At 37.8% G+C, this 60,948-nt stretch overlaps 2 protein-coding genes and 1 pseudogene across 3 annotated transcripts; all 3 read left to right on the top strand.

The window, feature by feature from the left end:
• Positions 1 to 3,908: 3,908 nt before the first annotated feature.
• Positions 3,909 to 10,193, top strand: LOC128524463 (centromere protein J-like). Of its 2 annotated transcripts, XR_008360523.1 has the most exons (6): positions 3,909 to 3,941; positions 5,487 to 5,823; positions 9,167 to 9,281; positions 9,372 to 9,475; positions 9,575 to 9,706; positions 9,784 to 10,193. XR_008360523.1 is itself a non-coding variant. In XM_053497040.1 (5 exons), the coding sequence occupies exons 2-5, from the start codon at positions 5,491 to 5,493 to the stop codon at positions 9,605 to 9,607; spliced, it is 585 nt and encodes a 194-aa protein (XP_053353015.1). In that variant the 5' UTR covers positions 3,909 to 3,941; positions 5,487 to 5,490; the 3' UTR covers positions 9,608 to 10,193. The 2 variants fall into 2 exon arrangements, 1 of the variants encoding a protein (XP_053353015.1); XM_053497040.1 differs by having other exon boundaries at positions 9,575 to 10,193.
• A 20,520-nt stretch (positions 10,194 to 30,713) lies between these two features.
• Positions 30,714 to 40,096, top strand: LOC128524467 (E3 ubiquitin-protein ligase TRIM35-like; annotated as a pseudogene).
• Positions 40,097 to 54,334: 14,238 nt separating this feature from the next.
• On the top strand, positions 54,335 to 60,080 carry LOC128523982 (E3 ubiquitin-protein ligase TRIM35-like). Its single transcript, XM_053496239.1, has 4 exons — positions 54,335 to 54,355; positions 57,842 to 57,925; positions 59,707 to 59,802; positions 59,895 to 60,080. The coding sequence occupies exons 1-4, from the start codon at positions 54,335 to 54,337 to the stop codon at positions 60,078 to 60,080; spliced, it is 387 nt and encodes a 128-aa protein (XP_053352214.1).
• The last annotated feature ends 868 nt before the right edge of the window (positions 60,081 to 60,948 follow it).

A 60,948-nucleotide genomic window follows, 5' to 3' on the forward strand; every position in this document is an offset into this window, starting at 1 on the left:
ACCTTCAGTACCATAGCTGCCCCTACACCCTGCCTCTGAAAGAAGACAGTAAGGCTTATGGAGATTTTTAGGTCAGATAAGATAAAATATCTAAAATGTTATCATTTTTTTGCACTTGAGTCATGTCTAAAAAGAGTTAGAAAATGAATTGAATACCAGTGGAACCACTGGTATTTTTATATGGATTAAAGTAAATTTACTTTAAATTTAAATTGAAGTAATCTATATAGATTGAAGTAAATTTTAGATAAATTAAAGATAATTCTTAAATGATCATTATAAGAGCCACATAAGAGTCATATGTAAAACTATAAATAAACTTTAAATAATATTCACTTGTATTTTATTAATTTTACTATTTCATTCATTTATTATTTGTCCTTCTTTTGGACAAATAATAGGAGGCCTGAAGCATGTCCAAGGAAATCTAGGGGCAGAAAGTGGGGTGTAAACCCATTGCAGAATATAGGCACCATATTTACTTTAGGCAAGTTGAAAACATTTAAAAATACCTGAAGGTACCCCAAAAAAGTATACCATTCAATCTCCACTCACACATACCCCAAATTAAAAGATTAGGCATGGTTTAAATCCCCAACATTAAAGATGTGTGTAGGATCAGGGAGCCTGAAGCCCATCCCAGGAGACATAGGGCCTGAGGCAGGGTACACCCTGGACGGGGAGCCAATCCATTGGAGGGCACCAGAACCCAGACTCTGGAGGTCCAAGGTGACAGTGCGAACTAATTTAAAATGTTACTTCTACTCTTTTTCCCTCTTCCTTGTGGACATGTTAAATCTTCCAGCTACCACCTTCCTGTGTCCTCTTGAATCTGATATTAATGTGCTAACTCTTCCTCTCTTTTACTGTTCCCCTCCCTTGAACTAACATTTTGTGGTTTGTATCCGGATGCACATCTGTACAATTTTCAGTCTTTATTCTTTAGGATTTTACGAGGACATTTTAAAATGGTTTATGTTCTTTGTAGTAACAGATGTACGTCATACCAAGCATTTGGCCAAACATATATGCTGTTAATTAATAGAGACCTTTCTGACAGACGTTTGCGTGTTTGACTGTGTCTCCCCAGGCATCAGTAAGCTTATCAAAGCACAGCGGACAGACCCAGTACCTCAGAAACTTTACAGTGTAAGGCAAACATGCTAATCTCCAAGCCATCACGCATCCCGTCTTCAGTTTATCTTACTGTTTAGTCTGTTAGCTTTGGTCATAGGGTGAGTGAGTGAGTGAGTAAGTATGAAATGTGTGAGAAAATATATAATGTATAAATCAGAATTGTCAGGCAGGCCGAGGGCAATGGTGGAAAGGGAAGCTCTCTGAGGTGGAAATAGGAAGAAACCTTGAGAGGAACCAGACTCCCAGCCAGAAGGAAACATAGACATGAGGGAACCCTGAGATGTAAAGCAACCAGTCAACAAACCTGAGGGATATATAAAATGACAACAAGACTTTATCAGTGCACAGTAATAATTTTTATTATAGCAGTCTATTATAGAAGTCTAAAACTTCATCATTTAAAAAAAAAAGAAAAAAAAAAGGCAGGTCTTTCTGTAAAAAAGTCTGTAAAATGTTTCTGCCAGGACTTTGCTGAGGAAGAGAGGCTGAGCTTCAGGTTTAACTACATTCCCCAGAATACATAGCGGAAGTCATATTGTGTTTCCGTTCTCGTGCTGGCTTTGTTTTTGTGATGGCAGTTTTTGGATGTATAAAGCTGCTGAGAGCTTTATACATCCAGGAGCTGTTATGCTTGGAAGATGAGATACGGAAAGCTCAAATAAATAAAGAGACATTTGTAGCTGTATTTTTCGATGTGGAAAAAGCATATGACATGCTATGGAGAGAGGGGTTGATGATTAAATTATATAAAATGGGAATTAAAGGAAGAATTTTTAAATGGATTAGGGATTTTCTGAAAGGCAGAACAATACAGGTTAGGATAGGAGAAGTAATGTCTAGCAAACATGTGGCAGAGAATGGAACCCCTCAAGGGAGTGTAATAAGTCCCACGTTATTTTCAATTATGATAAATGATATATATGAAAATGTACAAGGGGACATGGGGAGATCTTTGTTTGCGGATGATGGGGCAATATGGAAAAAAGGAAGAAATGTGGAGTATATAGTTAAGAAAATGCAAGAAGGTATCCAGCAGGTTGAGAGGTGGGGAATAAAATGGGGCTTTAAATTCTCTGTTAAAGAACATTTATGAGGGGATTAATTTAAAATTATATGCAAATAGTCTGGAGAAGGTTAATAAATTTTGCTTTCTGGGAGTACATTTTGATCCAAGGCTAACCTGGGCAGAACATATAAGGAAGGTGGAGGATAAATGCAAAAAAGTAATAAACACAATGAGGTGTTTAACAGGACTGGAATGGGGTGCAGACTATCAATCACTGAAATATATATATGTAAGTTTAATAAGATCAAGAATTGACTATGGGAGTATGGTGTACGAATCAGCAGCCAAAACTGTACTTACAAGGCTTGATAAAATACAGGCTAGAGATTATGCTAAGGTGCAGTAAAAACATCTTTAGTATGTGCGCTTCAGGTGGAAGCAGGAGAAATGCCATTAAACATTTGACGTAAGCAACTGCTGGTAAATTATTGGATTAATTTAAAGGGACACAGAGACAATCACCCCACTAAGAAAGTATTACGAACTTGTTGGGAAAAGGAAAAAGTACAAAAGAATAGTTTTGGGTGGGTAGGAGATGAGTCAGCTAGAGATTTGGGGGTGAGTGAAGAAGAATTCTGTCCAACTGTGATATGGCCTGACTAACCAGTGTGGAAAATGGAAACCATGAAAGTTGATTTTAAATTGCGTCAAATCAAGTCAATAAATAATAATATAGACCTAGTAAATGAATTTTATAGATATGTGGAACAAAAGTATAGAGACCATATTCAGATTTACACAGACTGATCAAAAGAACCTGAAACTGGAAGGACTGGATCTGCAATTGTTATAAGTAACCAGGGAAATGAAGAAAGCAAACGAACATCGAATAATCTGAGTGTGTATACAGTTGAACTGTATGCTATCGTGATGGCATTAGAATGGATTGGAAAGGAAGAAAAAATAAGCAAATACTTAATTGGAAGTGATTCATTGTCTGCTCTGATCAGTCTCAGATCAGGGGTATCCAGTAGCCGTCAGGATTTGGTATATACAATTTTGATAACATATATGAGAATAAAAGAAAAAGGTAAAGAGATTCAGCTTATTTGGACGCCAGCCCACATAGGTGTATTGGGAAACGAGAGGGTGGATAAATTAGCCAAGCAAGCAATTAAAAAAGATAGAATTGAAGTAAATATAAAAATGTCAAAGGCGGAAGGGAACTGCATAGTTTGGAAAGAAGCTGTGAGAGAATGGCAACAGCAGTGGGATAGAGAAATTAAAGGGAGACATTTATATGGCATTCAAAATAAAGTTGAGAGGAACTGGGGAGGGACTGGAAGAGAGGAAACAATAATGACAAGATTAAGAATTGGACACAGCAACCTGAATAGTACACTATACATTATAGGGAAGCATCCCACAGGTTTTTGTGAGGTTTGTCAGACTCTTTAAACCATAGAACATGTACTTATAAATTGCAGAAGATATAAAGAACAAAGGAGGAAAATGATGGAAAAACCAAGAAAAGGTGGATTGGTTGGGACAGAGATAAAAGAGGTATTGAAAAGTGGGATGATTGGGCGAGGAAAGAAAAATATCTGTAACTTCTTAGTTGCAACTGGTTTGATGGATGGAATATAAGCGATGAAAGAAATAATCTGGAAATAGAGTGAAGAAACATCACAGGAAAATTAACCAGAAGGTGGCGGTAGTGCAACAAGTACGGATGCAAGCCGCCGTAAAACTCCAAAAAAAGAAGAAGTAAATCCAGGAGCGGCTAAACCATCTCAAGGTACAGTACGCGATAGACCTGAGTGTTAACTTAGAGGCTTGGGCTGAATAAAGAGTCGTGTTACCAGAAAAGTTTGTGTAGTAGTGCTAAGGAGCGAAAAGTTGTGTGTTTGGGTTGTTGCTACTGGAGGGTGTGTTTTAACGACTTAGCGGTTTGTTAGCCAGCTAGCGTTGGTTACAGGCGCGTGCACACATAGATATCAAAGGGGGCTTGAGCACCTGCCCTTTTTATTCCTGAAGGGAAAGTGCTTTTTTTTTCTTCTTTTTTTTTTTAAAGAAAATAATATATTCCTGTTTGCGCACAGCTTCCCTGTCAAACAAATATATTTATTGAAGAATAGTATATCTAAATATCAGGTCAGGAGTTCTGAAGCGAACATGTGTGTGTGTGAGATTTGTGAATGTGCTGTTTGTGATTTTCGGGCAGTGCTGAATAAACTACTCCCAGCTATTTGCATTGGGCAGCAAGGAAGCTCACTCGTCTCTCAAAGTTCCTTCGTAGCAGTGAAAAACGCTACAATAAGTTAGTAATAAGCTTAATAAAGTTACTAATAAGCATATATCATAGCATAAATTTGTGAATTTAGAAGAAATCTACAGATGCAAACAGATGGAGGACAGATACACTCTAAAAAATGTAGTAAATCTGAGTAACTGCATCTGGTACATTAATCAATAAAACTGAGTAGAAATAAGTTAACATTAAACATTAAAAATAACAATATTTATAAATTAACTTTTTATTTATAAGTAATTTAACTTTTAATTTCATCTAAACCTTTATAAAATAGTAGTCCATACAACCACAAATACATACATGACATTGGCTTTTATTGAATTTTTCTCAATTATTTTGGTAGGTTTAATTCGAACAATCAAGTAAGATTTTCGGAGATTTTGTTAAGTTAATAAAGTTAAATATTTCTCTAATATTTACTAAGCTACAGAATATTTTTTAGAGTTTAGTAGGTTTAAAACAAACTCCATCTAAATGTGGATTTTAAAGGTTTTATTTGATGATGGTGATACAGTCCTCCCTCAAATGTAAAACTAAGTCCATGTCAGTCACCATCAGTTATTGTGTATGTGTACATGCATAGCAATAATAATATTAATATATTTGATTAAGGCAGTATTCTGATGCTTGGTTGTGTGAAGCTAAAAAGTTATTTTGCTTGTAAAACAAAAAGTATTTAAACAATTAACTTTAATCATGCTTGCAGTGCAGGGTCATGCAAGTACAATTGCATGAGTTTGAGGAAGATAAAATGAACTTTTTAAATTATTTTTTAAAAAAGGAAGTCAGTGTTGCGTTAATATATATACTTTTTTAACAAAAAACAAAAAACAAAAACGTAATTATGAGAGGTGCCCTTTATTTCACTTGAGCCCCTGCCCCTCAAAATGTCTGTGCACGTCCCTGGTTGGTTTCAATGGCGTTAGCACACTGACATGTACACTGTACACACCAAAATGATTTTATCCAATTAACCAGAAAAAAACGATAATAAATCAGTTTGTGAGACTCTGTGTGTGTGTGTTTCAGGGGTATGTCCTTTCCAGCTGGACCTCAGTCTCATTTTCTGCGGCGCTGGACGGCGAGCAGCTCCCGGGCCGGGGTGTTTCTCAGCGGTTCCCCAGGAGAAGCGGGCTCTGTCAGGGGCAGCTGCAGCTCTCCAGGTGTCAAAATGTCTTTAGAGGACTCCTTCAGTGACTCGTTTTCCCTTTTACCTGTGTCCCGCAGCAGTCACTGCCTGAGTGTGGACGCCCCCTGTCCTTCATCGTCCAGCACTGATCCCTTCTCCGAACCCCCCACTACTGAAGTGGACATCAGACACCTTGCTGCAAGAAACCCCCAACCGCTCATTGATCGGCTCCGAGAAGTAAGTCAATGTGAAATATAGTCTCTTCATTTATACAGGTCATTTGTCTCTCAATTGGCTGAGCACATGAAACAATATTATTGTGATGACTCAAAATACATGAGTGCACATCCACGTCACCATTCTGTGTTCCACCAGCCTGGAAATACAGTGAAACCTCGAATTATGAGTAACGCAGTTTACGAGTGTTCCGCAAGACGAGCAAAGATTTTTAATACATTTTGACTTGGAAAACGAACAAGTCTTGGTTTACGAGCACCGAGTATCATGTATCACGCATGCGCTTCTTGATTTGACGCCGAGCTGCGGAATTGTGGGTTCATCTCTCCTGCTGGGTCTTAGTGCTCGTCTCTTACTGGTATAATCAACATCCGTGCACGCGTGTACTGTTTACTAGAACACTGTGACCACGTGTGTGTGTAAAACATTCAATTTTGTGTTTGTAAGCGCGTGTGTACCCCTCTCTCTCCCTCAGCCTGTGTGAGCCTATGTGTGTGCGGCGCATAATTTAACACCGTGCCTGGGGGTCAGTTTCTGTGAGGAGCTGTGTGTGCACACACTCTAAACGTGGGAGAGAGTGAGTGTGAGTGAGTGTGTGTGTGTGACACACACACTCTCTCTCTCGAGCTCGCATATAGAGTGTGTGTGTGAAACAGACACACACACAGAAACTCTGCTTTTTTCAAAGGTAACATGCGGTTCGTTTGTTTTACTTTACAGCAGTGATTCCGTTAAGCGCTCACACGAGTGTCTTAGCGATGTTCCTTGTTAATTTTTTAGACAAAACAGTCTCTGTTAATGTGTGTTTATGTTAAATTCGCGCGTTGATACACTTGGTATCATACATTCTCTCTCGGGGCGGGAGGGGCTTCACACACACACACACAGAGCGTAAAACGCTTAAACGCTTAACACTTATCTGTCTGGATTTCTTTTTACTTTTTAAAAAAGGTAAAGTGCAGGTTCATTTGTTTTATTTTTACTTTATATTTTATGTTAATTATTTTTATGTATTTATTTTTTTGGGCTGTAGAACGAATAATGTTTTATTTGAAAGAGTTTCCTTTATTTCTTATGGGAAAATTAAATTTGGTTTACGAGTGTTTTGGAATATGAGCCCACCTTCGGAACGAATTATGCTCGTAATCCGAGGTTCCACTGTATTACCATGTCAGACTTTTTCCTGAAGCAAAACCATGTGGGGTTACATCATAAAGCTTTAACAGAACACACGTAATTTGCTAGCTTAAAAATAATTTGAGTATGAAAAGTTATCTGCAAAGGCAGCAGCTTAATCGTGTGAACCCATCAAAAACTGTTATCACAAAAATAATGATGAAGAGAGAAATAAAGAGTGGTTGCCAGCTCTGGCCAAGGCAGCCCAAGTTTACCTTACTGCTCGATTCAGGCAGGCTGGCGGTAAGCAACTGTTCAGCGCGACTGCACACATTCTGGATGACAAGAGGAATAGACTGTCTCTTAAAAATGCAAAAATTCTGATCTTTATAAAGAAATGCCTGCCTTCGATGCTTACTAATGAGTAGCCATGATTAGCTCACCAAAGGCAAAGTGACCGAACGTTCGGTGCAGAGTTTTCATTGTTTATAATTGATGCAGCCTTTTCCTTGTGCTGCATGTTATAACGAGGGCGTATAGCGGGACAGTCGCATTTTAGATAAGCATTTCGGCATGTGTGAGAGTGCCTTGATGTAATTTTTTCTCATTCAAGCATAGGCTATTCTATTGGTTTCAGTTTTTAAATAAGTTTCTATTGGTTTAGAATAGTTATTTTAACCGATATAAATAGAAAACTAATAAACAATACTACACAATAAATAAAACCACTTTAAATAGATCACAATCACCCACACACAATTGTGATCAGTATTGATCTTATTTCTATGATAAGGGATCCGTGACCTGTCCCAAAAAGCCTGATTGAGGGACCCCTTAATCAAATACACATTAGAACATTCGGCCCAATTATATTACATTTGGGCTAATATTTAGCAAAATTTATGAATTTCAAGAGCAATAAATAAGTATCTAGCAAGTTATGGAGGAACAAACTGGCTTCCACATACAAATAAATATATATTTCATATAGCAAGTATAGGAAGACAGCAGTTAATAGTGGAAGAACGAAAGAAAAGGAATTACGTGGAATGGAGAAGGAACAGTGTGTGCGGTCAACTTGCTGCCGTTCATCACGCTGCTCCAATGTTTCGGCGACCCTTACTTCTGATTGGCGTGAGCGCCTGTCGCTGTAGATGCTTTGCAGTCTGACTGTACTCGTTTTCGCTCCTGATGATTCTACCTAATGTTACTTTGGCAACGAATGTCTGTCACTGTATGACATAAAAGTTGTTGATGCTGCCTACTGTTACGGTCGGCGAGCTGATTTTTACCTGTCAAATACAATCAAATTAAAATTTTATTTATCACATACACAGTCATGCAGAAAGACACGCTAATCTTTTTTTGTAGTCAAGGAAAAATAGCAAAATTAAGGTTTTTGCCCTCATATATTCCCACTGGACTATCTGATATTACTAAGAAGAAAAAGGTGAGATATGATTAAATATTTGGTCTTGACATTTTTTTTTTTTAAAGTATGTTGTCACCATCAGATACTTAGACTTAGATTTTGTCATTTGTTCTAGGCAGGTTCAGAGTTCAGTTGGGTGATGTGACAGCCAGCTGTAGCCAGTAATCGATTGACCGTGCACCCACACTCTTTTCATAATCATCATAACACTAGCCAATCGTGAGTGTCTGTGTGCTTGAGCAAGTGGAAGGAGCAGATACCCCTTTCCCTTGAGTATGTTGTGCCTAATGTCCCCAACATTTTGTTAGCAGCTATTAATTCAATTCAATGTTATTTGTATAGCACTTGCTATATAACAGTTGTCATTGTCACTAAGCACCTTTACAGGATCAAGGAAAAAGATTAGAAAAGATGCAATCAGCTGATGTCTCAGAGAAAGCTTGTTCTTTGTGTTCTCTGATTGGTAGGTGGGTGATTGGGAATAGGCTACAACTAAATTATGGAGAGAATTGTGCAAAATACACAAATTAATAATAATAATAAAAGTTTTTCTTACTAGCACTTTGCAAGGTCACTTACAAAATGGAGGGATTATTATTTTTTAATTAATTCAATTCAATTAAATTTTATTTGTATAGCGCTTTTAGCAATTTTTATTGCCGCAAAGCAGCTTTACACAGTCAAAAGAATTATTTAAGTTTGTATGAAATGTGAATTTGTATGAATCAAAATGGTCAGTTTGTCCCAATTAGACATGTATTGTAAGACTGAAATATGCATCCTATGTTCTTCTAGATGAAGCAGCTGCAGCAGCGCATGCAAGAGCAACTAAAAGCCCTCCAACAGGAGCAGCTGCAAAAACTGCAGCGTGAGCAGTCAAAGCTAGTGGGAATGGTGCCGGCTGCCACAGGTATAATACACTGCCTCACTTCAATGTTCAATTTAATACACCTCTGACCTTTGTATTTCATATGTTTGTAACTTTTGTGTTTTTTAACAGGGTATAACAATATAAGAGAGTCATGTCTCAAAACTACTGAGCAGCCTGGTCAGTCAGGATCCACATTTTCACACACAAGGACCAGAGTTTCACCAGTTCAGCAGGTACATCAGCAACCCAAAGAAGTGGAAAGGACGATTGGTAAAGCATTAATTACTTTCTCAGTGTGTTTTCTGCTTAAAAATACTTGACGTGTTTTTCAGTCCAGTGATCTACCACTGACCTGCTCATTTTAGTGTACTGGGGACAAAGAAAAACATCACAATCAATTTATTACTCGAACAGAAGCACAAAAGCTTGAGCAGACAAGACAGTAAAACAAATCCACATGACCGGTAGGTATTATCAGTGTGGACAAAATATAAAAATAGCGACATACAAGTGTGATTGTGACTTGGTATTGTCTCTCCAGGAAGATCATGTTAGGTGTAAGTGGAAAGACGTTGGAAGAAATGTTGGAAGAGCAGCTCAAGCTGGAGAATGAGAAGATGAACAAGATATCTGTAAGACATAAATTAGGCTTCCTGTCAGCAGAATATGCCAGAGTAACTTTTCTGCCTAATCCGACAAGAATAACTTTCAGTTTCTGTTTCCAAGAAGAACTATGTGTACACATGACCATCACACTTATAACAGGTAGAAGCGCATAATTATGTACAATACATCTTTATATGCGTCATGCTTATTTCCCCTTCACTTAAACTAAGTGCCCCAAACCTGTTCCAGGATCACAGTGCCTCTGTTCACAGAGCAACATCCATAATAATGTTCGTCAATGGTTGGTGTGGAGCAGCATGAGTGACAGATGTGCACAGAGACCTGATCTTAACCCCGCTAAGCATCTCTTGGTCTCTAATTCCACTCAGGGCATTTTTTCCCCAAACATCAGCTTTTGGGGCTGAATAGGCACAAATCCTAACAGTGTAACTAATGAATGCTGTTTTCCTAGCATAGAGGACTAGCTAAAAGTTTGAAATCCATGGTTTTCAAAAGGTATTTCTAGAAAGCACTTTTGTGTTTGATGGTAGGATGTCCACATACTTTTGTCCATAAACAGTAAAGGATTTAGCGTAAGAGGAAGTTGAACCAAAATGTTTCCCTGTGTTGTTTACATTTAAGTATTAAAGTATGTAAAAATGCCTTTACATTCTGCTTTGCAGGATGCTCCTACTAATGCAGCAAAAGTGAAGAGGCCGTTTCTCAGGCGAGGGGAAGGTTCAGCCAGATTCATTAAAGGCTCAGTCAGAGCCAGGGCAACATGTTCAGACACCAAACCCACAACAGGCATCAATCATTCAGCCATTCAGCGTTCGACCATCAGATCCCAACAGAGCTCTAAGCCAAAACGAACTTTTCCCAATTCTTTAAGTTTAACAAACATTGTAACTCATTGTAAGAGCACTGTATTGAACAAAAATTTCTTTTCTCAAAAGTGTTCAGCACCGATAACAAAAGCTGTTGCGAAAGCTAATGTTCATGGAGGTCATCAGAATATCAGTGCAGAACAGGGACGTGCACAGACATTTTGAGGGGCAGGGGCTCAAGTGAAATAAAGGGCACTTCTCATAATTACGTATTTCTTTTTCTTTTTTTAAACAAAAAAGTATATATATTAACGCAACACTGACTTCCTTTTTTAAAAAATAATTTAAAAAGTTAATTTTATCTTCCTCAAACTCATGCAATTGTACTTGCATGGCCCTGCACTGCAAGCATGATTAAAGTTAATTGTTTAAATACTTTTTGTTTTACAAGCAAAATAACTTTTTAGCTTCACACAACCAAGCATCAGAATACTGCCTTAATGTTTTAATCAAATATATTAATATTATTATTGCTATGCATGTACACATACACAATAACTGATGGTGACTGACATGGACTTAGTTTCACATTTGAGGGAGGACTGTATCACCATCATCAAATAAAACCTTCAAAATCCACATTTAGATGGAGTTTGTTTTAAACCTACTACACTGTAAAAATATTCTGTGGCTTAGTAAATATTAGAGAAATATTTAACTTTATTAACTTAACAAAATCTCCAGAAATCTTACTTGATTGTTTGAATTAAACTTACCAAAATAACAGAAAAATTCAATAAAAGCCAATGTCATGTATGTATTTGTGGTTGTATGGACTACTATTTTATAAAGGTTTAGAGGAAATTTAAAAAAAAGTTGAATTACTCATGAATAAAAAGTTAATTTATAAATATTGTTATTTTTAATGTTTAATGTTAACTTATTTCTACTCAGTTTTATTGATTAATGTACCAGATGCAGTTACTCAGATTTACTCAATTTTTTAGAGTGTATCTGTCCTCCATCTGTCCATTCTAACCGTAGAGACGGAGTGGACTATTTTCTTTAGCGGAAGCAATACAATCGGTCTTAAATCAATAAACTCCCTTTTAATATTTTGTGTCAAAATAATTATTTGTTTGGTAGGTAGCCATGTAATAAGCGGGATAATATATAGCGATTATCCCTTACACATTAGCTAGTCTAGTAGCTCATGAGGCAAAACACAGGTTAACTATATATTTGTCTATGGCTAATCAGCAGTAAATTCGAGCCTTATTCGAGGTACTGGTAGTTTAATCTTTTGTTCATCACCAGCTCCACTCACCTCAGCACAAGCCAAAAAAAACACTGCTGGGAGGGGCTGCTGCTGCCTGCAGGTGTGTGTGTGTATGATGTGCGCCGCTGCCCGGGGGGGATGTTCGCTTCAGAACTTCTGACCTGATATTTAGATATACTATTCTTCAATAAATATATTTGTTTGACAGGGAAGCTGTGCGCAAACAGGAATATATATTATTTTTCAAAAAAAAAACCCCAGAAAAAAGGGCGCTTTCTCTCCTGGAATAAAAAGGGCAGGTGCTCAAGCCCCCTTTGATTATTGAACATTATTGAAACTGTGTTACAGAAACATGATTCCACACCTGAAAATTCTTATAAATCATTTCAGGATGGCTCACACTTCAAGGGAAATACTTTTCTTTCCCGGGGTAAACTGAGAATTTTGCTAAGGTTGCACATAGATGATTTCGAGGTCTGCAATCCTTTGGGATCTTCCTGCAGGAAACATAAACTCTGTGGAATCTACTGGACTCTAAGTAGATTTGCCTCCAGGCTCACATTCAGCACTTTCTTCGATTTACAGTGCAATTAGAAAAACATTACACTTCTCTTCTGTGCCATCTAACTTTTTCGGTAAGGCTAAATAAACATCAAAGAAAGGAGGAGGTTGCGGCACGGCAGCCGCTGTGACGGGCGGCAGACTACCCGGAAGAGGAGCAGCCTCGTGGAGAGCCGCATTCCCACGCAACTTATTATTAGAACTCTCTCGCAGCGAGAGCAAGAGTTTACACAAATAACTAACAATATTAATTCTAACAACACACACAATTCGGCAGGTAAACGTCGAACCAACATGGGCAACTCAATGACTGAGCGAAGCGCCATCTTGCATCCTTTTATGCTTCCTGTGTTGCGACCGTACTACTTCCGGGTCCTAGTGCCGGTCATGGAGCGAGTGTGCATGACAGAAACACTGTTATTTTACAGATTTTTTCTAAATGTAAAAGATTTGACACATTCATTAAACCAGTGGTCAAGTTCTAATATAATATTTGATAGCAATTATGTGTGGGGGCAATCCATGGCAGAGGGGCATTTCAGCACATAACACGTGTTACAAAAAAAGTTGAGCTGCTCTTTTGCCATTTCGTCAACCAATCAAAGGGGTTGTGATGAGTGTTTCTACTGTCAATGCATATCGCCTTTTAGACCAACGCACGAGCGCGCAATAATCCTGGACAACTCAGTCCAGCTATACTAATCATCAACAACAGGTGTGGCTCGAAGAACCAACTTAGCCAGATCGTAATTAGCACGATGATCTCATCTTAGATGTGTCACTTCATCTCGGATGTGTCAAGCAACGTACGAAGAACGGACCCCAGGACATGCTGATTGGATAACATTCCAATCAGAAATACGTTTACACTTGTCTTTTTAATGTGGACAACATCTGTATACATGATGCCAGGTGTAAAATGCATCCTTTTTTAACACACCTGATTTAGATCATCAGCTCATTAGAAGAGCAGGGTATTTGATTGTTGTGGAAATCCAGTGAAGTTTACTTTACTTTGGAACATTCATTCACTAATTTGCGTTTCACATACAGACTCTGTAATAAACAGACGTTGTCTGAAAAAAATTCAAACTCAAACGTCGTTTGGAAAACCAGTCCCGTCCGAATCTGCCATGTCTGTCTTCAGCACTATTCGAATGGGACCGGCATATTGTACCAATAGACATCTATGTTTATACTGGTATTGTGCCTGTTATGTGCTATTAACTTTTACACTGTTGCTAAAGATATTTACTTTGTACACTATTCACATTACAGTCCTAAAATGACGACAGAATATTTACTCATAATTGCTGTCCTGCAGCAAAACATGAATGCAGCAGATCAAACATAAGTGAGCGCAACATGGAATGATGAGTGAATGATGAGATGTTTCTGGAAATAAAATTATCCTGCCTTATGTCTATTCCATTTGTATCATCTCAGTGAGCTTTTACACATGCACAGTATGGCAAATTTACCAGTTTCTGACATTTCAGTATAAATTAAACTTTTGGAAAACACTTGAAAATGATCAGAGAGCATTTTAAAATGAAAACTGTTTTCAAATGTATCTGGATTAATGTAGACATAGCCTTAAAGGGATAGTTCACCCCAAAATAAAGATTGTCATCATATACTCTCCCAAATACTGATACAAATACTGTAAACAAAATATTACTTGAACAGTTGTTTACTTACCATAAACTATTAAACATCTAACTGGCTCATAAAAAATCCATCTGTCACCTGGCTGGAGATAATTTTTTACTGCAGCATGAATTTTGGATCTGTCTTTGGTAGTCCATGATAATTTGTCACCATTGAACTAAATGTGTGGTACTAATTCTGTGCCACCATTTTAAACTGAACAACGCACCATTGCTGCTTCTTGTTTTCCATTTTGATACCTTAAGAAAGCAAAGTTAAAATAAAATAAAAACAAATTATAATTTATGTTAAAAGAAAATTATCCATAATGTTAAGTCTCCCACATTACCTCCACTAAACCAATATGCACAAATGACTAAACCAGTGGTTCTTAACTCCAGTCCTGGGGAGATCATTAGCTCATTAGGGGATCCATGAACTGCACTAACGAGTTGATGATCTCCATCAAGTGTCTTTAATAAGGGAGACATGCAAAAAGTGCAGAGCAGGGAGGGCCCCAGGACTGGAATTTAGAACCAGTGGACTAAACTATAAAAACCTTCATTTTTTTTATCCAATGCCTTTGCTCATCGGATATTACGAAAAACAGAATAGCAACAATAATCCTCTATCTTACTTCATATGAAGCAAAGGCATGGCAATGAAGCCATTTGTATCAGGGTAGAGGACACATTTATTTTGAATGAGTGCCAGTCTGCTTGCACCAAAACTGTCGTGCAGCTGCCAGACACTGTAACACCCTATGAGTGAAGACATGCAGGGATATGAAAAGTACAGTATGACTCCTGGTGCCTAAAATTTTGATACAGTACAAATATTTGTTCTTCCACATTTGATAGGGCCCTGGGTTTACGGTTAAATTCGACAGGTGTATGAGCACGTAGCATCATCAGCTTTGTAGAAATTTCATTTATTGTCTAAGAAGACAATCTTGTGGCCAGTAAACTTCCTCTTGTCCACATATACAGTAGCTTCCTGGTGACCCCCAAACAGCAAAGATGCATATTATTATATCAAAAGCCTTAATGTTCTTCACAAAGGCACGAGCTGGTGCATCACACACAAAAGAAGAGACCATAATTTGAAACTTTCTACCACTGTGAATAATACCATTACTCAGTAAGTGAGTCAAATCTTTTACAAAAGTGTTTAAGTATTCAAACATGCTTTTTGGCTTGCTAATCCCACAAAACAGACCAACAATGAATGGGGACTCACAATTAATCACAATTAACTAAAGCCAGAATTGGCCAAAACTGAACCTTGAAACTTCTAAAAAGAGGGAGCCCATCAATATTGAATTGAAGCAAGGGTAAAGATTTAAAACGGGACAGCAGTCCCTTTGCCAATAAGCCAAAATGGTAGTATTCTCCTCCCTCCATTTTGGTAGTAGGGACATCAGCTTGACTCCTAAGCATTGTCCTTGCATCTTTTGGGAGTTGGGGGTGGAAAACTCTCAGAATACTCAGCAGTGCTGTCAATGCAACAAGTGACACTGAAAAGGTTGTGGCCCAATATCTCAAGCTTTGTACCAAAAAATCATGCGTTGGATTATCATTTCCATCACTATCACAGTCTGACTCACTAGCTGCTAATACATGAGGACTGTCAACTGGAAATGAATCCAGACCTATGCAATTACTAATCTCAAAGTCTGGCACTTTAAAAAGAGGAACAGCAAACTCATCATAAACTGGACCATTAAACTCATCAGAATTTGCATGTGTAAATTGTGATGAATTTGTTAGTCCTGTTCCTAAATGACCAGTAATGGGATTATCAGTCTCCTTTGCAACCAAACTAGAACGCTTATTTACAAAAGGACCTTTAGCATCAACTCATTTCTGTTTGACAGTCTCCTGAAACCTATGCAAAATGTCAGACTCTGTTGCCTGTACTATTTTCCTCAAGTGTCGCCTCTTAGACCAACGAGAGGACATTGCGCGTTGGTGCGTTGTTTAGTTAATAAAAAAAGGGAGGCTTACTACAAATTGAATCTTGATTGAAGACTAAATCAGCTATATCAGGAAAATAGGAGGATCGGTAAGATATAAATAAATATTCACCACCTGAACGCAATGTTTCTTTGGAAAAAACCCACACCACAATGAAAAAAAATTCTTAATTTTTATAACACCCTTTCCCCCCCAGAAAAATAATAGTGACTCCAAGCTTTTTTAATGGTATAATGTTAAAAACGCTTTTTATTTTAGATTAATTCTGATCTTTCAATTCATCAACGAATCCTGTAAAATTGTACTACCATTTTAAATTAATAATATTTTTAATAATAATAATATTTTAATTCTTGAACATCAAATCAGCATATTAAGATAATTTCTAAAGGATCATGTGACACTAATGACTGGAGTAATCACAGGAATCAATAGCTTTTTACAATATATTTAAATAGAGAACATTTGTTTTAAATGTTTTTGCTGTACTTTGTATTAAATAAATGCAGGCTTGGTGACTTGAAGGGACTTCTTCAAATAACAAAAATCTCTCTATAAAAAATAAATTAAATTAATGAAACACTTTAAAATAGACTGCAGTAATAATAGTGTGGCGTGGGCTGGGTTTCGATTAGGAACCATTATGCTTTGCGGGAGGGGTTGCGGGCTCGGCGTGGTTTAGCTCGTTAGATCTGCGTAGCGGGTACTGGCAAGTAGAGCTCGCCCAGGAAGCACGACCTAAAACCGCGTTCACGATCGGGCAAGGGCTATGGCAATTCCGGCGCATGCCGTTCAGCCTATGTAACGCTTCAGCTACGTTCGAACGATTGATGGAGAAAGTGTTGGCCGATATTCCTTGCAACCGTTGTGTCGTCTACCTGGTACATGGCAAGGAGTTTGAGGTCGCGCTAGCTAACCTACGGGAAGTATTTTTGGCTATCCAAAAATTTGCCGGGCGAATTTGCGGCTCAACCCCAAAAAGTGCCAGCTGTTGCGGCGAGAGACCGGTTTCCTAGGACACGTCATTAGTGCTAGAGGGATTGCCACTGATTCAGCCAAAATTGGCGCCCCGGAGCAGTTGCACAACGATCAGGGGCGTAACTTCGAGGCAGAGGTGTTTGCGGTGGTGTGCGAGCGCCTCGGGGTAAAAAAGACCCGCACCACGCCCCTTCATCCGCAAAGTGATGGCCTCGTGGAACGCTTCAATTGAACGCTTACCACCCAACTCGCCATGCTTACCAGCGACCGGCAGAAGGATTGGGATGAACATTTGCCTCTCGTGCTTTGAGCTTATCGCACAGCAGTGCAGGAGTCCTCACAGCTGACGCCAGCTGCGTTAATGTTCAGTCGCGAGTTGCGCAGGCCTGTGGACCTTGTGTTCGGGCCCCCTCCACAAGTGGATTTACCCACGAAGCCGGGGTTGAATTATTTTTGTTCTTTAAAAGACAAACTGTTCCGTGTCCACGAGTTGGCGCGTAGACACTTGGCGGACGCCGGTGTTAAGCAGCACCGCTTGTATGATACTCACAGCCGGGGGCGAGACTTTGCTACTGGGGAGCAGGTTTGGGTGTATTCCCCCGGAAAAAAAAGGGGGCTCTCGTCTAAGCTTATGTCGCACTGGGTGGGCCCCTGCACGGTCATTGCCCAGCTCTCTGATGTAGTCTACCGGGTGCGGTTGATGGGGCGGTCGCGATTGGTCATGCTCCACCGGGACCGTCTCGCTCCCTATCAGCCCCACGCCAGCGAAACATCAAACTCTCCGACAATAACATGAAAACAAGTTGAAAAAAACGCTGTTCAGTTGATATATGTCGAAACTACATCATTGCACAGGCTTCCGAACAACATTAACATAAAAGACGAGTGGCACGTCAGCTTCAGCATCTTTCACACAGTCATTCCATTAAACTTTAAAAATTTACATTTAAAATTAATTTGGTTAATAGAAGTTAATTGATAAGAAAAATCTATTTATGACATTTTTTGACAGCATTCTCATTTTACAGAATTTTTTCTTACAACAGCCCAAAACTTTTAACAGTACTATAGCTTTAAAGGTAGGTTTTTTAACCGCATGTGTATCCACAATTAATACGATTCTGTGTAAAAAATAAACTGTACACATACAAAGTGGAAAGATGCCAGTAGCTACACAGTTTTTAAGGTATTTCTACCTTATTCCTTATTAAGGCTTATTGGGGTTTAAACATAGGGTTTATTTGCCATGTTGGGCATAGCACTTCCCATTCATAAGTATAATGATAAAAAGTCGTCTGCATAATATAAAGTCGTTGTTTAATACCAATTATTGATATGGCAATGTAAAACTATGATTAACATTTAGGCATTTGGCAGACGCTCTTATCCAGAGCGACTTACATTTTTTATCTCATAAATATCTCATTTTTATCTCTCTGAGCAGTTGAGGGTTAAGGGCCTTGCTCAAGGGCCCAACAGTGGCAACTTGGTGGTTGTGGGGTTTGAACCTGGGATCTTCCGAACCATAGTCCAATGCCTTAACCACTGAGCTACCCCTGGCCCACAGTGATTAACAGTGATGATAAGCTAAGCATGTTAGTAATCTAGACAGCAAGAAACATACACAAAACTTACCTTCGATTTTTTTTTTAGCTAAAACCCCTCTGTCAATGCTACTCACCTCAGGCAGCAGCTAAAAATATGAACCAATGCTACTCAGCTCAGGTAGCAGTTAAAATATTAACTAATTCTACTCACCTCAGGTAGCAGTTAAAAATATACACTAATTCTATTCACCTCAGGTAGCAGTTAAAAATATAAACTAATGCCACTCACCTCAGGAAAATTCTGGAAAGTGCAGATTTCTGGGCATTGCTTAGCCAATCAGAAGTCCAAGTGCAGGCCGTCTCCCGGCAGTGTCACAATATTGCTGAGGTAATCAGAAGCACAAAAACTTGAGGTACACAACCAATAGTTATCCAGCTGTACTTTTTTGTCTTTTGTTGATATATGGGAAGGGAAGTCTACAGAGTTTTGCACATTACAATTAATTTTTTAAATTTCATTTTTATATGCAGCAGGTAAAATAATTAACCAATGTTATTCACCTCCGGAGAATTCTGGAAAGTGCAGGCCATCTCCAGGCTGTGTCACAATATTGCTCAGTGCAATTCTCAGTTACACAATCAATAGTCACGCAGCCTTTCTGTTTTGTCGATAATTGTGAAGGGTGCTCTAAATGGTTGCTAGGGGCGTGGCTTATTAGCATCATGATAAACGCGAAAGACAGTAAAGTGCTGAGTTTTGAACTCTAAGTGAGAACGAGAGAGACTGTTTATCAATAAACAGCTGTGAAGACAAATTATTTTTTTCCTTAATAACAATATTATATTATTATTTATCTAAACATATACAGATCTGGCCATTAAAAACGCACGTTCCGAGAAAAGGGATCCCGCGACTTACCGCGGCTGCGCCCGGCAAGCTGTGAAAATGCCCTTCATTACCTGTAGGGGGCAGTCGTGTTTCAGTCTGAAGTATTGTGTGTCTACTGAAGTGTTCTCTCTCTTAGGCGCCCATTGACAGCAAGCAACGGAGCTCATAAACGTGTCGAGCTTAAACTGGAAATACTGATATGTATTTATTCTTCATTTTCTTCCCTCCTTTTATGATGATACTTCGTTAAAACGCACCCGTGCAATATTGTTTTATTGTGTTTATGTTCTTTAAATATCGTTGGGTTGTGCTTTAAATTCTGTGTTATTTCGGGTACTTTGATCACACTGTTGGGTTGCTTTTGCTACTGTATGAATACTAAAAGTGCTGCATGCTTAAACTCAATGCAAAAAACGGTGTTTATGCAGTAAACCCATGGGTGAACACGATGCTTTAAGAATTTAATTAAAAACGAACATATATATAAAAGTGCCATTTTAATACAAATCCAACATTTGAATGGTTAGTGATTGGTGCATGTGTGCATGTGCGTCAACTCGCACGTTCTGTAATATTCCATTGTCATTCGTATTACCGTTGTTTTAGAGCTCTTTACTTAAGCGTTCTCTAGTTAGTAAGTAAGTAAAGTAAGCAAATAAAAGAGAAATGAATAAATAGCTTTAAATGGTACTTCAGCGTAGTAAAAGTACCCTAGCATGAGTTTATATATAATGAAAATATTATGTATAAAGAAAATCTTATTTATATATTTGTGTTTAATTAAATTCTTAACATTTTAATGGTTAGTGTAAATGGTTATCTTCCACTATTTACTGGCTACTATACGCTGATCAGCAGTCGGCGCCCCGCCGTAACCAGCAGATCAAAGGAGCAGTTATCGGCTTTGACACTTAGCTTCTGAGTTTAGAGGCCAGGGTTGGTTGGTTGGTTGAAAGCATGTTTGAAGGAGAAGATAACGTCACAAACACACACAGAAACTTTCTGTGCACACACACACAAACTCTCCGTGGACACACACACCATCTCTCCGTGCAGATACACCATGCAGAGAACAACTTCGTAATACACCTGGCCATTAATTAAAACGAATATTTAGGCCTAAAAAATATGCTTTAAAATCCATCTTAAATTCATTTATCGGCGAATTAAATTCAAACCCGCGGCTCGCACTTATATAGGCTACAGTAAACGTTGGCTTTTCCAACATGCCAGCGCGCTCCGATGTGAGCCGATTTATTCAAGTTATAATTAGAGAATATAGAAAGAGATAAATAACATAGAGAAAGCATAATGTGACTGTCCATACAGTAAATAAAAAGAAAAGTATAAAATCCAACTATTAAGTCTGATTTAATTGCTATCTATTTTAGGCATAGACATCCGCTCTGTCTTGTTAATTCATCTAAACCCCCTACAGTATTTGGCAACAGCGCACACAGTTTGATAAAAGGTAAAAGCGATTCCGCAGAATCTTCTGACACAGTGCTTGCTTTGAAGGACAATACTCGACAAGAATATAAAGGATAAGAATCATATTTATAATAAGATACTTAATTAAAAAATAGAATTATATCAAATAAGAACTTCATCTAAAAGCCAGACTGACCAAATTTCTCATTCACTGCTGAAGTAGTTAAATATTCTTATTCTGTAGATACGTAGGTTACAGTTTAAAAGTACAATGGCAAGTGTGAAGTTATCAAACCGGTTTTGCTGATGGGGGAATTCGCAGAAATGGGGGGTGTAAAACGATTTAACAAGACCGAGCAGACGTCTCTGCCTAAAATGTATTTCGCCAGCAAAACATAAAAAAATATTCTATATTTAATAAAACTTTATTGAAACAAAATTAACGCCTCCGGAACATTGTTGTCCAAACGTTGTATGTGTATGGAAACCAGTGAAACCTAAGCACAAACAGAATGTACGGAACATTAACACCTTTACCGTGTTTAAATGAATAAAGAGTTACTGCATTATGTTTCAAGACATCCTTAATTTACATTTTTTATTTTTTTACTAATTATATTGTTAGGGGGTGCGGTGGAGATCCGCACCAAAAGATGATTTACTGATTATAATAGCCCTGACGCAGGGCTTTAGAGGGGGTCAGTGAAATAGGAGTTGTTGTGAGAGCTTATGAAAGACACGGGAAGACATTTTTGTTTGGAGATATTGTGGAATTATTAATTAATAAACTTAAGAAAACTAAAAACACAAAATAACCAGAGCCTTGTTTCTCGCCTGTGTCTTCTTTAGCGGGCTTTGTCTTTGGCCCTGACACCTACTGATGCGACCGAATGATCACACGGAGTGTCGCGGTAACACGACCCGACCCATTCTGAACAGTTTATGCGCAGCTCTGCATAATATATGATATATGATACATACATATCCACAAATACTTTAACAACATACACAGCATGAATTGCATTTTATATGAATGTCACATGAGACTTGAGACGCGTGCACAAACACTTACTTATATAATGTATTCACATACAAACACATACTGTATACACATAAAAAAATATAAATACATAAATACAACATAAATACAATTCTTTAAAAAAAAAAGTTGTGCTTAAACCAGTGGCTTGCACTCTTACCTTACGTTTACGTTTAAGTTTAATTAAATAAACACAACATACGGCAAATATATCATCTCAAAGCTAATTGACCTGTGTATCAACGGATTGACCTGTACATCAGCTGGATAACTAGCGAATGCTTTAGTAATGGGCTCTAAAAGACGATGGATTATTACAGAACTTGCGAGTTGACGCCCATGCACCAATGACAAACCATTAAAATGTTGGATTTTAATTAAAATGAAACACACATGTGTATCTCTCTCTCTCTCTCTCTCTCTATATATATATATATATATATATATATATATACACTGTATATATATATATATATATATACTGTATATACAAAAACAAAATATCTCTAAGTACAGTATGGTAAGTAAGCATGATAATAAATAATGAATTATCATCATGTTCCGGTGTGTACTGTATGCAGTAATTTGGTCACACTTTGAGTGTAATTCCCAAATTTACTGAATATATTATTTTATTTCTGTATACAGTATACAGTATGTGTTTGTATGTGAATACATTATATAAGTATGTGTTTGTGCGCGTGTCTCATATGTAAATGCATTTCATGCTGTGTATGTTGTTAAAGTATTTGTGGATATGTACGTAATGACGCGGCTCGCGCGGGGGGCAGAGCCGCGCATAAACTGTTCAGAATGGGCCGGGTCGTGTTACCGCGACACTCCGTCTGATCATTCGGTTGCACCAGTAAAAGGTGTCAGGGCCGAAGACAAAGCGCGCTCAAAAAGACACAGGCAAAGCTCTAGCCAAATGCAAATTGACCTAGCGAATGCTTCAGTAACGGGCTCTAAAAGACGATGGATTATTACAGAACGTGCGAGTTGACGCCCATGCACCGATCACAAACCATTAAAATGTTGGACTTAAAATGACACACATATATATATTTTATATTTTATATATATTTAATGTTTATATATATATATATATATATATATATATATATATATATATATATAAATATATATATTTATAAATATACACACAGATCTGGCCTTTAAAAAACGCATGTTTTCGGAAAAGGGATCCCACGACTTGCCGCAGCTTCGCGCGGCAAGCTGTGAAAATGCCCTTCATTACCTGTAGGGGGCAGTCGTGTTTCATTCTAAAGTATTGTGTGTCTACTAAAGCCGAAAAATGTTATGTCTCTTAGGCGCCCATTGACAGCAAGCGACAGAGCTCATAAACGTGTCGAGCTCAAACTGATATGTATTTATTCTTCATTTTCATTAAAAATTATTATTATTAGTAGTAGTATTTCTCCGAATTTATTATTATTATTATTATTATTATTATTGTAACGCATCGCGCATGTGTGCAAAAGGACTACAAAGATGTATGTATGATGTTAGCGATGTTTTATTGTTTTTATGCGCTTTAAGATGGGCACTGGTGGCTCAGTGGTAGGTGATTCGCCTGCCATGCGGAAGGCCCGTGTTTGATTCCCAGCCAATGCTCAAAATGCCGGTGTTATGCGCTAAATGCTACGATATAGCCATTAAATTATCAAGTTAGGCTTCAGTACTAAATGCATTTTGCAATTGAGAATTTTTTTCTTAAGCTATGAAACACATTAGCACTCACCTCACAGTTGCTATAATTTAATGATTATCATATGCAAAAAGTGTAAAACAAAGGATTCACATTTATTACATTTTCACCCAGAGCGGGATTCGAGCCAGAGTCTGGACAATTTTATACTATTATTTAAGCAACGCCAAACCACGTGGAATGCCGCAAAAATGCTTCAATTTTATTGGCTGTCACTGAGTGTTAGCTATTCACGACTGGCCCCCCGGGAAACGCAGAATCCCCGGGCTTTGACTGCGCTTTCTCCATTTGTTTTGCCGGGGCGGCCTGGGACCAAAAAGTGGCCCTGGACTTCCACTACAAGGGTGACAAATATGCAAAGAAAAAATAAATCAGGAAGGGACAAATACTTTTTTTATGGCACTGCACATGTAGTCAGATTGTTCCACTGGGATTAAACTGTGCCAGGTGGAGTTATAGCACTTTCAAAATCATACTAACTACACTGATATGAATAACTTTGAATGATATGAATAGCTTTTCAACACCCTTGTAACTTAATAAGAGACAATGCAAAGAATTTTTTCTAACAGCATGTAGATGATACATTTTGGCAGTATTGTCTTGCATCTTTTGAAATACATAAATAAATTAAAAAATCTACTGTAAATACTGACAAAATGTCTCATTTTGCTGTCAAACTGTTTATACAGTAAGCCTTCTGGGTCTCTGTGAGACTGGTGCTACTGGACACTGAAAATATTGTAGTTTCAGTTTATCTCCACTTTAATGAGCCAATGTATTATGATGTGGGATGTGGTGCGCTGCTGGATCCAGCCTCACTGTCCCTGACCTGTTATAGGCAGAATCTGTTCATTTGAAGCATTTCACAGCATTTACCTCTAAAGCGTTTTCTTATTTTCGCGTAACCGTTTTTTCTTCCTCCTTTTCATTCATGGAAATTATTATTAATTTGCTCAGAAAATTTGATGCCTATTCTCCACCACATCACGTACTTCCCGGGCCTTGGACTAAACTCGGCGCTTAGCTTTTATAATGTGGAGCAAGCCTGAGATCATATTAACGTTAATTATCGCCAGCCGGAATGAATAGGCGGCTTCGTCCCTTTGCTGCCTATTTAGGGAGCCTACAGAGTGAGCGAGTAGCGATAGTAGATTTGGGCGCACACCCATCACAGGCGCACGCCATGGCAGATCATCATAATTTTCTTTAATAGTAATTAATGACCCCCAGTGTGCTGTACCACCTGGCAAAACCCTTATGAAATACAAGTTAAATGAATTTACAAAACTTTATGTGTGCGGTTAAGCGCTGATTCTACATACAGTAGAAAAGTAAAGAGGAGCAGTGGCGGACTGGCCATCTGGAACACTGGGAGTTTTCCTGGTGGGCCGAAGCCAATGCGGGCCAGCCCAGTCAGTACGCAAATATATGTATATTAAAAAAAAATGATGAAAACCATAATACCATGCATCTCTTTTCTACGCATATGAATGCGCAAGTGCCCAGGTCAAGACCTTGTGATATCCCTGGACAACAACCAAATCACTCCTTCAGCCACCGCCCGCAGTCTTGGGGTAACCGTGGACAATCATTTGTCATTTTCCCCACACATCGCTCAACCTTACTCGCTCTTGTCGATTTCTTCTTTACAATATCAGAAGAATTCGCCCATTTATTTCTTTACAGGCTACTCAGGTGCTTGTTTAGTCCCTTGTTATTTCAAGACTGGACTACTGCAACTCACTCCTGGCAGGTCTGCCATTGTCCACAATTCGTCCTGTGCAACTGATCCAAAATGCAGCAGCACGTCTCGTTTTTAACCTTCCCAAGTTCTCCCACACCACACCACTCCTCCGCTCCCTGCACTGGCTTCCTGTAGCTGCCCGCATCAAATTCAAACACTGTGGCTTGCCTACAAAGCTAAAAATGGCCCAGCACCCACTTACCTCTCTGCGCTAATTACACCACGCACTGCACCACGTTCCCTCCGATCCTCCAGCACTGCTCGCCTCATCCCACCATCTCTCAGGGATCGAGGGCGGCATTCATCCAGGCTCTTTGCTGTTCTAGCACCTAGGTGGTGGAATGAACTTCCTCTAGATGTCTGTACATCAGAGACTTTGACTATCTTTAAAAGACGACTCAAGACGCATCTGTTTCTCCAGTACTTGGACTTACCCCCCCCCCCCCCCCCCCCCCCCCCAAAAAAAAAAGAAAAACCCTATTCCCAGTTGTGTTGGACTAATAGCACTTAGTTATTAACCTAGTTAACCCAGTGTAAGTATGTATCCAATGATGTAAAAATTAAAGCACTTTTTCGCAACTTTTGTCGCTCTGGATAAGAGCGTCTGCCAAATGCCTAAATGTAAATGTAAATGTAAGTGCGCCGCCGACAAAGAGCGCGTGTTTATGTTACCGCGGATCCCAGTGGAACAATCTGACTACATGTGCAGTGCCATGAAAAAGTATTTGCCCCTTTCTAATTTTTTCCTTTGCATATTTGTCACACTTGTATAGGTGGAATTTCACCTAAACACTTTATGAGGAAAAGATGATTTTGGATGAATTGACTTTTTGATTAAAAACAATGCAATTTATGCTTTCATAAGGAAAATATCAATTTCTTCCATTCCAAGGATTAAAAACGGTAACAATGTCAACTTTAGAATCTAGAATCCAGAAGATAAAATTTACATAAATTTAAAAAGAGGCCTTAATCACTGAAAGTCTTCAGAAGAGCCTCAGATTTAAGAGGTTTTTAAAGTGTGGAGAGGTGCATTAAAGTTCCTCTGAATGTATAGGTAAGAACAGCTGATTCACACTTGGGGAGAGTGAATAATTTGCATTTGACTGTTGTCTGGCATTGTAAAGCACACACACACTAAAAGAACAACAACCCAGGATTAATAGGAATAGGAGGCACTAAAGAGGAGGATTTTTATTTAGACTATAAAAAAAAATTAACCTGCGTCTATTTTTAGGCATGCCAGCTGCCACTTTTTAGTTAGAAGTCTTCAGTACAAATCTTATAATGCCCACATGATATCAAACATCCCCCTTGTTAATATTTTAACTATTACCATCTGTGCCTAATTCCGCAGCCCCGCTGCTTCGCATATCTGAAGGGGAGGTCGCCTAACTAGTGAGCGAGGAGCGATATGGATTTGAGCGCACGCCGTGACAGGCTGAAAAAAACTATTGTCCTCAAAAATGTAACAGATGAGGACGCAGATTAATGTGCAAAAACTATATAATAAAACTATATAAGACTACATAGCCTTTATAAGGCTCAACTTTCATTTAAGCGCACTCAAAATAACGAAAAAACGTGATTTTGTAAATGTTTGAAAGCAAATATGGTGCGTTGTTCTGTATTGTTTTTGGTGAACTTAAAATTAAAGAGGAGAATCACGATGCCGAATCGAAGTCCTGAGCCCAAACCTCATTTAAATTAAATTAACAAATATTATAAGTAAAAAAACAATAGCCCACGTTTAGAAAACGTTTATAAATTCTTTCCGACATGAGTTTGTTCGGTGTTATGCGCAGAGCGCCGGGAGATTTCCTGAAGCTCCGAAATCACTGGGGCATTTTTTCTAAATAGATGCTATTTTTAATAACTGATGGAGGTTTTGGGCTGTATATACACACGCATTTTTAAGGGGTTTAAAACGAATGAATAAGTCCAAGCAGACCTACATGAAAGGTGAGAAGTGAGTAACTGCGCGCGCTGTCGCGGTGTATATACTGTACAACACGCGTTTATACACTTTATAAACGCATGTACTTTACAAAAGACGAACAGCTTTATTTCAGGCATAAATTCACAATCACATCACATTCCAGCTATTATTTCCAGCCGTGGTTAAATAATGGATGAAATAATTATTAAATGCTGGACACTAACAGCAAATATAATGATTATTATAAAAAAGCCCGAAGAAGTTCGTGTTCATGAAATAATATTTACTTAATAATATAATATATATAGTTCATTCATGTCTTCTGATGATGTCGACACATTTTTACGTTTTAAATAAGATATGTTGGCATATTCACGAATCAGGACATTCGCATAGTTAAGACTATCAGATAGCCTACTATCAGGAAATTAAATTAATTTTAACACCATTTAAACCGAAGCATTGCCATGTCTTTCACTGTTTTGTCCCTGTTAAGACATTACAAAAAGTATATAAGAAACTTTTAAAGCACGAATTTGGGCATCTCATTTCATCATTATAAAAATAATATGAAGCACATATACACACATTCATCATGAAAGATCTGTTGTAAAGCAAAATAAAATTCATGTTTGCTTCAGCATTGAAAACAATATTGTTTAAGACTAAGTAATTATACAGAATTCTTCGTTGTACAGTACTTGGTCCGGCTTTTAGATAAAGTCCTTCCATGCGCCATCTGGCGGATATTCAGTGAAGCACAACACATTTATTTAAATTCCCGAATGTTGCTTACGGCAAGTCGCTAAATTGCGGCATCTCGCGAGAAAACACGCGCAGTCCTAATGGCCACATCTGTATATAAATATATATATATATATAATAAAACAAAAACATTAAAATGTTGGACTTGAATTAAAATGACACACACACATAATCGTTTTTTTGTGTCTAAGTAAATTCTTACATTTCTTAAAAAAAAAAGGTAAACATTTGTGGTATTTAATAGCATTCACTGGTTATCAAGTTGATTTACAGGTCAATCTGCATTTGAAAATGATTTAAAATTACCAAAATCAAACATATCGAAATACTGTAAGTAAGTAGGCATAATAATAAATAATATATGTTCTTATGAAGTCTGATCTACATCAAAGGTGAGAAAAGGTATGACAATAACTGAGCACGCTGTTGCGTTGTATATACTGTACAACACGCGTGTACAGTATCAGCGCAAAATCGCGGCATCTCGCGGGAAAACACGTGCAGTCTTAATGGCCACATCTGTATATATATATAATTTTTTTTATTTGAAAGTCAACTTTTGAACCTGTTTTGAACACATACACACATGCAAACACATTTTATAGAAATGCACTTGATTAATTTAATTTGCCTTACATTGTTGAATGAGGATTAGTTCCAAAACCAAAAATCAACATTGATTAAATGTTTGTCTTTTTAAAACAGGAAAGCAATGAATTATCAACATTGATTCAGCATTATTTAGCATTGAAAAATCAACCTCAACCAAAATGATGATTCTGATGCAATTTCAACATTAAATCAATGTCACCTTGGACCCTGGAGTTTGTACAAAGGTAAATATTGTTTTCGTATTGTGCCTTATTTCCCAGATCTGTTAAAACCTATTTAATATAAATTGTACAATGATTTAACAGGAAGCAGAGAACTGTCAATGACATAAATCAGGCACCACCATAATGTAATGTTTGTTCTCATACTGTACATATTATTACGTTTAAAAAAATATATTATCTGTATTTAATACAAGTCTCTTTTTTTATGTAGTGCTTTATCAATACACTTTCAATTGTTACACTACTCATATGGCAGAAATGTTCAGATAATACAAATCGTGTTTATTTAGTTCATGCACATATTGTGTTCACTTAATGTAAAATAATAAAGATATTAAATTACTTACATTTTTTTAATTATTTACATTACAGTTGAGAACAAATATGGCAGGTTCATTTGATTCCAAGTCTAATATATGTTATTTCTACATTGCTTTTTAGGCACTTCGTTGGTTTGAATCCTGAGAGAGGGACAAAGGCCAGCCAGGTAAAGGTGATCTCCAAAAAGACTGAAACTTTTCCATAAAAAGACTGCGACTGTACATGTCCATGTAGCCACCCTTTTGGACTTTGAGTGGGGCTTTGTTCAGTAATACAAAGTCAGTACAGCACATGTTCAACATCCTGTTTTGGATCTGAAGTCAGTGCTGTGCTCTGCCCATGGGTGTTTTGATGCAAAGTCAGTGCAGTATTTTGCAATTGAGTGTTCATGCAAAGTCTGTGAAAGTGTTGTTTATGCAAAGTCAGTGCAGTGTATATTACAACATATTTGTTTAAATTCATAGGATTTCAGTATGCTGCTATTTTACATGTTGAGAACATGTATTTTGCATTTTGTCAATTATTTTAATGTCCACATATTAGTGGAAACAATGTTTATATGTTGGCTTTAATAAAAAATCTAATGTTTTAAGGCTAGATCTTTTGTCTAAGCAATTTGTTTAAGAAATTAAGAAATTAAATTTAAATCATAAATAACATTAATATAAAAGAAAAATAAATTATTTTATAATAAAACCTCATACTGAAGCAGTATAATGCTAACCAATATTTTACAGTGTTATACAGTACATCATATATTTTTACAGTTCAGTACTGTAATATATTTTAAAGTAATAAACTGTCATTTGATATTACAGTACATGAACTGTAAAATTACAGCTCAAAGCCGGAAAATCTAGCTGCCAGCTGTTTACTGTAAATTAACAGGATTTTTTTTTACAGTGTACACTCTAATGTAAAAAGGTGGCACTGCATTATAATGGTATGCATCATGCCTCAGTTGATCTACCAGCATTATCCACTTCTGTTACATCAGATGTGATCTCTTCATCGTCATCTTCATCCTTCAGTGGAAATATGCAAGTATACATCATCTGGCAAAAAGAAAAAAAATCTAAATATCTAAAAGCAACTAAAGGTACCTACAAAGTTAAATAAGTGAAATGGTGGAGCTAAAGTCACTCGACAAGGAACAACTGTGAGACGATCAGAGTATGACATCACAGTGTGCATCACCTCACAATCACTAATGAAGCAAAGGTACAGACTCAACATACAAGCACCATCTGTGACAGAGAATCGCCCCCTTACAGTATCTACTATGATGTAACTATGATGTAACAGTATAGGGTCTGTTTATAAAAACTTGCATGTAAGAGACTACAGTCAGTAACATGTGAGACAGGGAAGCGCATCGGCTGCTGCTCATCTCAGGAACACTGATGGTATGATAACACCGCTCTTTACTTATACTAAGGACTGATCACTTGAATCTTGATTGAGTTACTTAATATTTAATTTATTCACTATAGTTCTCATTACAAGAGAGTAACTTATGTTATGCTGTGATTGTTGTTTAAGGGTTACCATGTATTCACCAAAAATGTAGTATGATGTTGTGTATTACATGTCTCTTAAAGGGTAATAAAATAGTGTGTGTTAGTTAGTTGTTTTGGAAGTTTAGTTAAATAATTCTGTTGTTGTGTTTATTTAAACTTTATCTAACTGTGTGTTTTAAAAGTAGTAATTTTTTCTGGTTTTCATTTAAGGTTATCCACCTCGCTCTCTCTCTCACTTATTGAATCCACTTTAAATGATTATTGTGTAACGCGCAAAGCTGTCAGACACAAGAATTAAAAGTGATTGCAGAGTTGATCCCCATGTCCCCTGTAGTTGGCTATGGCTTTTTTCGAGTTTGAAGCGGAGGCTGATGTGCAAATTCCCAGATAACCCGACAGTACCTGACAACAAAACACTTACAACTGTGACAGACTGTGTTCTTTCTGTAGGGTCCATTAATACAATCCCGCTAGCAGTATTTATAAGTAAATACATCCCATAAAATTCTCAATATTATCAAAGAAAAACCAATAATGCAGGAAAAAAAACATGTCAAAGTAATACAACTAAGATCACAGTAGCCTATTTATCATATGCAGTTAAATATAGTAAGCCTGAATAAAAGCATTAAGCATGATCAAAAGGCTTTAAATGACAGAGATAGTATTTTATAAAGTCATATAATGAAAACAAATCGTAGTGGTAAACTTACATTTCACCATGTTAGTGTCTTTAGCCTTCTTTCTATTAGCTACATGACGGAAGGAATATACTAAATCGTGTTTAATCAATAGTTCAGTAAATGTGTAATCAAATATTACCTTTTTTGCAGAATGTTTTTGTGCTTCATTTTGACTTGGCTCAAAGTTTTTCTGGCTCCAGAAAGATTACACCTTATTAAATAAGAAACCATATATTCCTAGTCAATATACATTGGTACTTTAAACTAAAGTAATGAATGGCAGGAAACGTAAATGTTCATAGTGATTAAACAGTCAAAGGGATGCAGAAGGGGTGTTCAATTATTTTGCAATATAATAAAAGGGGAGGCGATGTCAAATTTGCAATTTAATACACTCACGCATTTACTCTGTCCGTTATTTTTTGCCAAGTCAACTCTCTTTCTTTAGCTGATGCAGCCGTATTGCTTTTTTTCATAATTTTTGGCGTGAATTCTTCATATGTGCACATTAAAACCTCCAACTCGCCTTTGTAAAGTATGCCGCTCTCTTTTTTTCACTTTGACTCGTGAAATTGGCGATCCATTGAAAACGTCTTTATGTATGCACCGTTCACGCGGATTAACTCTAGGTAACCAGTAGGAGGGTGATTAAACTTACTCTTCTCAGGTATTTTGAAACCGACGTACTCATGGTATGTGGGTTTGTGGTAAATTAACCCAGAGGGTATGATTTACCAAATGGTAAGTTAACCAAGCTTTCTGAAATAACCGCCTGGTGGAGCTGGGGATTGAACCGCCAATCTTCCGATTAACTCAGTTCTTTAGCCCTCTGAACCACCACTGCCCCACAGTGCTCCATTATGTAAAGCTGAAAGAGACTTCAGATGAAATGGAGGAGAAAGAAAATTATAAGAAAGTCAATCAGTGAGTTTGCATCGCCATTGCTTTTGGTGTGGGAAAGAAGTGGTGATTAAGGTGATTTAGGTGTATGCACAGATTTCCAATGGCTGAAGGACCGTGAAGGATGCTCATCCACTTCCTCATCAAGCAGATCAGGAACACAACGCAGGAACATCCACTACAAGTAGCCTCACTTGGGCTTTTCTATGAGTTGGTCTTCAAGGTCACATGAAATGTCGCATATATGTCATGCAACTGTATGGTTTGACAGGGGGATAGCTTTAAATTTTGCGGCCCTTTTCTCAACCAGCATAATAGACACCAACTCTACAGCAGCAGGGATTTTACCATACGTGACGATTTTCTTACAGCTTTCTTTCAAATAAGTCGATTGTCTTATTAACGTGACTGGGGTCTGTTGTCGCTAGTGTCTTCATAATTATTGGGTCTCATGCTGTCTGCTGCCACTGGTTTAAAACACAAAACACACATGGTTCTCCATACCCACCGTGAATCCAAGCGCAAGATAGGCATCATCATATTTTCTTTTCGGCTGGCTTTTTGATTGATTAGACTTACTGCCTGTTGTTTATTTTTGTCTGCTTGCGTTGAATCACCTGCTTTTTTTGTGGTCCATGTAACAAACTTATCCATTGCCCACCACATATGCTATTGACCCGCTTTGTGAAAGTTTCCTTATATTGTTCTTCTGCAAATAACATGTCCGGGCCCTGAACTGATGTTATTTTAATTTACTTGAATTTATGACCCATTTCTTTGTATCTGGTTGTTCTTATTATTTTCCACTAATTTCCTCCCATTCATAGCATCCCACCTGTCATGTCTTTATTCCCCACTAGTGGGCGTCCCACACTTTTGAGAACACCGGCTTTGTTTTAACAGAGTGGGTCATAATTTTACCTCAAATCCTTTAAATTTAAACTCATAACTTGAAACCCTTTTTACGATGAACTATTCAGTGTTTCTTTGAAAACAAACGTTTATAAAGAATATGAATCTTTAATGTGTAGTATTTCATTAATGACCTCTAACTGATCTGATTGATTCTTACAGAGCACTGAAGTGGGAGGAGCTTTTTTTTTATATTTTATTTTTCAAACAGATGAAATATACAATTACCTTCAGGAGAACATTAACATCGAAAGTAGATAGAAGTAAGAAGAGGGGGGAAAAAGTCAATTACAGTAAGGGGGTATCAAAGTCCAAATTTGAAGCTTAAATTTTAACCTATTTGCATAAACCAAGGCAAAGATCTTGTAATTAACTGTAAGAAGTGTAATTGGTCTACAGTTATCTATTAAGAGAGAATCTTTTTCAGGTTTTGGGATAAGGGAAATAATACTCTGTTTCATTGTTGAAGTCATTTCTCTCTGAACAACACATTCGTTATACATGTTAAGTAACGGGGATTGTATTAAATCCCAGAAATAAATGTAAAATTCAATGGGAAATGGGATTTCCTTCTTTTTATAGAAAATAGAGCAGATTTAATGTCTTCAATTGTTAAAGAGGTCACACAATAATCTTTAAAATCATTATCAATGACAGGAATGTGATTCTTAACTGTTTCAAAGAAATTCTCACAATTATCCATATTGAATTCAGATGTATAAAGGTCATTATAAAAGGCTGTTACAAAAGTAGAAAGTAGTGCATTTGACACTATTATTATTCAGAGCTGTCAAAGAATTTCTTCTGCAATTCCTTTTTTCTAAAGCAAAAAAATAACTGGAATTGGTCTCTCCTTCCTCAAGCCACTTGGCTCTAGATCTAATATAAGCCCCTCTAGCCAAATCCAAATAAGCTTGATTAATTTGAAGATTTAATTCCTTTAAGTGCAATTCTTCTTCCTGAGTTAGTGTTTTTTGCAATAAAATATTAATATTTTTTAATTCATTTATTTTTTTATTCTTTAAGGCTTTAATATCTTTACTTTTTTTAATAGCAATCTGCCTAGCCTTATATAAAAAAAAAATCCATTTGACTTTATTCTTCAGTCGTCAGTTTTTTTCGAGAATGTATCTGAAAGTAAGCTTTTATCACTATTATTAAAGGAAGCATCTTTTAAGAGTGAATTATTAAATTTCCAATAACCACATAACCTTGGAATTTGATCATTTTTGCTAACATTTCTGCATAATTTTAAACATATTTGTTTATGATCAGACAGAGGGGCAAAAAGAAGTCAATTCTTGATTGGGAGGATCTATTTCTATTGGACCAAGTAAATTCGTGTAAATCAGGGTGAAAAAAACACCATGTATCAGTAAGAGAAAACTCTGCACATAATGCTTAAATATTACTATTTAAATGAAGATATTGCATGTGGGAGGAAATCGTTCCAAAGTCCTGTCAACACACTGATTAAAATCGCCGCCTAGAATTGCAAAAGAGTCAGGGTAATTAATAAGCATTTCTTTTAATTCAGAGGTTATCTGAGAAAACAGAGACCCATTATCCGATCGAGAACTACAACCATAAATATTACAAACAACAAAGGTAATGTATATATAGTGATAAAATAATCCATCTCCCTTCGTCAGATGACTTTACTCCAAATATTTGCCCTTTGAATTTGTGCAAGAGAATTGAAACTCCAGCCGAGTGGTTAGAACCATGACTACAAAAAATAGTAGTACCTCAGTGATTTTTCCAAACCTTTACATCCATTTCACATAAATGTGTTTCCTGGAGGAAGATTATATCAGACTCACTGCTCTTACAGAGCAAAAAAAAAACTGCTCTCCTTTTTACAGCATCATGCTGTAACGTCATAGCACGTTTAAAGAAACAACAGAAAACAAATTTTATTTAAATTCCTTTTAACACCAAAAACGATCTAATACCTCCTAAATCTGAACAGACAAATTCCTAAATCGAAATAGGAATAATATATAACGAAACATAATCTTTTAGCACGGAATATATCCTTTACAACATTGCATGTTATTCTAATGCAAGTATGCAAAAAGAAATAAATGTCACTTTAAACAGGCCCTATTATGCTTTTTCAAATATGATCTTTCATGCAGTGTGTCATGTAGCTGTATGTGAACATAAACTATCTGCACTATCTGTGACACTGACAGGGCACGATAAATGAATTTTTTGTCTATTAAAAAAAAGAGTCGGCCTACATTTGCCTAAACGAGTCGTTAGCAAATCTATTTTTACTCTCTTATGGATCCATGTCACTCCGTAACATGTCCGCCCACGTTCTACGTCGTGAACAACTTGCCTACCATCTTACAATTAACGTTACCACACTCTTGTTAATGTGACCGAGTATTCATGTTGGGTTCGCTTAAACACTTTGTAATATAAAAAAACAATAAAAAACGAGAGCACACGAAATCCTTTTTAACTGTTTATTCTCCACCATTCACCAAAACTGAATTTAACACTCGCAAAGTGGCAAGGCGCATACGCACTTCGCGTGTGTGGATGCATTTTTTTTTCATCAAAAAATTCATCCACACACACGAAGTATGCATGCAAGAGGATTTTGTGTGATCTCGTTTTTTATTTTTTTTTTTTTTTCACAAATGCAACAATTTCACCATAAACATGAAACATCCTCAGTATATGAAGCCAGGGATGCTGGACAAAGATTTTTTCCCCACCGTGCCACCAGTTTGTATGTGGTCATGTGACATGTGATTATTGTTGCTGCGTCTGATTGGTAAAACAGTCATCTCTTCTGCTCTCTCCTTTTCTCTCTCTTCTCCTCTCCCTGTCTCTCTGTACAGCTCCATGTCTCTCCTGAGCTGCCAGTGATCCAGACCCCCTCTGTCCTCTGAACCTGTCTCACTCGTCCTGGTGTCCCTCTTCTGGTTGGAGATCTGGTCACATGGACTGTGGTCTGTCTGGGATGTGTATGGTGACTGGGGACGGTTCCACTTTACCATGAAGACGGTCCTGTCCTCTGTTCCCATGCAGACAGCTATTTTCTGAGGACTCGTGACTGCAGTCACTCGATAGTTCAGGACTTGAGACAACTGTTAAAAGCGAATTGAATTGAATTGAAAACAGTAGATCCACCTGGTTAAAGGAAATTATTATTAACTGAACCTACAAAGTCTTGTTTTTATCCTGAAACAAACCTAAAATCAGGGTGTGATTACTTTTTACCAAAGTGAAACTCTGAGCATTTGGACTGGAGAGAACAACAGCAGCTAAATTAAATGGCCTCTAAGTTTTCAGAGGAGGATTTCTCCTGTCCTGTGTGCTGTGAAATCCTCAAGGATCCTGTTATTCTGAGCTGCAGTCACAGTGTGTGTAAAGTGTGTTTGCAGAAGATCTGGGAGACCAAAGGATCCAAAGAATGTCCTGTTTGTAGGAGGAAGTCGTCTATGGATGATCCTTCCACAAACCTGGTGTTAAAGAACCTGTGTGAGACTTCCTTACAGGAGAAAAGTCAGAGATCTTCATCAGCGTCTGAAACAGTCTGCAGTCTGCACAGTGAGAAACTCAAACTCTTCTGTCTGGACAATCAACAGCTGGTGTGTGTGGTGTGTCAGACTTCAAGAAAACACACCGTCTGTACATTTCGCCCCATTGACGAGGCAGTAACAGACTGTAAGGTAAATATTATATTCCTGTGAGGTTATGGATCACAGGACAAATAAATGAGGAATAACCTTTAATCTCCCTAAATTATCTACATGGTCAATGTAAAAAAAAAAAAAAAAAATCTGTGATAATTAAATTACATAATTGCTTTTTAATTAGTTTATTCATATGATAACTACCAAATATGTTAGTCTAATATTTTATTATATTATTATAAGTGTCACCTGTAGAAACAACCAACATCATATACGTCTAAACTTTTTATAAATTCTATCTGAAGTTTAAAAGGCCATCAGAGTGTTTATGAAAGAGAACAGAACTACAGTATTACAGTTACATTACTTTTAAACTCACATTAAATACTGTAGAGTTAAATCCTGTCAGTGATCTGAGTTAATGATGTGTAAAATAAGAGCTGAAACACAGAGTCTCCATGCAGTGTGTTGATTTGTTACAGGAGAAGCTCAAAACTGCACTGAAGCCCCTACAGGAGAAACTGAAGATCTTTAACGACTGTAAACTGAACTGGAGTCAGACTGCAGAACATATAAAGGTTAGAATCAATAACATGGTTTTGATATTAGAATTATATTCTGCATCACATATAATCAGTTATATTTCATTTAATTTCCTCTTCACTGAAGATTCAGGCCCGACACACAGAGCGTCAGATTAAGGAGGAGTTTGAGAAGCTTCACCAGTTTCTACGAGATGAAGAGGCAGCCAGGATCACTGCACTGAGAGAGGAAGAGGAGCAGAAGAGTCAGATGATGAAGGAGAAGATTGAGAAGCTGAGCAGAGACATATCATCTCTTTCAGACACAATCAGAGCCACAGAAGAGGAGATGAGAGCTGAAGACGTCTCGTTCTTACAAGTGAGGATCATTTAGTCAGTATTTATACTGTGAGAAAGTCAAACTTCTCTCCATCATCAGAAACGTCACATTTCAGTGGTGTAAAAATGTAAATCATATCCACTGATGTTTGCTTTGTTGTTTTACAGAACTACAAGGCCACAGTGAAAAGGTGAGTGATGTGCTTCCTGTCTCTCTCGTTCTCTGTGTTTCTGAACCCAAACCCACAGCAACACTGACTCCTGAATGTTTTTGCAGAGCCCAGAGCACACTGTGGTATCCAGAGGAGCTTTCAGGAGCACTGATCCATGTGGCCAAACATCTGGACAACCTGAAGTTCAGGGTCTGGAAGAAGATGCAGCACACTGTCCAATACTGTAAGACTTAGTTTTATCTTTGTATGTGTTGTTGATGATGATGATGATGATGATCTGTTCACTTTTCATTTTGACCATAATGCAAAATAACTTTTATTTTAAAATGTTTTGATTGCTGTCAGACTGTTCAATAATTGAGATGCATCAGTTACAATTTTTAAATATATTGTTTAAATTTGTAACTAAAACACATCAAAAGGGCACAAGACATGATGTTAAGTTATATACGTTATTAAGTTTATTTCTTTGTTAATATTTAGGAAAATTTAGCCAATATTATCATAACATAATGTTTAATGTAGCTTAGCTAGTCGTGTGTGTTTGTGTGTGTGTGTGTGTGTGTGTGTGTGTGTGTGTGTGTGTGTGTGTGTGTGTGTTTTCAGTACCTGTAACTCTGGACCCCAACACTGCTGATCCTTATTTCATTATATCTGATGATCTGACCAGTGTGAGACTCAGTGATGAGAGACAGAAACTTCCTGATAATCCAGAGAGATGTGATATTGATTATTGTATCCTGGGCTCTGAGGGCTTTAACTCAGGGACTCACTGCTGGGATGTTGAAGTTGGAGACTGTACATGGTGGTCTGTGGGTGTGATGACAGAATCTGCTCAGAGGAAGGGAGGTGTATTATACAGAAGTGGAATCTGGTGTGTGGGGTGTAATTATGATGGTAAATATAGAGCATGTTCTACACCACACACACTCACTCCCCTCTCAGTATCACAGAAACTCCAGAGGATCAGAGTGAAACTGGACTGGGACAGAGGAAAACTGTCATTCTCTGACCCTCTCACTAACACACACATACACACTTTCACACACACATTTACTGACAAATTACTGCCATTCCTATGTGTTTATGGTGAAGAATCTCCTGTAAAGCTCCTCCCACTTCAGTGCTCTGTAAGAGTCGATCAGATCAGTTAGAGTTTATTAATGAAATACTGCACATTAAAGATTCATATTCTTTATAAACGTTTGTTTTTAAAGAAACACCAAATAGTTTATTGTGAAAAGGGTTTTAAGTTACAGAATGAATTTAAATGAAAAGGATTTTGAGGTAAAATAATGACCTACTCTGTTAAAGAGATGTTAAATAAAAAAAATGTGATATTAAGTTTTAATAACTACAGAGCACTTTTCCTCTAAATGTTCAGTTCAGGGCTTCAAAACCAAATAAACCACAGGAGGAAATTAAAATCATAAGTCTGTTTTAATGTACAATTCCACTTACTCACTCATCATCTACACCGCTTTATCCTGTATTCAGGGTTGTGGGGGCGGAGCCTATCCCAGGAGACTTAGGGCACGAGGCGGGTACACCCTGGACAGCGTGCCAATCTATCGCATGGCACACACACCTAAACACACATATTCACACACTCCAGGCAATTTGGGAACGTCAATTAGCTTAACCTGCATATCTTTGGACTGTGGGAGGAAACCGGAGTACCCGGAGGAAACCCACCAAGAACAGGGAGAACACGCAAACTCCATACACACAGAGACGGGAATCGAACCCGGACCCTGCAGGTGCAAGGCGACAGTGCTAACCACTACACCACCGTGCCACCCAATTAAATCTGAAATTGATTATTTAATTCTGATGTTTTCAAATGAATAATAAACAGACGTTAAAAGTTTATGTCTTTACTGTATTTGTACTTGTTAGCGCTGTGCTGTTAATCTTGGGTGAGATGTTTAACTGGCTGTGTGTGTTGTGTGTAAAACTGTGCAGTGGAGGAGATTTCAAGCTGTAAGTCCCTCCACCAGCATTTTTTATTTTTTTTTGGAAGATCAGAAGGATTTGTATGTTAATCCTGCATTAGGTGATCATTTGAAGTCACAGTTTAATAAAAGAAAAAAATATATAAATAAACTATAAAGTGCAATGAAATCAGTTTGCTCATAATGTTAATAAAAATATTTCTTTTTCATAATTGGACACTTAAAACATACAGAAAATATATGAGGGGTGTTCAAGTCAAACTGGGACTGTTTTATCTCAGTTATGAGAGTAAAAACTCCCTTTATTTCTCTATATAATCTCCTCATTCACTAGTGCACTTTTCCCAGCTTTTCACTAGTGCTTGGATACCATCAAGGTAGAAAGATTTCTCCATACACCAGGACTGTCTGCTTCATGTCTCGAACACTGGCCTCCCAGGAACTCCTTTAATGGTCCAAACGTCAGGACTGTACAGGGAATGTGGCAGTAACTCCCAGAACAGTTCCTGTAACGTGCAAGTGGTGTTTGTGAATGATATTCTGTATAGTTCCTGTAGACAGATGCATGTCTTCCACAAGTTTTCTTTCGCTTTTCAGGGATCAGTGTTCTTCTTGCTGACAGTTCACAGGAACAACTGATCCACCTCAACTGGGATCATTATTCATGGATGTACGAACCTCTTTAAAATGTTCGCACTGTTTCACTGCGGCTAAATGTTTTATTACTATACTGTGCTTTAAGGCTCTTGTAAATGTCAATCAGTGAAGGGTCTTCATTAACAAGAGATCGAGAAATTTCATGACAAAGCCCTGTTTGACTAGAACACCCCTTGTAAATTTGTAGAATTTATATAACTACACTGTAAAAAAACAAACAAAAAAAACCTTAAACTAACAACACTAAGTTTAGCAGGTAAAAGACTCTATTTTACAGATTTTATTTTTTACATTTATAAGATTTAACACCTTCATTAAACTAACAACACATTTAGCAGCAAAAGGCTTTCATTTAACATTTATCATTTTTTCCTTAATTATTACAAACACCTTCAATAAAGCAACAGCATTAGACATTTAGCAGAGAAACGGTTATTTTATAATTTTTCTAAATTCATATCAAACATCTTTAAATGAAGCAACACCACAAGTTTAGAAAAGAAATCCTGTTATTTCACTTATTTTTCATAAATTCCCATAAACACACATGTTCAATAAAGTGTTAAAAACATTACAGTCTCAAGTTTTTGTTATTTTGAAAAAAAAAAAATAACCTGCAGAACTGTTACACAGTACAAATATAATACAAAAACAAGTTTTTCTTGTGCTGTAGTACAATCATAAAATTAAAAAATAAAATGTATATAATATTCTCTCTCACAAACTTTAGTGTGAAATATCTCCATCGAAAAGCACAATGAAGAAATAAAGAATTTCGAACAAGATTCCCAATGTTACAATTAAAGTTGGATTGAAAACTTTATTACAAATAAAGTACAGCATGTACAGTCCTTTTTTTTTTTTTACTTTCTTTTACTGCACCATGATGAAATTGGAGACACTGATTCTGATCCCTGACATAATTCAACCCCCTGATTGAGCTTGTATAAAGATGTGGCCATTAAGACTGCACGTGTTTTCCCGCGGGATGCCTCAATTTAGCGCGCAGCGCACCGCGACTTGCCGTAAGCAACTTTTGGGAATTGTGCTTCACTGAATATCCGCCAGATGGCGCATGGAAGGACTTTATTTAAACGCCGGACCAAGTACTGTACAACGAAGAATTGTGTATAATTACTTAGTCTAAAACAATATTGTTCCCAATGCTGAAGCAAACATGAATTTTATTTTGCTTTACAACAGATCTTTCATGATAAATGTGTGTATATGTGCTTCATATTTTTTTCATAATGATGAAATGAGATGCCCAAATTCGTGCTTTAAAATTCTTAATAAGTTTCTTATATATTTTTTGTAATGTTTTAACAGGGACAAAACAGTAAAAGACATGGCAATGTCTCGATTTACATGGTGTTGAAATTAATTTAATTTCCTGATAGTAGGCTATCTGATAGTCTTAACTATGCAAATGTCCTGATTCGTGAATATGCCAACATATCTTATTTAAAACGTAAAAAATGTCTCGACATCATCAGAAGACATGAATGAACTATATATATTATATTATTAAGTAAATATTATTTTATGACCACGAGCTTCTTCGGGCATTTTATAATAAGCATCATATTTGCTGTTTGTGTCCAGCATTTAATAATTATTTCATACATTATTTAACCACGGCTAGAAATAATAGCTGGAATTTGATGTGATTGTGAATTCATGACTGAAATAAAGCAGTTTGTCTTTTGTAAAGTACTTTCACTTTACAAAAGGCAGCGTTTTTATAAAGCGTTTTTTAAAGGCAGCGGTTTTATGTAGGTTGATAAACGTGTGTTGTACGGTATATACACCGCGACAGCGCGCGCAGTTACTCACTTCTCACCTTTCATGTAGGTCTGCTCGGACTAATTCGTTTTAAACCCCTCAAAAATGTGTGTGTATACAGCCCCAAACCTCCATCAGTTATTAACAATAGCATCTATTTAGAAAAAATGCCCCAGTGATTTCGGAGCTTCAGGAAATCTCCCGGCGCTCTGCGCATAACACCGGGCCAACTCATGTCGGAAAGAATTTATAAACGGTTTCTAAACGTGGGCTATTGTTTTTTTTTTACTTATAGTATTTGTTAATTTAATTTAATTGAGGTTTGGGCTCAGGACTTCGATTCGGCATCGTGATTCTCCTCTTTAATTTACTCCATAGTTTTAATCAGCGCTCAGCCGCATGCATGAAGTTTTCCAGAGCGCACCGGCAGAAGTAGACTAATGATTATGAACGCGTCGGGAAAACAGCAAGCAGACTGACTCTGACCATTTAAAAAAACGTTTGCGTTCATTTTCTGACGCGCTCAAGTTCACCAAAAACAATACAGAGCAGCGCAGCTTATTTGCTTTCAAACATTTATAAAATCACGTTTTTTCGTTATTGTGAGTGCGCTTAAATAAAAGTTGAGTCTTATAAAGGCATGTAGTCTTATATAGTTTTATTATATAGTTTTTGCACATTAATCAGAGTCCTCATCTGTTACATCTTTGAGGACAATAGTTTTTTTTCAGCCTGTCACGGCGTGCGCCCAAATCAATATCGCTCCTTGCTCACTAGTTAGGCCGCCTCCCCTTCGGGGTTTGTTGGTTTACAGTGGATTTTACTACGCGGTGTGAGTGAAACGCGTGCACACAACGCGGAAGTGCGGCATGCAAACGGGGCAAATGGAACGCGGCCCAGAGACTTCAAAGAAGAGCAAGCGCGAGCGGACGGAGGCAGGAGCTGCTGTCCGCGGATGGCCGTCGTATTCGTATTTTATAGCGCAGGGTGCAAACCCGGGATCATTCGCATGGATGAGCTATGTCCAGCTCTGTACCAGCATGTCATGTGGGCATTATAAGACCAAAAAGTGGCAGCTGGCACGCCTAAAAATAGACGCAGGTTAATTTTTTTATAGTCTAAATTAAAATCCTCCTCTTTAGTGCCTCCTATTCCTATTAATCCTATTGTTCTTTTAGTGTCACTGCGTGTGCTTACAATGCCAGACAACATTCAAATGCAAATTATTCACTCTCCCCAAGTGTGAATCAGCTGTTCTCACCTATACATATTAACCTATACGTTCTCACCTAAAGTGTTTAGGTGAAATTCCACCTATACAAGTGTGACATATATGAAAAGAAAAAAAATAGGAAGGGGCAAATACTTTTTCATGGCACTTCACGTGTAGTCAGATTGTTCCACTGGGCTGAAACTGTGGCAGGTGGAGTTATAGCACTTTTCAAATCACACTTACTATACACTGATATAAATAACTTTGAATGATGAATTCTACGTTAATATGATCTCGGGCTTGCTCCACATTATAAAAGCAAAGCGCGGAGATGGAGATCAGGGAAGTACGTTATGTGGTGGAAAATAGGCAGTGGCGGTTCTACACTGAATTGCTCCGCGGGCGAGACTCCCTCCAGCCCCCCGTCAGCGCCACTTCTAACCAACCAAACCCCCTGTCTGAAGTCTGCTCGGTCTTGTTAATTTGTTTTAAAACCCCCAATTCTGCGAATTCCCCCAGCAGCGAAACCGGTTTGGTGACTTCACACCTGTTGTAAAGGTGAGATGGGGGATTACAGTAACTGTGGGTGCGCTTCACCTCGGAGCGCGCTGTCGCGTTGTATTCAATGAATAGACTAAAACTAAATCATGTTTGCTTCAGCATTGGAAACAATATTGTATTAGGCTAACTTTATTAAAGATTATACACTTTTGTATTCTTTGTCCACACACGTGGGCATCTTTAAATTTTTAGATATTGATCCTTTCTCGATGCAGCGAATTTTCTGAGCAAATTAATAATAATTTCCATGAATGAAAAGCAGGAAGAAGAAAAGGTTACGCGAAAATAAGAAAAAGCTTTAGAGGTAAATGCTGTGAAATGCTTCAAATGAACAGATTCTGCCTATAACAGGTCAGGGACAGTGAGGCTGGACCCAGCAGCGCACCACATCCCACATCATAATACATGCTGATGATGACCAACACGTCTCCCCTGATCTACCAGAGCCAAGTAAAAAGAATGGCAATCAAACAGAATAAAATTAGTAGCAGCATTAACTTGTGCTAGTTATTATGATGGTGGTCAATATTAATTGAAATAATGTTTCTCAGCATTATTTCGTGTTAATATTGACTACCCTAATAATTAAAATAAGTAACTAGTTTACTAGCGTGAGCTACTGCTGCTACTGATTTTATTTCAGCTTACCTGTTCAGTTTTATTGCCATTCCTTTTAAAATATTGTCTTTATAGATTTATATGTTGTTTGTCTTGATGTTCTTTTTTTCGTTTCTTTGACCCAATATATGTTCAGTGATACTTCAAATAACATGTTTAAATAGCATTGATTTCTGTATTGTGTTATATTTTTATACTAGTAACTGGTGTTAAAAATGTATCTCTACTTGAATGAGCCAATGTATTATGGTGTGGGCTGCTGTGGGCCAGGAAGTCCAGGGCCACTTTTTGGTTCCAGTCCGCCCCTGTAATAACGAATGGAGAAAGCGCAGTCAAAGCCCAGGGATTCTGTGTTCCGCGGGGGCCAGTCGTGAATAGCTGACACTTAGTGACAGCCAATGAAATTGAAGCATTTTTGTTGCTTTCCACGTGGTGTGGCGTTGCTTAAATAATATCCGTATAATATCCGTATATCCTATAAAATCGTCCAGACCCTGGTTCGAATCCCGCTCTGGGTGAAAATGTAATAAATGTGAATCCTTTGTTTTACACTTTTTGCTTATGATAATCATTAAATTACAGCAACTGTGAGGTGAGTGCTAATGTGTTTAATAGCTTAAGAAAAAAAATTCTCAATTGCAAACATGCATTTAGTACTGAAGCATAACTTGATAATGTAATTGCTATATCATGGTATTTTAGCGAATAGCACCGGAATTTTGAGCACTGGCTGGGAATCGAACCCGGGTCTCCCGCATGGCGGGCGAATCACCTACCACTGAGCCACCAGTACCCGTGTGGGTTTAAAGTGCATAAACATAGGCTAACGTCATACATCTTTGTAGTCCTTTTGCACGCGCGTGGGTGCGTTACAATAATAATAATAATAATAAATTTGGAGAACTACTACTACTAATAATAATAATTCTGAATGAAAATGAAGAATAAATACATATCAGTTTGAGCTTAAAACGTTTATGAGCTCTGTCGCTTGCCGTCAATGGGCGCCTAAGAGACATAACATTTTTCGGCTTCGGTAGACACACAATACTTTAGACTGAAACACGACTGCCCCCTACAGGTATTGAAGGGCATTTTCACAGCTTGCCGCGCGCACTCGCGGCAAGTCGTGGGATCCCTTTTCCGAAAACGTGCGTTTTTAAAGGCCAGGGGCCTGATGTATAAAACTTTGTGTAGATTTCATCCTTAAAGTGTGCGTACGCACATAAGGCAGAATTTGCGTATGCACAAAAGTTTTCAGATTTATAAAACCGTACGTACGCCAGAACCTGCGCAAGGTTCGCTTTATAAATCACAATTATCTGAATATTGTGTGCAGGTGCACGTGCTTATAGCTTACCCCAATCTCCTCCCGAAATAACCATATTTGGAGGTTAAGACTGCCTATTTTGAATATGTATGATCTCCCTGCATATTAATACGACCAATAATTGTCATTGATCTGTTGGAAGAACAGAAACGAAAAGCAAAAAAAAAAAACTTTTACCGACTGCGAGATGGAGGTACTGCTGTCTGAGGTGGAGGGCCGAAAAAAAGTTTTATTTGGTGGGCTCTCTGCGGGCATTTCAAATAAAAGAAAGATGGTAGAATGGGAGCAAGTATAACAGAAGCAGTCAATGCTGTTACATCGGTGCCTCGCACAGTCCAAGAGACCAAAAAAAATGGTCAGACTTAAAAGTAGTCGTTAAAAAAAAAAAGAATATGTGCACACAGGCGCAGTGTCGTAACAACTGGTGGTGGTCAAGGAATCACTGACCTCTCAGCCTTTGATGTAAGGGTGGGCGCGATTATAGGGGAAACAGGATTATCACAAAAACAGCCTTTTTATCACAAAAACAGCCTTTTTCCATCTTAGAAATATTGCCAAACTTAGGAGTATCCTATCCGTATCTGATGCAGAAAAGCTAGTTCATGCATTCATGACCTCCAGACTGGACTATTGTAATGCATTTACTAGGTGGTTGTCCTGCATCCTCAATAAACAAGCTACAGTTAGTCCAAAATGCAGCCGCCAGGGTTCTCACTAGATCCAGAAAATATGATCATATAACACCTATATTATCATCCCTGCACTGGCTACCTGTTCAATTTAAAATTTATTACAAAATAGTACTACTTACATACAAGGCTTTAAATGGTTTAGCTCCCACATACCTAACCAGTCTTTTGATACGCTATAATCCACCACGTCCCTTAAGATCACAAAACTCCGGACTTCTGGTAATTCCCAGAATTTTAAAATCCACAAAAGGGGGCAGGGCATTTTCATATTTGGCTCCAAAGCTTTGGAATAGCCTTCCAGACACTGTTCGGGGAGCAGACACGGTTTCCCAATTCAAAAGTAGACTCAAGACGCATCTCTTTAATCTGGCATACGCGTAACTCATCCCATAACCACATACTCCAGTACACCTATCCTGAATGGCAACTACGCTAATTCTCTCCATCTTTTCTGTATTTTTCTACCCATCCCGAGGCATCTGGAGATTGTGCCAGCTTTAGTAGACAAAGGCCACACCTGCAAGGTTTCTAAGGCATCTTGAGAAGGACCTGCTCCAGCTAGATTCTGCTTTATGATGGCTGGAGCTACCATCCTGCTCCTGTGCTTCCAGTGATCCAGACCCCATCTGCCCTCTGCACCTACTGCTAAACTGAATCTACACAACTTCTGTTATATTGAACTTTCACCTGCACAACACACATGATGTTATTTCTATCTGTTATCACCCAGATGAGGATGGGTTCCCTGTTGAGTCTGGTTCCTCTCAAGGTTTCTTCCTATTGCCATCTCAGGGAGTTTTTCCTTGCCACTGTCGCCGTCACCCTTGGCTTGCTCATCAGAGACATTTCATTCATTTTCATTCATCATTCATTCATCATTCATTTCATTATTATTCATTCATTCATCATTCATTTCATTATTATTCATTCATTCATCATTCATTTCATTATTATCTTTTTTTTTTTTTTGTGAAGCTGCTTTGAGACAATGACCATTGTTAAAAGCGCTATATAAATAAAATTGAATTGAATTGAATTGAATAAGTGGAGTTCTTCCAGAATTCCAAAGTGATACGGATGTGATTTGCGGTGACGATGCTAATTAATTGATCTATCTACACATTATATAAGTTTTTGTCTGTTTAAAATTCTGCTTTTTTTATTGTGGATAATTTAAATCAACCAATTCAAATTCCACGGAAGTGGAAAGTCCTAAAATATCCAAGTGACAAATCTAGCAATAGATGCAGCTGTATTTAAGATATACGTTTATTAAAACAGTCGATTTTCCTGTTTATTCATATGCAAAAAAAAATAACTTAAAAAGACAACACCACTTGTACTTGAACACACAGCGCGGTTTCTCCGCGAGGGTCTTTCCAATACTGGCCGTAATTCAGAACACAATTTCAAGAGGATGGCTCTTGGGAATCGAAATCGGCTCATGAGCCAATCATCATCATGAGCAAGGAAATCTTCACAGTCTCTGAAAACCTCCGTAGAGCGTCATTAGCAAGGTCTTCTAACAGCGCTAGAGCATCCATTATGATAATATGTTATATACGCACATACCTTTTTATAGCCCATTCATTAAAAAAAAAAGTTAATTCAAAGTATTTGCACTTGGTTAAGAATGCTGATAATGATAATTCAGGTTGATGCAATTTGATTAATTTGGTGATGACTATTTTAAATAGTTATTGCTATTTGGGCCAGTTGGTGTCGCCAAAACACATACTCTTCTAAAAGAGTGCGTACGCACGGTCAAGAGCATCCTTACGGTGCGCACTTATTTACGCCAAGTTTATTTTTTATAAATCCCGATATGTGCGTGGAAAAATGCGTACGCATATTTCTATGCCCATTTTGGGCGTACGCAACGTTTATACATCAGGCCCCTGATCTGTATATACTGCATCCCTGTAAGTATGCAAAGGGATACATGTCTGTCATGTCTGTCTACAATGAGGCGGAGGCAGATGCAGGGTGACTTGGACAAAAGTGATTTATTTTCAAAGGTAGCAAGCGTGAGCAAGAGTCCAAAACACAAAAGAAACCAAAAGAAAAGGTTCACTTCCTAGGCTGGATCTGCAGACAGGCTTGGAAGAAATAAACTAAAGAAAGTCACTAGAAAAATCCGATTGAACTGAAGAAGAATCTCTCAGCCTTGACCTTGCCCTTGATGCTGGTCCTCTTAACCGACGTTAGCCCGGTTCTGCAGACACTGTTCAGTCCTGGGGGAGAGACGAAACAAACATGGTTGCATATCAATGTGAAGCATGCAGGTGCACAACTGTGAACAGACAAATGCTCACGGGTTCGGCTGGAATAAATAGGGGGACACACGGGGTAGACACTGGTGAAATTAATTTGGTGCTAAAGAAATAAAGGCAAACAAGTACACACGTAGACACACTAGGGGGAGACAAAGCGGCAGCTCAGTAATTCGGCGAGCCAGATCTTATTCCCCAGGGCTGAGGTGGACCAGGTGTGACAATAGCACATGATCTAGTCAGCAGGTTTTTGACTATAGGTTTGAATGGGTGGAGAAAAGTGTCAGGTGTGTTGTGCGACAAAAGAGTATCAGCGAGAATAAAAGGAAAGGTGTATAGGACAGTGGTGAGACCAGCGATGCTCTACGGCTTAGAGACAGTGGCACGGAAGAAAAGACAGGAGGCAGAGCTGGAGGTAGCAGAGCTGAAGATGTTGAGGTTCTCTTTGGGAGTGACAAGGATGGATAGGATCATGAGTGAGTTCATCAGAGGGACAACCCATGTTAAATATTTTGAAGATAAAGTCCAGATTGAGGTGGTTTGGACATGTTCAGAGGAGAGAGGTTGGAACTGCCAGGCAGGAGGTCTAGAGGAAGACCAAAGAGGAGATTTATGGATGCAGTGAGAGAGGACATGAAGTAAGTTGGTGTGAGAGAAGAGGATGCAAAGGATAAAGTTAGATGGAGGCAGATGATTCGCTGTGGCGACCCCTGAAAGGGAACAGCCGAAAGACAAAGAAGAAGCTAAGATAAATGTTATGTCGTTGATTTATAAAATCTTGATTAAGGATATTTTATTTTGTTTTATTTATTACATTTTTATTTTTCAGTTTCCCCCCTGAGGGATTGCCACCTTATTGTGGTCAGGGGGTTTGTGTGCCTCAGTGACCTTAAGATCTATACCAGCAGGAGCTTAGTCTTCAAGTGAGACACCCAAGTTGGACAGGTCTGAAGGTAGACAAAGTGCAAGCCACTTCTCCAGGCTTTGGACGCAACTAACAATACAATTCAGCAAGGACAATACTGTTACTATAAGCACAGGGAAAAACAGCAGTGCTCGAACATGATGTGTACACATGATGCCCCCTTCACATTTCTGACTGCCCCCCCAAATGTACCTGTCTAGAACCGGTGTTCTGTCGATTTTTTCTGCCTTGTTGAAAAATGCTACCGTAGCACAAATCGATAGAAGAGTTCATTCACACTTATTGTTACTAACGTTTTTGTAATGTTAATAAATGCTGACCAAAATTATTAAAAAAACTACACTATGGACGTTCAATGTTATTAGATTTAATCAAAACATCTCATGACGTGCGTAAGCATTTATGTATGAACTACTGTACTCTGTGCACTAGATAGTGCTGCACACATATGATAACCACAAGATATTCAAGTATACAAAAAGATGTAAACGGAGGTGTTTAAATTTGAGCAATAAAGTTTTAAAAAGTCCACTATAGTTTTCTGCCCTAAGTTTTTATTTTCCTTAACGTCAAGGCTCATTTATGACAATTTATGCAGAAACTCAAATGTTTCGGTTAAATTAAGCAAAGGGAAACTCACCGTCAACCGTCTCAGCACCAAGGTAGCATGGATTTATGGGCGTGGAAACAGCGTGCAAACTTGTGGGACTGCGCATGTGCAGATCCGGTATGTAGCACAACTCGATGGGTAGCATGTTTCGATGGAACACCGGCCCTACTTTAAACTGTCTTCAGGCTGTGTGTGTGTGTGTGTGTGTGATAAAAGAGTTGTACAGTAACTTCCTTCCTTTTATCAGACAGCGTGCACAAGTTCACATGTTTATATCACATATATAAAGAGTAAATACACTCACCGGCCACTTTATTAGGGACATTCAAGGGTTAAAACCCTTAGGGGTCGGCGGACCCGTCGGCGGGCACAGCATTTTTTTCTGGTAACCAAGAAAAGAGTTTAAAATGCTCCGTCACGTTCGATCATACACATAAGTGTAGTACATCATTTAAATCTGTAAACAGTCTACTTTTATTTATGTATACGTACAATATCCACAAAAGATTGTGCTTTTGTAAAATAAAGAAAATATACAGGGTGCGCTTTCAGCCGTCTCAGTCTCCACGAAAAATCTTTTTAAAACTCGTCAATGAACTGAAACTCCGCGAATAACTGCACAGACCGACATGAGAAATATATCTATAGAAAGATTAAAGTGTCTACTTTTAAATGATGCAAATTGAAAACAAATATTCTCAGTTTTTGTAATCCGTATAAAACCAAGCAGAGACACAGAATTTCTGTCGCACTTTATTATCTGCTAATGACCCGAGGCAGGACACGCCCACACGTCAATCACACGGAAAACAGTCACAGGGTAAATCTACATACAAGGCCACGCCCCCCCGGACACCGGCGTGAAAACACACACACACACAGACAGACCGGCTTAAAAACACAGAGTTTACACACAGATTCAGTGAGTTTTTTTGCACGTTTTGAAGATGGCGCGCGCTACACACCCGAGGAAGCTCTGCAGAATGTTCTGGACAGTGGGAGAAGTTTACATTTACCTCAGAAGAAGACTGTGTGGCTCTGACGCATTTTGAAGAGAGAACAGATCCAGCAGAGGACATTCAAGCAAACTGTTATGTTAAGTTATTAAATCTTATATAACTGTTATTCTGATAGTAATAAACTAATATTAGTAAATATTTTCCTCACTTCAGCTAGCTCTTGTCAGCTTGTGTGACACATTGGCCCTTAATGCCACTTACACAGTTTAGTGTAGTATGTAGATAACACTGCTAACATGTTGGCTTATGTAGCAAACTTTCCCGGTGGCTAAGCTAATGTCCTGTGGAGTTTACAGATGTTTATAAATGTTCTAATGTATTTCACCTCGTTTTGGATAGCTTTAGATTATGGTTGCTAATATGTATTTGGCTCCGTTTTGGTTAGCTTATAACACCGCAATTGGTAATGTTATTTAGCACAAACAAGCTAGCTCCATTCGGCTTAAATACTCCCTTATGTAGCTCAGTGATGTTTATGAATATCTCTGTGGTGTAAGTGTATATAATGCCTTTGTCTAGTGTGTATTTACAAATAAATGTTTAGAATGTGTTAAATATGTGTGTAAAGCATATCCACTGGATGGTGTTTGCTAATGTCTCAGGTGTAAATGTTTGAGATGCAATACATGGTCTATCGGCCATCAACAGATATTTGTCCAGTCTATCCCACATGGAAAGAACCTATATGAGGATATATGCGCATATATGAAGCCTATGCAGTATATATGCATATATATGATAATATATATGCTGCATATAGGCAAAATTGAGGTGCATATATGTGCATATACAGGCCATATAGGTCTCCTGTATTGCTTCTTTATATCCACATATAAGCCCTATATGTACATACAAAATATGTCTCATATACTGTATAGCTCATGGCAGGATCTGGTCTTTTTAGCTCATATCTCAATTTGGCAACTGTCATACATGATGCGCTCTTATTTTATATTATCAAGGCAATAACAAAGAACTAACTAAAACAAAATGAAAATTGGGGGTGGGAGGGGGGGGGGGTCTCAGTCAAATAACCTAAATATTTAGTAAATATTTTATCTTGAACAGAACAAGAAAGTTAACAGAATAATGAAATGGAGCCCATACGGTACAGTGTGTTACAGTACATACAGCAGGTACACTCCCAGTTGAACATCATGCAGATAGATACAGGACTACAAGTTTAGTTAATATTCACATCAAATATCAGAATGAAGAACATGTATGATCTCTGGATGATCTCTCCGTGCCGTAGCTGCTGATGCTACTGTTTTTCTGCGATTTTCATCCCAGTGACTTTTTCACAGAGAAAAACAGCCAGAGGGGTTTAAAGGCTATGCTAACTCAGATAACTAATCACTGGGTACAACTGTGGTGAGCCAAAAGGCATCTCCGAGCACACACACACACACACACACACACACACACACGTACGTGGATGGGCTACAACAGCAGGAGCCCCCAGTCAGGTTCCACTCGTGTTGTCCAGGAACAGGAATGGGAGGCTGCAGTGAACACAGACCCACCAGAACTCACCTGGAAAGGTGGAGACCCGACACACGTCACCTTTATAATAAATATATTTAATATGATGTTATTACAACAATTACAATATATGAGTAAAAAATAAATGTATGAAGCCCTTTGCAGAACTGTCTGTCGTTTCTTGTCTCTCGAGACCTACCTGAGATCGTCCTGTACCTTCACCTCGGTGCTCTGCTACGACGTGACCTTTTAACCTTTTTAGTCACGCACACCATCCTTATAGTTGATGACGATATAATAACTTGTTTAAGTGAAGCTGCGTGGCTGCTTTGGGGAGGTTTTGTGCAAAAAGTTTATGTTCTGAGTCCAAAGCCTGTCTACATCTGCCAGGAGGTTATTACTTTATCACAGATACAGAATTGAACAAGATGATGAATGAAACACACACACAAATCAGCACAGAAATCATCTAAAACACTCAGACTAAAACAGACTGAAGGTACGCAGTACACTAGCTTTATTACAACTTGTGTTGGACAATTAAAAACATTTAGTGCATGCTAAAGAGGAATATGCAACACAAAACAAATATGCTGTTCCTTATAATATTGTAGCATGGAGTCATCATTTGAAGGTAACATACAAGAGCTTTTGAAGAACTTTGGAATAAATATGAAGTATTCAGCCAGACACACATTGTTTTCTAGCTACTACTTAATTGTATGGAGTGAAACAAATTGCAAATTGCATTTGTATGGATTTTGAAATGATATGATGCATAAAGTGTGTCATAATTCAAATGCAACTGCAAACTTTGCATTACCGTTTGCTTTTTCGCCTTGAACAAACACTGTCTGCTAAATTTAAAATGAAAGAGCAAAGTCCATTTGGAGTTTCATTTCTCATGTCTTACAAGTCATGAGCCTGTCATATTTAAATAGCAAAATCAATTACCACATTTGCTTTTTCACTTTCTCTGTGTTGCGCATGTAATCTGCCAAAACTCAAACGCAATCGCTAATTCTGGCAGCATTTAGCTACTTTCGGGCAGGCTTTAGCTACTTTTCATTGGAAATAGTTGGCAACACTGATCTAGCTACACGTAGAAGACAGAACAGACCTGCAGGAGAAAGAGCTTCACCGTGATGGCGGAGGGCAGCGGCCCGGTCAGTGCACCTGCAGTGTGTTACACTAATTATATACTGTCAGATATTCTTATCATTTAACTGTGATAAAGGAATTTAGTCAAAGTTTAGTTAGGCCTTGTTCACACGGGCGTTAAAATCGAGCGTTTTTCTTGCGTTCGTAGCGTCCGATGAGCGCGGGTCAAGCACAGAGTGTTTTCTACACATAGGAGTCAATGAGAGTGTTCACACGGGCTTTGGTGACGTGCGTTTGTCCGGCTGCGCGTTTATATGCCATTAAAAAAACGTTGCATGCAGCTTTTTCTTGGCGTTCAAAACCCAACGAACGCAAGGAAACCGCTTCTAGTGCGTTTTCTTCACGTTCATTTTACGCTTTGGAGGACCGGATATATCCCATGATCCTACATGCTATACATAGGGAAATGCGGAAAAAGGCAAAATAAAATAAAATAATTGTTAAAAAACTTACGCGGAAATTTTCGCTTTTTTTTTTTAAACCACAAAAAAGACTTCCATTAATCCCACGTTGTGCAGTCAGAGAATGAACCCGGTAGCGGCGGGCTTTCATATCCAGTTCCCGACACACTGCCCCCACAGGTTAAAACACAAACTACAGTTGGGGCTGCAGGCTGACGTTAGACAGAGACAAACGAACGCCGGTGTAGAAGTCAATCAAGCGCCACTACAAAACGCAACACAAACGTCCAGGACGTTCAGAGCACGTTCGTTTATCCAAAAACTTAACGCCCGTGTGAACAAGGCCTTAAAGTTGAGCTAGTGAGCATGAGACCCAGACTGATGTTTGTCACACACACACACACACATGAGAGAGAGGGAGAGGTGGCTAAAAGTATTAGAACATCATGTGACCTGTATTAGTTCTCTGTGTGTACAGAACAGGTGATGTCACTAATTAATTCGGGTCTGGGTGAAGAGTTGTGTTAATTAAAATCAGCTGCTTTAGTTAATTGATGGAACAGTTAGGTGGCAGGACTTTTACTTACTGAAGCCATGGTGTCCATCTCTGTACAGAATCCTCAGGTTTAGAAGAAAATGACTTCATACTAAATACTGATAGTTGTGTGGCAATTTAATTACATAATGAGTTATCCTTATTTCCTGTATTGTCATTATTTAAATGTTTGAGATTGTCATGAAAACAGTGATTTCTCTTTTGTACTTTTGGCCACCACTGTATATATTATTATAAAGCTACTGTAGATATAATGATGTTGAACTTGTGTATGTGTGTATATAATTCCTCAGGATGACTTGATTTAGTCCCTGATCTTTATGTTTTTGCTTCAATACAGATTGTTCTCCAGCGCATCATCTGGCCTCACAGTGGAGACGAGGATGACGATTGTTCACTTGATACAAAATGTCGTATGTCAGGCTTCCATCGTCAGTTCATCAAACATTTTGGGGTTTTTGGAATATGCTATACTTTATGTAAATGTGTGTTGATTTCACTTAAACATATTAAAGACATGTCCAGTAATCAGTTCTGGGGCTTTTACTCAAAAACAATTATATAATAGCATTAGTTGGCATCCAACTTAAAATTTTTTTTGCAAAATAACTGCATTTACAGGCCAAAAGCACATTCGACTTCTTAGTCACCAGAGCATGAATTTATACTAGATTAGTCTGTTATTCGAAAAGCAGTGGTTAAACCTCATGAGGAGGAGTTTCTCTAATCGTTTGTCAGACAAACTGTTTCTCCTTAGAATCAGCTCTTCCCTGCCCAGACAAGCGTCTCTTTAGACACTATGCTGTGCAATAGATTTAAAAGAATGAACGACTCTGACTAGAAGATATGATGGTGAGCTGCTCATTCTGTTTATTATAATATGTCCTTAGCTGCATTGTAATATTTTCATAACTAGAACTGTAGCCAAAATTTGTGTATGTAGACGTATTAGGAGTCTTTTTATTGAAAATGCATAAAATTTTATATTTTATTTCCTATCAAATGAACTACATGACTCAAAAAAAAGATTAGCTTATTTTCATAAATGAGATTCAAAGAACCGAGTCACAAAAATGATTCAAACTTCCCATCCTACAGCCCACTGTGGTAAGTAAAATCAATTCCCCCAGTATTTCACCCAGCAAAGATCATTATGCAGATAATTAAAGCTATGTAAAGCAAGTTGTTTGATTATTAACTAATGTAATTACTAAATTTAGGAATAATGCATTACATTAATTACAGTATTAACTAATGTATTGTACTGTAATATATTACCCCAAAACTGCTTGTTGTAAAAATTATATCCTCCTAAAATGAGATGGAATGTAAGTGTGGACAATCTGATCATTCTGATTTACACACATTCACATTTCATAAACACTTTAATAATTCTTTTAATTGTGTAAAGCTGCTTTGTGGCAATGACAACTGTTAAAAGCGCTATACAAATAAAATTATATTGAATTGAATACAGTAGATCCACCGGCTGCATGTGTAGAATAAACGGTTAGAAAAGTAACGAGTCGAGTGGAGCTGATTGTAGCGGAGTGAGAGTAGCGTTTCTACTTTACAAATCTACTCAAGTAAAAGTATAAAGTATGGTGCAGTAAAACTACTCATAGAAGTAATTTTTTTTACTCAACTAAATGTAACTCGTTACTACCCACCTCTGATAACTGGTCATGAGAGGCATTAAGGTCGAATATTATTATCTTGTTGGTTTGTTAATTTATTTGTTCCAGGTCAATTATTTTTCTATTTATTGATATTCATTGCTTTTAATAACTATTTACACCCTACGATTTGTTTATTTCTCTCATAGAATTCTGTTGTAACTTGGTTGGCGTTAATTGTGATTCTCCTTTTTCTTGTTGTAAGATCTATAAATAGTCTCCACTGAATGCAGAAATATTAAAAGATCTGAGTTGACGCCAGGTTTAAGTTTTCCAAAAGGTTTCCACAGTAACCTCAAAAACACCCAATAAAACATAACGGAATTTAAAATAAAATGACTATTGCTCCTTAAAGTAAGAGCTGTGTGCTGTTTCTGATGTAAATGATGACTGTAGAAGGTTATAATGTGTCTCTAAAACTCCTCCTATTAAGGAAGTGTCAAGTCTGAGACCACCTTTATAAACAGCCTGCAGTGTTCTGCTCTGGTGAGGTTAGTTTTATTCTCAGTTTGTTTCTTTGCCTCATTTTTAACAGCAGCAGCTAAATAAAATGGCTTCTAAGTTTTCAGAGGAGGATTTCTCCTGTCCTGTGTGCTGTGAAATCTTCAAGGATCCTGTTGTTCATAGCTGCAGTCACAGTGTGTGTAAAGTGTGTTTGCAGCAGTTCTGGGAGACCAAAGGATCCAGAGAATGTCCTGTTTGTAGGAGGAAGTCGTCTATGGATGATCCTTCCACAAACCTGGTGTTAAAGAACCTGTGTGAGACTTTCTTACAGGAGAGAAGTCAGAGATCTTCATCAGCATCTGAAACAGTCTGCACAGTGAGAAACTCAAACTCTTCTGTGTGGACGATCAACAGCTGGTGTGTGTGGTGTGTCAGACTTCAAGAAAACACACCGACCATAAATTCCGCCCCATTGACGAGGCAGTAACAGACTGTAAGGTAAATATTATATACCTGTGAGGTTATGGATCACAGGACAAATAAATGAGGAATAACCTTTAATCTCCCTAAATTATCTACAGTGTCAAAGTAAAAAAATAAGGTGTGATAAATTACATAATTGCTTTTTAATTAATTTATTCATATGATAACTACCAAATATATCTAATATTTTATTATATACAGTACAAACATTTATACAAATCATCTGAAGTGTCACCTGTAGAAACAACCAACATCATATATGTCTAAACTTTTTATAAATTCTATCTGAAGTTGTCCCGTACTGTTGGTGTTGGACTGTGGGCATGAAGGCGAGGCATAGGCGCAGAGGAGATAAGGTGGCAAACAAGGTCTTTAATGAGAAACAAACCAAATAAAACATGAACAAAGAAAGTTGGCTTTACCTTAGAGCATACTATAAACAAAACCAATAATCAACTAATACACAGACAAGGGATACAAACCAGACAAGACACACTAAACAGACCAGAGGACTAAACACAGGGAACTATACATGCAAGGGGCTAAAAATACACAATATAGGCTTGGCTAGGCCTACTAGCTATTTTGCAAATTAGCTGCTAAGCTAGCTAGTAACTAAACAGGCTAGTAGCCAGAGACCCAAGGGATGAACAGACTAGGCACACAGCAGACTAGGTATGAAACAGGCGAAGAACTCTAAAGGTTAGAGGCTAAACAGACTATGATCTAATAAGACGAGGAGACTAGACAGACTACTGGTTTTTACACACACATTGGACATTTGTTTACACTATTGGCCACTGCACAACTACACTTCGTGGTCATCAAATCACTCCATCACAAGTCACTTTAAGCATATTTGCACTGCACAAGACACTTTTAATATGTGGATTGCACAACCCTGGACATTACTATTCTTTTATTACCATTCTTTCGGCTGCTCTTATTGTTTTACATTTTTTCATATATTCTCCATACATTTTCTATATTGTGTATTTTTGTGTACAGTTATTTTATTTTTAACTTATTATTTTATTTTATTCTTCCCTGGTTAAACTTACACTATATTTTAATTTTCATATTTATTTCCTATTCCTACTCATATTCTTTTATTCTTAGGTTACAAGCAGTTGTCTAAGCATATCATACTGTGTATGACCGTGTATGTGACAAATAAAATTAGAATTGGACTAAGATCTAAGCAGGTTAGTAGTGCACTGGTTAGTATTTATACAGACTAAGAACTACACATGCAGAGAAGGTTACTTACACATGAGGGTAAACACAAAAAGCTCATTCTCCTAGAGGCTAGTCCTGCTAGGAGACACAGAGACAAAGAGACATACTAAATTAGGACAAATATAAACTTAACTTAAAGCTCCAAAAAGCAAAAGGCCAACTATAATTAAACAAACTAAAACAGAACCAGACAAAACAAAGGCCCATTTAACAGAACTCACATTAATGCTCGACCCAGTTTCTTAGAACAAACAGCTATTTATCATGTTACTAACGAGCTACCTCATTCAAGTGAGCACCTGACCAAGGTGCCTTCTGGGAAACTGAGTTTACCAACAAAAAGCACAAACACAAAACATTGCCCTCTAGTGGGAAACCCTCACAGAGGTTTAAGAGAGTGTTTATGAAAGAGAACATAACTACAGTATTACAGTTACATTACTTTTAAACTCACATTAAATACTGTAGAGTTAAATCCTGTCAGTGATCTGAGTTAATGATGTGTATAATAGGAGCTGAAACACAGAGTCTCCATGCAGTGTGTTGATTTGTTTCAGGAGAAGCTCAAAACTGCACTGAAGCCCCTACAGGAGAGACTGAAGATCTTTAACGACTGTAAACTGAACTGGAGTCAGACTGCAAAACATATAAAGGTTAGAATCAATAACATGGTTTTATTATTAGAATTATATTTTCCATCACTGTATAATCAGTTATATTTCATTTAATTTTCTCTTCACTGCAGATTCAGGCCCGACACACAGAGCGTCAGATTAAGGAGGAGTTTGAGAAGCTTCACCAGTTTCTACGAGATGAAGAGGCAGCCAGGATCACTGCACTGAGAGAGGAAGAGGAGCAGAAGAGTCAGATCCCAGGGTCAGAACACTCCCAGAAAAACAAGCCTCTACACCAGGGCCAGCTTATACACTAAATGCACGCTACAAATGCCTCACTAAATTACAGAAATGCTTCCCTAATTTACAAACTACACTGAATGATGCATAACTGTGAATGCATTCACTACACGCCCCCCCTTAAAATTACCAAAGGGAATATTTTTTTTTCTTTGAGTTTCTTACACAAAGGAACACAAACTAATTAACACAACTTAATTAAATAATTTTGTAATCATTTATTTATTTATTTATTTATTTCGCATTTTTAATGACTTATGGAGAATTTCTTAAACGTCAAAACAAAATGAAATGTTATGTTGCTAGACTTTAGCTGTGTCCAGTGTCAACTTAGCTTGTGGTTTCCAACCCAGAACTATTTACTAACTGTTAACACGTACAACCAAAATGTTAAAAATAATCATCTTTCTGCCTGTCGGCTTCATCTCTAACATTGACTTCCTGATATACTCCTTATCCCCCCTATGTACCTGTCCAAAGCTCATCCATCTGGACTCTCTACCTTTGTTTCCAAACTGCCCTACTTGCACTGTTCTTCCAATATACACATTCCAAATCCTGTCCATTCTTGTCATTCTCAAATTGCACTATCTTTAGCTCCGCCCCTTCAGCTCTGTTACCTTTCTTTTCATCAGCAGCAAAGTCTCCAAACCATACAACACTGGAGGGGGTATTCCAGAAAGCAGGTTATGTGACATACCGGGTAAGTTTAAGAGTAAGTTAGTGGATAACCTCAACTTTCAGTTCCAAAAATGGAGGTAACTTTCTGGGTATGTACGTAACCATAGCAACTTACTCTCTGAAGATAACCTGCTCGGTAGGAGATTATGTTCCGGGGTAAGTTTGTTTCAGAAGGTTATTGAACATAGCGCGCTCTTTTGATGA

The sequence above is a fragment of the Clarias gariepinus genome, chromosome 5, assembly GCF_024256425.1.
Source record: "Clarias gariepinus isolate MV-2021 ecotype Netherlands chromosome 5, CGAR_prim_01v2, whole genome shotgun sequence".
Classification (NCBI taxonomy): domain Eukaryota; kingdom Metazoa; phylum Chordata; class Actinopteri; order Siluriformes; family Clariidae; genus Clarias; species Clarias gariepinus.

Excerpts from the sequence above, each read along its gene's own strand:
- LOC128524463 (XM_053497040.1), top strand. The coding sequence starts at position 5,491 with ATGTCCTTTCCAGCTGGACCTCAGTCTCATTTTCTGCGGCGCTGGACG. Across the intron at positions 5,824-9,166 it reads TCATTGATCGGCTCCGAGAA|ATGAAGCAGCTGCAGCAGCG; the intron begins GTAAGTCAATGT and ends ATGTTCTTCTAG. Across the intron at positions 9,282-9,371 it reads AATGGTGCCGGCTGCCACAG|GGTATAACAATATAAGAGAG; the intron begins GTATAATACACT and ends GTTTTTTAACAG.
- LOC128523982 (XM_053496239.1), top strand. The coding sequence starts at position 54,335 with ATGGCGGAGGGCAGCGGCCCG. Across the intron at positions 57,926-59,706 it reads AGGCAGTAACAGACTGTAAG|GAGAAGCTCAAAACTGCACT; the intron begins GTAAATATTATA and ends GATTTGTTTCAG. Across the intron at positions 59,803-59,894 it reads AGACTGCAAAACATATAAAG|ATTCAGGCCCGACACACAGA; the intron begins GTTAGAATCAAT and ends TCTTCACTGCAG.